Raw genomic sequence first — 72089 nt, 5'->3', positions numbered from 1 at the left:
AAATTGCGGCAATTTACTGTGAGGGGCTCAATGACATGGAACGTCATCTTCTGCCCCCTCCCCCCATTGCCACCCAGCTGCTTCTCCTCCCCGGACTTCTCCGATGGAGGAGAAAAAAATAGTCGGCAAGTATGGCTAAAGTGACATTATTTGGACCTGTTTACATGCATCCATATTCCAAGTTAGGTTTTTCAATCCGAGTTCCAAACCGCAGGAAGATCCGAACTGGGACATTCGGTTGTTGTCGGTTCTCTGAGAACCGGAGCCGCACATCTATATATCTTTAAATGCAAAGCGTCAGGCAAGGTCGCCACACTCACGTAAAAGAGACAATGATTGGGATGAATACAGACCAATTGGTGTATATACTATAGGCTGTCGACTTCATAGATATGAATTAATTAAAGGAAAATATCCTGTCCAAAATATAACATCATTATGTCTTTAAATGCATCTTGTAAAATAAAAAGTCATTGTTTTATTATTTATTTTTTTTCCTTGATTTTCCTCACCTCTAGCCATCATGTGAAAGTTACAGCTGCAGGTGGCACTGTTGCTACTCCTGTCCATGAGGAGGCTCAGCAACAACAACAACAACAACAACAACAACAAAAAGAAAGAAAGAAACAAACATTAATAATCATCAACACAATAAAATTGGAAAGTAAAACAAATTGCTTTGATCATTTTTGTAGTTTGCATCTCTCATTAAAAATGTTAATTTGGTAAATATTTTAGTATGGATTTCAGATTCCATTGAGAGCTTTGATTATTACCTCCCAGAACACAGTAGTTATCATTTACTATCCACAGTCCTTGACCCTTCACAGGATTCGATGGGAATGCGAAAGGTGGAAAGAATAAAAATATAAATGTAAAGCCCTTCCAACCCCTAGGATGAAGAAAAAATTTTGCCGCAGAGCGGTAATTTCGGTGAGCGTTTCTGGGAGGTAACAGTAGTTTGGCTTGTCAGACACGGGCGAGTCGCGGGTGTAATACAGCCAGCAACTGCTTCTTTTATCATAGTTGCCCTGGCACTGGCGGCCATGTTCTCACAGACATTCTCAGCTACCACAGGCTGCTCTAATGTCTGACGGTGCAACTGATGTGCAACTTTATAAGCACAGTCAGTGGGCACCTCTGTACAAATCCCAATGGCTTCATCATTAGCATAAAAACGCCCTTGCACTGTGTAAAATGACTCAGTCGTGGCTATATTACTCGTCTATCAGCCACATAGTGTACTGTGGGACTGATTCGGACCCGCTTGCAAGCGCAGGCCAATGTTTGACCCTAGCGCATGCGCTGCCTCCGGCATATTTATGCGCGAGCCCCAGCGAGCGACGGCAGCTCCGTCACTGTGGCGCTCACTACAAGACAGGGTGGCTGTCGATGCTGATTGACAGCTCGCCCCGTTTTGTAGGCGGGAAGGGGGGGTGGTTGCACAAATGGAGGCGTTCCCTTACTGACATCAGCCCTACTGACATCAATAGTGGACTTCCTGCTCTATTAGACCCCGCAGGGTCTCGCTGCAAGCCTGATGGTCGCGATAATCGCGACCATCGCCAGGCCGCTCGCACAATCTGAGTGTGGTCACCCATAGCTGTGTGAGTGGCCTGGAGGCCAGGGAAAAAAAAAGAGCGCCCTGAATCAGGCCCTGTGTTTCTAGGGAGCACCTCATTGAATACCATTACACTATATTGGATGTTATATTATATTGTACCTGACGATCATTATTAGACATGTTGGAAAATGCCCAAGAAATCTACAGGCTACAAACCTGCTAGTCAAAATGGCAGCTATTTTTTCTGTATGGCCAGTGGCGTATCTATAATGGGTGCAGTGTGTGCGGGGCACCCCCGGGTCCAGGGGGGCCCTGCACCGCACCCATATTTTTTCACACTTACCTGTCCGCGTCGGGTGTCAGCGCTGCTCAGAACACCGGAAAAATGGCCACCGCGGCCATTTTTCTGGCGTCCTGCGCATGCGCAGTAGACTCCGGGCACACGCTAGTGCCCGGAGTCTACTAATGCTCCGGTGGCTGGCCAGCCACGTCAGACGGCTGCCAGCCACTAGGGAGAGGAGGGGGCCCCGCACTGGGAGTGCACACGGGCCCCCTCCTCTCTTAAGACGCCCCTGTGTATGACATATGACGTTTGACATTTTGGGGGAGTGACTGCGTGTCACGCCCCATTACTCATCACACTGTGAGAGAGCCCAGCACTCTGGCAGCTGCTGGTTTGCCCCCAGCCTCTCCCCCCCACAACCTCCCGAACGTCCACGAGACACTGCGGCACGCGGGTGGGTTAGCGGGACGGCGCCCGAAAAGCGGGACTGTCCCACTGAAATCAGGATGGTTGGGAGGTGTGCCATTTGTTGGCACGCGGATCTAATGCCAAGTTCCAAAGCTTTCTTAGTAGATAGCCAAATAAGACATGTTATAAAACACGTGTAAATAATAAGGATGAAGAAATGAAAAGAAAGAGAGACGAATAGATACTGTAGATGATAGTGTTCACCCTAGCTCCGGCGGCAGGCAGAAAAGGGGGCGTGGTCATGAAAAGGGGGTGTGTCTATAAGACGCGTCCCCTTTTCGTCATACTTGGGGGGGACATGCCGGGCAGCCCCCAAGCGCTGCAGAAAGGGAGAATAGATGCCGGGCGCACCGCCCGGCGTCTATTCTCCGGCGGTGACCGGGACGTCACCGCGACACCGCATGTTTCTCCACCTGCGGGACACTGCGTCCCGCGGGTGAGAACGGCACCCGCAGGCTGTGAGGGCAGGGTGCTTTTTGCCCTCCAGAAGGAGGGTAGGGCGCCGCGCCCGGCTAAAACAGCCTAGCGGGAACGCTAGATGAACTGACTTATGTGGGAAGATACTTGTAAATATCTCTTAGACACATTGGTAAATACAGTAAGTGATAGCCGCTGGCACACGCTGGCAGCAACAGTTACAATCAGCATGTATTCTGGGCACAGCTCTGGGCAACTCCTTGCAATAAAAAGTTACATTGCCGCAGATTTATCTCTATTCCTCTATCTATAAATTAGAATGATCACCCATTTCTGTCCAGTTAGGGATATTAAGCAATAGCTGCATGTGGAATATACATATTATCGATTTTGGCAAGTTTTTTGCCTTTTTATAAGTTCCAAAATGTTGTTGGTTTGCGCTGCTGCACTATACGTCCCTATTCCTTGGACAGTCCTAGATGTTGACTTTAGATACTGTGGGGTCTAGTTACTAAGCAGTGTTAGGAGACAGAGTGAAAAGTGATAAGGTGCCAGCCAATCAGCTCCCAACTGTCATCTCACAGGCTGTGTTTGAAAAATGACAGTTGGGAGCTGATTGGCTGGCACCTTATCACTTTTCACTCTGTCTCCTAACACTGCTTAGTAAATAGACCCCTGTATATTTAAAGGATAATTGAGATGCAAGTTAATCCAACATAAAATCTTATCTTGTGACTACTCTCTCCACTCTGGGAAAATAATAATATACTTATTATAGCTAAATAAAACATGTTTAAAAAAAAAAAAAAATCGCTATTCAGTATTATAAATAATATAAATAAAAATGCCTATTCGCACTACTCACAGCAGAGGGGTACGAATTGACTGCCAAATGAGATTTGCGAGAAATGCATGAAAATGTGGGGAGACCATCCTGGACCCCCAAAATGGATAATTTCGTTAGTAGGACGTATAGATGGCTGTTTGTGGCCATTAGGAAGTTTTTGAAATGGTGTCAAATGGCTGATTTGTGTTTTTTTTTTAAATGCAAGAAAATGATGAAAAACAAACACTTTGTTTAATCTCAAACTAAGTAAACGAAAAATGCAAAAAAAAAGTTGGAAAAAGGGTGATTTTGGGGTACTTTGAGGGCACATTGAAACATTTTTTAAAAATTATAAAAACAATTATCAAGTAAAAAAAATATGGTAATTAACTTTGGGGTGCCTAAACTAACAAAAAAGTTGATTTGGGGGTAATTTGAGGACTTTTTTTTTTAACCCCCAATGTAAGTTTTGAAATAATTAAGCTAATTTAAAACTTCCAAATGCCTAACTAGTCATTAGAGGGGGTCTCCAAGGGGTTCAGCACAGGGTCCCGACATTTTAACCTCAAAATAAAGATTTTCCTTTCCATCTCTCACCCTCAGGGAGGTGCGAGTGGAAAGTCGCGAATTCAGTTTGACCGATTCAGTGCAAGTTGCTAATTGGATTGCAAAATAAATTTGCTACGTGAATTCAAAGTGAAAATCGCAATTAGCACCTAATTGGTTGACCCCTAAGAGTTGTCATTCGCTGGCCAGAGATGTTGCCCATAGCAACCAATCAGATTCTACTTAACATTTAACTAGCACTTTCTAGAAGATAATAGCTACAATTTGATTGGCTGCTATGGGCAACATCTAAAAACTCTCACCTTAGTAAATGTCCCCCCTCACTGTGTATCCTCCTACCATAGAATAGCCTTTATTAATCATTACTGCTCTATCTCCCCTCTTCTACACTCCCCTCACACCTGATCTCATTCCACTTTCCCCCTCCTTACTCACTTGCACACTATTCCGTCTCCTTTCTGCCTAAACAGTACACCCTTTCTCCTTGCAATATTACCATCACCATGAGTATCACAACCCCTCTCATACACCCTTCTTCCCCTACCTCTCACATAGTTCATGATGCCCTTCTACCCTATTCCAATACTCCATCCACACTCTTCCAGGCCTTGTGATCGAGCAAGTGGTAGTGTGGACATCCTTCCTTCATCCAGCTGCACCTTCCATGTCATACCACCCAAACTCTCCCTCTCATTATCCTCCTTTAAGGTCCAGTCTATTTGTCTCTTCTTATATGCTACCTTTGTGTTGCGATCATCTATCACCCCCAGGACCTCTTTGTGACTTCCTTCATAACTTTGTGGCCTGACTCTTCACCGCCTTTCCTCTGACTTTTCCACCTTCATTATTGGTGACTTCAACATCCCCATTGACACTCCCTCAGATACTGCTATCCCAAAATGTATCTTCCTCATGTCCTCCATTGGCTTGTCTCAATGGTCACCCTCCCCCACCCATAGCCTTAGTAACTCTCAACTTCGTCTTCTACCACTCCTATAACATTTCTTACCTCTAAATTTTTCCCACTTTACAATGACCATCAACTCTCCTTCCCTCTCACCTAACCTCTTGACCTGCCCAAACCAGGCTGTTACTCTGTATAACCAATCTCTTGTTTCCACCCTACTACTTCGGGCAGCCTTCAGTCAATCAAACCTGATAGCTGGCACATACAGAAATGCTACAGCATTTCAGAATATCTGTGGATGAAGTCTCTTTCTCTTGCTGACTTCCTTCACTTCATATGTATTCTCTCTTTCTTAAGTTCCACCCATGCACTAACCAAACAGTCCCTCTTCAAGGCTCTAATCTCTTGGCAGTCCTTCAACCACCAGTGGCTCTTCGTCACCTTCAGTTCCCTTCTCTATGCAACTCCCCCTGCTCTTCTCTTCCAAGTTGCCTTTTTATTCTCATCCTCTCTTTCCCAACTCCATCTCCTTGTGCTCCTTCCTCCACACCAGTGGAGAGTAAGTTTTCTCTGCTTTGCCATTTTTATCCCACCCACTTCTCTCCTACCACCTCCACTCTTCTCACCCAACTTCTGTCTACACTTCACCCACCTTTTCAACCTTTCATTCTCTACTGGTATCTCCTCCTTACAACATGCCCTCCATCAAGAAAAAAGCCTGTGCTCACCACTCTGTCAAACTACCCTATCATTTCTCTCCTTCCCTCCACCTCTAAAACTTGATAGGCTCATCTGCACTGACCTCTCCACCTGTCTCTGAGCTTACTTAGACCATGACCATCTTCAATCTCACTGTTACACTGTTTCTAGATTGAGTTTTCTTTAACTTCTCTCTGTCTCTGCCAACCCCCCTTTGTCAATCACTCCACCATCTCACTATCCCTCACAGGATCCAGTATAAACTCTTCACCCTCTCCCTTACACTATCTACACCCTCCTACATCTTCAACTTAATTTCCTTTCAAACTAATTTCTGCCCCTCTGTTCAGCTGGTGACCTCCTCCCAAATGATTACAACTCGAACCTTGAAGACTTCTCCCGTGCTACCCTTTATCTATGGAATGTTCTCTCTCCTGTCAGACTCGTCCACAACCTCCACTGCCCTCCCTGGTCTTATTTTATCCCTCACACTAGGCTCAATAACTCAGCCAATAGGTATATACTGCAACTATTGATATGAATGTAATAATTATGTATATATGTTACTTTGTTACATTGTTTACCCTCACTTGTATCTGTCCTCTGTATTATGCTGAAGAAAACTTTAGTGGTGCCTAAATAATGAATGTTATATAATAATAAGAAGTGGAATCATGGTCCCAACTCAAAATTGCTAAGGAATATACTGTACTGGCGCTATAGGATTAATTGTAAAAAAAAAAAACAGGTTGTAGATACCTACAGTTCTATTGCTGACAGCCATTCCTTTATCGTATTCATTATAGAAAAGTTAACTGAAAATGAGCCTTTCCTATGGCCTCTTACAGAAACCTGGCAGCTGTAAAATGAATTTGTCAGAGGACTTTGCTGAATTGTTTAAGCGACCGGCTGTAAGGATGTCTCAATGCGGAAATAATGGTCTTGTGACCCGAAACACAAACACTGATGTAAAAACACTTGATTAATGCCACTTTTATAGCAAACAAGTGACTTCGTCTGCAGGAATAACCAATTTCCAGAATATCGTCAATAATTATGTCTCTGGGTGACAAAAAGAAAAAAAAAAAACAATGAATAATGGGAGGGCAAGAGCAGAGAATGTCAGATGTGATAAAAGATGTGAGCAGCTTTTGTCTTAAAAGAACATGTGTGTTTATTAAGCCCAGATCAATAGTTCTAGACGTAACAATTGGCAGGCTTCCAATGCCAAAATCGGGATTTCAAGGGCTTGTATACTGGCTCTGCGAAATGTCAGTAGAGTAGTAGACTGAAAGCAAAGAGTTAACAAACTAACCTATAAACTTTAAGGACAATATTAAATACAATTAAATAGAAGAATTGTGGGCTTAGCATAGAAGCTAAATTATTAGCGCTCCCAACCTGTAGATTACTTTAATTAATTGTCCTGTGTACTATCGCATCTTCTACTAAATGTTCCTTAATGCCGTTACTCCAGGATATGACACAGTCCTGCTGTGCCCGGCACATTAGAAATATTTAGAGATCAGCTCTGCGTCATAACCTGGAGCAACAAAAATAAATTCTCCTGCCCCATGAACAAAAACATGACTGAAAGGCACAGAAGGAAGCTAGAATGATAAATCACTGTCTATAGGAGAAGTTGCAAGGGGAATGAACATTCAGGATCGTTTATCTGCACTTTAAAAGGAAATATTTCTATAATACGCTTTGGTAGTTATTGTTTCCGTATTTTCAGCTTGTTAGGATGGGGCTGGGTATATTTTGACGACATTTATCATGTCGACATGCATTATGTCGACACAATTAGAATGTCAACAAAACATTCCTGGTGGTCCAGTGGTGACTTATCTTATTCGGCGGGTCCGAAGTTTCGAGTGGTGTCTTCTGGGTCAAGCGGTCAATTGATGGTGAGTTCTGGCAGTTTCAGTGGTGAATAAAACTAAACTTCCCCCTAGTGCGCAACTCCCGTGTGCTGTGCAGAAAACCAATTCAACACACTAAACTTTCAGCACAGAAGCAGAACTTGTTACCGGGTCAGGTTACCGAACAAGCCAGAGGTGGATTTACTAATCATCAGTTTATAAAAGCTGCCGCTTCCTGGTTAGTTTAAGTCCAAAATTGAAAAGGTCATTGTCTTGAAAAGCAAAAAGTCTGTTCTGCTATTAAAAGCATTGTCCTTTTAAACTTCAGGCTTAAACTCGCCGGTAAGCGGCAGCTTAAATGTCTTTGGTTGAATAAGTGCAGAATCAAAAAGCACCAATTCAAAAGAGCTGATCACTGTTAGGTTTTTCATTGGTTAAATAATCACTCAGGAACCCCAAAAACAAAAGGGTTGAGACAATTCCAAGATGCAGTGAAACTAGGGCCATTTGTCTCTTAGAACACGGTATATTGGTAAATAATTACGTAAACTTAGTATATGTCACTATCTCTTAAGGCAGTGGTTCCCAAACTGTACGCCATGGGGTGCCTCAAGACACTTTCAGGGTTCCTAAGGTTGGTGGTCCAGCACAAAATCATATTATTTATGGTCAATATAATGTAAATATGTGGACAAACAGAAGCTAAAACCTGTCCACAAGCACATAACTGAACCTAAGGATGACAGGTAAGCACAATTTAGTTCACTTTACAAAATTTTTCGGACTCACGCCGTGATTCAAAAAAGTTTGGGAACCTCTGTATTAAGGACAAAGTTAAACCATCTGTAAGCTGGCTGTTACAAAAGGATGTAGTTACGTTCCCGGAAGGGGATGCAGTCAGGAAGCCGACAGTTGAAATGCCGACCGCCGGCTTCCCGACTGTCTAATCCCGGCAGGGGTCTAATGATAGGCGTCGAAATCCCTATGCCGGAAGCCTGACGCACGGCATACCGACAACCGCTGGGGGGAGGGTTAGGGGTTCCCGGGGGAGGGACTTAGGGTTAGGCACACCCCCGGGAGTGTTAAGGTTAGACTAGGGGAAGGGGGGTTATGGTTAGGCACCCCCCCCGAGAGACTTAGGTTTAGGTTGCGGGGACGGGGGGTTAGGTTTAGGCACTTAGGAGAGGGTTAGGCACTAGGTGGGAGGCTAGGGTTAGGCACCCCTAAGGGAGGGTTAGGGGGGAGACAGTGATAGTTCTACTTACCGAAATCCCCTGTCGGGATCCTCATTGCTGCTGGTCTTCCAGTGTCGGGATTTGAACCGCCAGCCATCAACATACTGATTCCCACGGCAGTTGGGTCATCAGTCAGAATCCCGGGACCAGCATCCCGACGATAAGTATTGGGGTTAGGCGCTAGGGGGAGGGTTAGGCAGCGGATAGAGTGGGGGAGATGGTTAGGGTTAGGCTGCGGTGGGGAAGGATAGGTTTAGGCTGCGGGGAGGGGGGTTTAGGTTCTAACCCAGTCAGGATGCCAGCATCGGGATTCTGAGCACCGGGATCCTGAGTGACGGCATCCGTTACCCAACCCGTTACTTACCTAAATACCTTTATTGTGCCTGATTGAGAACTGTCTGCAATCCACCATTATTATTATTATTACTAGTAATTGTTGTGGTCTTTTTTTTTTTTTATATTAAAATCTTGGTAACCTAATTAAGTGCTGCTTAGATCACAAGAAACCAACCGAATTGACTAATCAGATCTGTCCATGTGTGTGTAGTTTTAAAACTCTAATGTAGCAACACGATGCAAACCACACAATTACATTCACAGCAACCAGGCTGCAGTATTAGTGCCACATTATTCAAATAAACGGAGATACAAGCTACTAATGACGCTGTTTCTCAGATATAGAAAGACATCTTCATGGAGACAGGAACAAATCGTAGATTAAAAACTCATCATTTCTTCTGCGTTATTGCCCAACATCCTCGCTGTTCTAATCTCTGCTTATGTTGTTTCTTCATCAACCGAGTTTTATGCATGTGGAAAACGGCACGAATACAGCCATTAACACTGATATACTAGGTGTCTGGGATTGAATCTTGTCACAGTGGCATCAGTTTCATGCTGAATCTGATAATTGAAACATTATGGATGGCATCTCCTAAGGATTGAGGACATATTGGAAGTCTGCAAGACACCCAACAACAAAATTACTTTTTGTTGTAAGAGATATTACTAACACCATATAACCGCAGGCGTTTGTTTTATCCCAAATATCCCATGATATAGTGAAATATGATTTTTTTTTTAAATCTGTCTTTCTAGTGTGATACTTTCTGTAATTACTTGGGGGGTGATGTATCAATTCTTGGAAAGAGATAAAGCATAGCTCCGAACTGTCCCGCATCCAGTGGGACAGTCCCATTTTTTTGGGACTGTCCTGCTGTCCCACCCGTGGGCCGCAGTGTCCCGTGGTGGGGGTGAAGTTGGGAGGAGCACAAACCGTGTGCAGGAATAGAACAGATGCCATGCGCATGTGCACGTCATCTGGTCACCAATATACAGAGAGCCTGGGGGTTGCCCAGCATCTCGGAGAGTGCTGGGCACGCCCCCAGTGCAGTAAATGGGGGAGGCCATAAGGCTCCGCCCCATTTTCCCGAGGCTCCTCCCAGCTCGTGATATGTCCCTCTTCGGAGGACCTAAAAGTTGGGAGGTATGGATGAAGTGAAGAAAGTTGCCCAATGCAACATCACTTTATCTCTCTCCAAGGCTTGATAGATCTCACCCATGATGAGTTTTTTTTATTTCATTATTTGTAAGCATAGAGGAGGCTGCTATTGGGTCCCAACATGCAGGCACAATCAGCGCACACTAAAAAAGCTGCAATTAATTGCAAAATACCTGTTGGCCACCCACCTATAGCATATAAGTTTATTCTACTCCAGGCATGTTTCACACAGGCACAGAAACAGACAAATTTCAGGTGCACAACTCCAAATTACTGATAATATATAAATGCAATACAATTTTGCAATCAATAGAGGTTTTTAGCATAATCATGGCCAAGGTTATGGGCCTACCCACCATGTCCAGGTAACCTCTTTAGGGTAGGTTCCTAACATACTAGGGTTCAAATCCAGTGGTAAGTTATAAAAATGCGCATTTGTACTTGGAGCACATAGTTTGTAATATGAAAGGGGTTCATATAAGAGTATATAGTTGCATAAGTGGAATAATATAGGAATATTGTACATTTGTACTTGGAATGTGTAGTCTATGACGTTTGAGAGTTAGCACGTGGAGTTTGTGATTTGTAATTAGTCGGGAATAGGAGCTGTATTGAAAACTGTAAAACTGTAAAGAACTTTTATGTTCACGTCCTGAAGAAAAGGCCAGAGAGCTTTGAAACGTTGACACTAGTATTCATGATGTTGATGTTTATCATCTAATACAAATCTATTATTTCAACTATTGGAGTGCCACTTTCCTTTTCTATAGTGCCTTAGTGCATACACAGGTCAGGAAGATTTGTTTACTTATTAAGAAGGCACCCTTCATTTGTGTTTGCTTATCCTGAGTGCTGGACCCAGCATATCGTGTGTGTATATATATATGTATATATACATATATATATATATACATACACACACACACATACCACACGTATAGAGGGCAAGGCGGTGGACATAGAGAAAGGGCACATCTGCATGCGCCGAAATGGGAGCGTGCTCAAGAAAAATAGGGCGTCTGAAAGACGTGTCCCCTTTTCGTCACTCTTGGAGACGTGCCTGGCTTTTACGGACATGTCGGGCTGTACATAAATGGCTGCTGTCAGTGTGAATGGATGCTGGGTGCATGTGCCCGGCATGCATTCACCAGCGGTGACCGCTACACCACAGTTTTCCCACCCGGAGTTGGGGACTTCACCGGCAGGCTGTTTTGCCCCGCTAAAACATGAAGTCAGGGTAGGCAGAGCCTACTATTTTTATAAACACGGACCAGCTTTGTGGAGCTCCCTGGGACTGCAGGGAGATGAGGCAGCAACAGCTCTGCCTCGCTTCTGTATAGTCAGACACTGCTTGCAAAGCGGGGGGGTGGGGGACACACCACGGGCAGTAAGCTGCACAAAGCAAGCTAATAGAAGTGTGCCTCCGAGTATGGGGGGGTGTGCCGTGAGCACTGATGGACACCTTAGATGTGTCATGTAACCAGGAAGTGCACTGCAGTGTTTAGAGATCGGAGCTTAGTCAGCAGCAAGAGAAGACACCGTAATGCCAGTAGGAGAATGAAAGAACACTGAAGCTGAGACAGACTTCCAGCACTAAGACCAGGGGTGGGCGATGAGAGGCCCTCCAGCTTCTGCTGAACTACAATTCCCAGCATGCCTTGCAATAGTTTTAGCATGGCCAAATAGCTAAACTGTGACAAGGCATGCTGGGATGTGTAGTTCAACAGCTGGAGGGCCGCTTATTGCCGACCCCTAACTCGGACCCATATTCATGTGTGCTTTCCCAGCCAATGACCTTAACGCACATTACTGATATATAAATATATCACAGACACTAAAGTTATTTGTAAACATAAATATAACAAAGGTAAATAAATCAGTAATGAAAATTGTATGTATTGTGCCATCTGTTCTACACTGCTTTCTATTATGTATAAATTATGTTAAGTACTATAAATAACTTCTCATTGATACATATGCTCTGAATCTTTCCTGAAATAGCCATTATTGTTCCAATGATGTGTTGCATGTATCTTAGCGCATAGAATTATCTATTCATATTATATAAATGTATAAAAGAATCTGTATACAAGTGTCTGGAAGAAAATTGATATGTACAATAAATATGTATGACCCCTACATCTACAACGTCTACTATGGCAAGAGTCTCCATATACAGTGATGCATATAGCGAACAAAAAATAATTTGGAGCAGAGGAAGGGTTTCTTGGGCAAACCGGAAACTGCATATTCGCTTTGCTATTAACAAATACATAGCTACAGAGGTGCCCTTGCACATTCTTGCTGCAGTCACACCATACAGTGCGTTTTGGCGTGCCAGATCCCATGAGACTCCGCTAGCGCCAGGCATATTGTTTGCTTCTTTTTGGCTGAAAACGCGTCAAAGTCTAATGCGACTAGGACGCACCAGGAGACTTTGCTGATTAATTTGATTTGCAACACTTGTATATCTGTGTGCAACTGAGGCCCATATTCAATTTGAAGCGTTAAGTCCGGATCCGCGTTAAGTTTCTGCTGATGACGTCATTTTCGCCTGTTTGGGTTTTACCCCGTATTCAATTTGAAAGACGTTCCGCCTAGACGGAAAGTCAATGCAATGTAATAGGCGGTAAAGTATCGTCTATGAATGGCAGGCGGAAAAAGTGCAGAATTGGGGTTTTGGGGTGCAACGAGATGGGAACCCCCATGCAGCCTTCAGACAGTCCCCCAAAGGTAATCTGTGTCAAAAAAATAAAAAAAAAACCTTAAGGACACCCCAAAAATTTACTTTGAAAAAGGGGGGCGAAAAAAAAATGTTGGGGTACAAGCTTAAAAACTAGCGAACTTGACTCTGAGGGGGTCCCCAAGTATGCCCCAGGTGTTTTTTTTATTGCAGGTGATTGCGGTAGGTGGATTTTTCACAATTTTTTTAACTTCACTTTTTCAACTTTAAATATGCTGATCCCATATTAAGTACCCCAAATTTGCTGGGATAAGTTATTTTCTGGAAAAAATACTCCTGAACACTATTCTGCACCACGTATACAAAAACGCTAATTAGCAGCTATTGAGCCCGTTTAAAAACACCAAATACTTTCAGCAAGCCAAATCGGGGGGTACCATAGCTAACCCCCACATCAGAGCATCATTTGGGGGGTGTGAGGCTGATTTACCCAAAACTGACAGTACTTTCCGCTTGTTACAGTATCGCCGGGTGCCGTTTGCGCCTACTTTCAAATTGAATATGGGGTAAAGCGTTCCACCTCCAAAACAGGCGAAGTCGGCGTTAAGTGCAGCCCACGTTAACTTAACGCGGCTCGGCTCACATTGAATTCGGCTCTTAGTCTCTCAATCAGCATACAAAGTGCTATGATGCAACGGCCACAGCTTTTATTCTAAGTCAAGTTCCCTTTACAGACTCCATCGCACACGAATCCAAAAGTGTTGCATATCAAATTAATCAGGAGAGTCTCCTGGTGCATCCTAGTCACATCGCATCGTGACTTTGATGCATTTTCAGCAAAAAAAACGCCAAACTCTAGGAGAGTTGTACGGGACCTGGCGGCTCACCCATGCCAGGCATGATGCGCTGCGTGGCGTATTGAGGAGAGACGTAGGAGGACAAATCTGTACGTTAACATTTTGAGGAACCTCAGACAGATTTGAAGGACAAAAGAACCTGTTTATTTTAACGTCACTTAGCTACAGTGTAGCTCAGTGGTGTCAAACTCGGGCCCTCCAGCTGCAGTGGAACTACACATCCCAGCAAGCAGTGCCACAGTTTTGCTATTAGGGCATGCTAAAACTGTAGCAGGGCATGCTGGGATATGAAGTCCCACAAAATCTGACGGGCCCGAGTTTGACACCACTGGTGTAGCTTCTTGCGGTGAAGCAATAAGGTGGGAGTATCATGTCTTATAATCACAATCAATTACAGAGGTTTCTGCCAAGTTTGGTGACTGTTCTCACTGCATCTAAAGAAGTAACACATTATCCGAGGTACACTTTTATGCAGAAATGTATATTTGCCTATGCGGATAATAATCATCTCGATTTCACAAAAAGCCAGTCCACCGAGTATATAGCCAAAGTGATAATATAGCAAAATCTGAGACCTACAGGAAGCTAGGACATTTCCAATCATTTCAGTTACTGCAGGGCTTAGAAAATATGGACATTTCAGTCAAAATAATGAGTTGAAGGTGGTTCTAGCAGAAAAGGGATCCTGGCTGGACTTTCTTTTAAAACAAAAAAATTGCTATCAATCATTAGTATCTTTTGTTTATAAGGCACCATAAAATATCACAAAATAATCTGAGGTAACAAAATATATTCAGATATGACAAGTTATTCAAAAACATAAATTAATTATATTTAAAAAAAATAAAAGGTTGAAAAGTTGGGCATTAGTCGGATTAAAAGTAAAGACTAATGCTGGGCATACACTATACAATTATCTGTCAGATATCTGTCCAATCTGGCTGGTTGCAATGAAAACCTGGTAATGTATGGGAGCAAATTGTATAGAGTATGCCCAGCATTAGGGTTATATTTACTAATGTGCGGGTTTTGAGAAGTGTACATGTTGCATATAGCAACCAATTAGATTCTACTTAACATTTATCTAGCACCTTCTAGAAGATGATAGCTAAAATCTGATTGGCTGCTATGGGCAACATCTCCACTTCTAAAAACCCTGCACTGTAATAATTATACCCCTTAGCAGGGGCGTAACTAGGGTATTTGGAGCCCAGGGCAAATTTGAAAAGAGAGCCCCCCCACCCCCCTGATGTGCGCAAAAAATGGGCGTGGTCACTTAAAAATGGGCGTGTCAACATGACACACCCCTTTATTTTCACACTGAACATTCCTATCCATATGCACCTTAACCCCAGTAGTATCCCTTATACAGTATCCCCAGTATGCAGTTGTGGTCCCTCTTATGCAGGCCCATAGTAGTGCCCCTTATACAGTATCCCCAGTAGTGGTCCCCCCTTATACAGCCCCCAATTAGTTCCCCTTACTCAGTACCCCCAGTAGTGGCCCCCCCAAATGCAGTAAATGCAGTGCCCCATGTAGTGTTCCCCCTTATGCAGTGCCCCCAGTAGCAGTCCCGACAATGCAGTGCACCCAGTAGCGGTATCCCCTTATGCAGTGCCCTTTATATAGTGCCCCCAGTAGTAGTCCCCCCCACCCTATGCAGTGCCCTTTATATAGTGCCCCCAGCAGTAGTCCCCCCCATGCAGTTTTCCCAATAGTGGTCCCCTTATGCAGGCACCCAGTAATGATCACCCCTATCCAGTGCCCCTGTAGTGGCCCTTCCTATTATGGCCCCCAGTAGTGGTCCCCCCAGTGCAGTGCCTCTAGTAGTAGGCCCCTTTTATAATGCCCCCAGTGGTAGTTCCCCCCCCCAAGTAGTAGTCCCCAGTAGAGGTTACCCCACCTGATTAAGTTCCCCCAGTAGTAGCCCCCCCCCAGTAGAGGTCCTCCCAATAATGGTGCCCCCAGTAGTAGCCACCCCTCCCCCGTTGTGCCTCCACCCCCAGTAGAGGTCTCCCCAGTAGTAGCCACCCCCCTCCCCCGTTGTGCCCCCAGTATTGCAGATAGGTTTAAAATATAGATATATAAAAATATACTTACCGTATATACACGAGTATAAGCCGACCCGAATATAAACCGAGGTACCTACTTTTACCCCAAAAAACTGGGAAAACTTATTGACTCGAGTATAAGCCTAGTGTGGGAAATGGCAGCAGCTGGTAGTGCCCCCAGTAGTAATTCCCCCTGGTTGTGCCCCCAGTAGTAATCCCTCCTGGTAGTGCACCCAGTGGTAATCCCCCCTTTCAGTGCCTCCAGTAGTAATCCCCCCCTGGTAGTGCCCCCTGTAGTAATCCCCCCCTGATAGTTCCCCCTGTAGTAATCCCCCCCTGGTAGTGCCCCCAGTGGTAATCCCCCCTTTTAGTGCCCCCTGTAGTAATCCCCCCTGGTAGTTCCCCCTGTAGTAATCCCCCCCTGGTAGTGCCCCCTGTAGTAATCCTCCCCTGGTAGTTCCCCCAGTGGTAATCCCCCCTTTTCGTGCCCCCTGTAGTAATCGCCCCCTGGTAGTGCCCCCTGTAGTAATCGCCCCCTGGTAGTGCCCCCTGTAGTAATCGCCCCCTGGTAGTGCCCCATGTAGTCCCCCCCCCCTGTAGAGAGAGATGTGATAAGAATAAAAAAAAAAAATCACTTACCTGAAACTCCAGCTCCTGGTCCCGCCGCTATCCGCTACTCCGGCCACTTTGCATGGGAGAAACGTCGTCATGACGACGTGTCTCCCATCACCCACTGCGGGAGCCGGAAGATGGTTCCCGCAGTGGGAGCAGCAGCAGCCGCTGAGAGTCTGACAGACGCTCAGCGGCTGCTGATTACAGCAAACACACAGCTGCCAGCTCCGGCGGCTGTGTGTTTGTGCTGTGTAGCGCTGACCGACAAAAAATGTGCTGAAAAACTCCGCTTATACGGTACCTGAATCCACGCTGCTGCTGCTGCTCCGGTCCGCGACACCGCTCCCACCGCTGTCCGCCAGTCCTCCCGGGCTGGCGCGCTCATCATTATGGGACAGACGTCATGATGTCATGACGTCTGTCCCATTACCGGACGGAAGCCCGGGTCTTGCAGTGGGTGCTGCAGCAGTCAATGAGAGTCTATCTGACTCTCATTGATTGCTGTTTAACACACACATCGCCGCCAGCGCTGGCGGCGTTGCGTGTGTTATGCACAGCCTGAGCCCGCCTCCTAGCGCTAGTGGGCAAGCGCCCAGGGGGAGGGAACGGGCTCAGCTGTGCAGCACAGGACCGGCGCTGAAAGCCTAGCGCCGGTCCTGTGAAAATGTGTAGCGCTGACCGCACTCATTGCGGTCGGCTCTACACTGGCTAACTAGGGCGGGCCGGTACCGTGGCCGGCGGCCTCACGGCGCCCAGGGCACGCACCCCGCTCGCCCTGCCCTAGTTACGCCACTGCCCCTTAGTTAATACGGGTTAAAGGATATTTATAAATGTATCTGGAACTTGACCTAATCAGAGATTCTGTTGCATAGAAAAACTTTTAGAAGCAGTACAGATGGTATTTAATTATCTCCTCAGCGCCTATAATACAAAGCAGTGCACTTAGGGCCGTATTCAATTAGAAGTGAAAAGTCCGTTTTGGTGAGACTTTTTCGCCGATTACATCATTTTCACCGGTTTCAACTTATCCCGTATTCAATTTGTCCGACTTTTCGCCGCTGCAAAAAGTTTGCGCCTTGTAACCTGCGGAAAAGTTTCCCTAATGGATATCCGGCGGAAAAAAGTGCAGTATTGGGGTGCAAAATTGCGGCAACCCCCCTAAACCCTTTTTACACCCCCTTGACGCTAATTGAGTCAAAAAATGCTAAAAAAACAACAATAAAAACTCCAAAAAAGCACTCTGAAAAAGTGGGCAAAAAAAAATAAAAGTGGGGGTACAAAATAAAAAAACTAGCTAAATAGCCTTTGGGGGGTCTGGAAGTATGGGGGAGGTGTTTTTTGGATTGCAGGTGTTTGCTGAAGGTGCGTTTTTGGCGCTTTTTAATGCTTGACTTTAGCAACTTTAAAATATGCTTGCACCCATTTTCATGTACCCCAAATTTGATGGGAATACTTATTTTCCCCCAAAAAAGTGCCCAAATGCTATTCTTCATCACTGTCCCAAAGACGCTAAATAGCGCCCATTCAAAGACCTCAAATAACTTTAGCAGGGCTAATTGGGGGTACCCATAGTGAACATGTCAGAGCATCTTTTGGGGGGTGTCAGGCTGATTTCCAAAAAATGACAGCACTTTTCGCCTGTTTGCGTTTCGCTGGGTTCCATTTTCGCCGATTTCAAATGGAATGCGGTGATACGCGCGATACTTTTTCGCACCTGAAACCAGCGATGATGGCGGAAAGTCCGGCAACTGACTTTTCGCTTCTAGTTGAATAGGGCCCTAAATTAGGAACGTTGCCTCTAAAGTGCAATCTCGTGGACAAAGCTACTGTGGTGCAATCCCGCACAAGTGTGCTTTACTTGTCACTAGATCACACCATAGGCCTGATTTTTTTGTCGCAGGCGCCTTTGCATCCTCTGCTAATGCTATGCGAAATTTCTTTAAAACTGAGGTGCCCACTTGCAGCACTTTACACCCGTGGCACTTGCAGTTTTTCCATCTGAACATGGTCTCCTGCGTGAGCGTCTTTCAATGCTGCTGCTGTCAGCGACATGCCCATGTCTGACTAACCACCACGGTGTTACCTCCCAGGTATGCCCACTGAAATCCACACTCCCAAATTCGTTCATGTGCAGTACTTGTAAATTAAATACATAAAATTATACATTGCCTAAAGTTGGCAGCCTCCCTCTACACAAAACACCTGTTTAGTGCCAAATCTGTGAAAAAACAGTCAGGATGTGCCATGCAATGTATCAAGAGAAAGAAACAATCTGGAGCTGCAGACAATGGTGATGATTATTTAGATATGTGATTTTTTTTTGCTACTGCTCTTGCGTGTATATCCCAAAAAAACCTACAACGTAAGTGTTATCCAAAGTATATGCAGAAAGGCGCTGTTGCGCTATAGAAGCAGTGTATCAGAATTTTTTTGGAAAAGGGCTGGGCCGTGATAGTGAGGTGGCTTAGGGAAGATGGTTAGTCTTGTGAGCAGATTATGGGAGTGTCGCGGACATGTCGGTGAAAGTAGATGAGTAACAGATGCCTGACCACTTACATAGGAGACCATACTCAGACACAAACCAATATAAGCCTCACTACAGAGGCAAAATATTGTGAACGATGGCTGTTTTGGAATAAAGCTGGGCATACACTAGCCAACTAAATGATTATCTGACTAACTAAAATGATCATGTAGTGTCCCTCCATACACTTATCCAACTTTTTAAATCAGACCAGCCAAGTGAACAACACCCACAAAACTAGGTGGACAGTGTCGGTCTACAGCACATTAACAGAGGTGGAGGTTCTAACAGAAATTTAAAAAAACTAAAGGTGAGGCCAGATACAGAGACCATGGGACATCCCAAAGCAATCCCATTACAGGAGGGCACGCGCCACAGCTGTGCTGAGAATCCCTTCAGCCAAAAGCCGCAGGTGTCCCATGAACAGAACCGGAATAAAGTATGGGTGGAGGACCATAGGGCTTCTCTACAAAGCAGCTCAGCCGAGGCACCCCTGGTGAGTCACCCAAGAAGTACCCACCAATTCGGTGAAAGAACCCGATTGTAAAGACAGAACAGAAAGGACCGCCCAAGTGTGACCAAAAATCAAACGAAGCCAAGTCCTGTGTGGAAACCAACCAGTCTCATTTACGAAATTCGTAAAAGACAAAAAGGGGGATCCGTCCCATGGAAAACCATGTTTCACCTACGGGTATCAAGCCTAATATCCATCCAGCAAGACTAACACTTCTTTATTACTTATCACTACCTCAGCAGGCTGGACTGCTTTACAAGTAACCCCAACAATACAACATTGGCTGTTTGGGATGCACTGTCGGCTTTAACCAGCACAAGGTTAGCTCACTATCGGGAGACTCAGGACATCAGTGTTCTTCCCCTCCGGGCGGTGGGCATTGCTGTTATTGCAATTAACCGACTGGACATCTCCTGTGACTCGGAGCAGTGCTGGAGCAGCTCATTACAGGAGTGTGAAACACGGAGCTACCGGGCATAGTGTGATTTACACATTTGGGAGACTAAGCAAAGTAAATCCGCCCAAGCAGTGACAAAGTCTTGCATACAGCATAGTACGAATGACCAATCTGGTGAACCTTCAAGTGCTCAAGACTGAGTCAAGAGCAACGAGACGGGCTAGGTAGAAGCACAGGCCCTGAGACAGAAGATATGGCCACAAGGAAGATACAGCAGAGCGTTTATTGTAGTCCTGCGTACCAGGCTCACCAAGACTCAGGGGGCAACCAGGATTACCATGCCTCCCACTGCAGCCTGTGAAGGACCCGCAGAACCCACAAAATTGGAAGACATACGAGAGAATGAACTCCTGCTGGACTGGCAAGATGTCCACCCAAAGGGCACCCAGAACCCTAGTAGGGGAGCAATACCTCGTTAGACTGTGTTCGTACTCAGATGCCATCAAAGTGATGTATGGCCACCACAAGTGAAGAACTAGAGTCCCAAACTCGTCCCCCATTTGCCTGGGCATATGCCCAGGTGGCCGAGGAACCTCTCTTCCCCATCCTAGACTCCACGGAGGAAGACTACCGACAGACCCGGAAGTTGACACACCGCCCAGATAAAGAACGCGACTCACCTTCTTCAATGCACCGTGACTGCGAGTGCCGTCCTGATGGTTTATGCAGGTGATGGCAGTCACAATATCGGATTGCACCTGGACCGGGCCATGCTATAGGAGCAGCAGAGAGCTCTGAAGATTGTTCGGAGATCCACAAAGTTGATCGGCACTTGGCTCACAGAAGTTGTTCACTGACCCTGGAAGGTTGTACCCCATGTGGAATCTCGAAGGGGGCAGTCCATCTAAGCGGGATGCCTGGACCACAAGAGGAAGAGCCGAACCAACCAGGAAGGTGAAAGCTATCTGTGGGACCTGTTCCACAGGGACCATCATCCATCTGAAGAGGCAGGGAGTGAAACTGGGCATACTCCACCATGACGAATGTGGAGACAAACGAGCCCAGGATCTGAATATAACAGTGCATTGACACTCAGTGATGACCAAAAAGCCTGTTAAGCATTTCCAGGTGAACAAAGAAGAGACTGGCAAAAAGTCCAGAGTCCCCCAGTTGGAAAAAATAGGATCTGAGGCTATTCCTGAAAGGCTACGGCATAGCTCTAGGAGAGAAATCCTCACCCTCAGGCATCCTGTACAGTAGCTAGCGAGGTGATAGAAACAGTAAAGGTCAGCGTTCCACGCTAGGCCCCCCCTAGGTGGAGGTCTGCCTTGTCAAGCGCACGCCTGTCAGTAGGTCTGGAGGTAGGATAACTGGTCAACCTGTGGTGTTTAGCTCGGAGCCTGGAAGAGTAACCCGAAGCCTTGAGAAAGGTTGGCCTTTGGCCCTTCCCTCTGTGGAAAGGCACTAAAGTTAGAAGTTTGTGACTTAGGTCACAGAAGGAAGGCCATCCTGGACGCAGTTCATTGTTGGTACAATCCTGTCAAAAACAGGATTGTGGCAAAAAGACCTAAAAGCGGAAGAGCCACTATGGCCTCCATAAAGTGTGAGTCAGCGCACCAGAAATTAAGCCAGAGAGCTCGCCTAACAGCCACCAAGGATGCCGACACCCTGAAGTCAGGACACCAAGAGGACACCCTTTGATGTTCTCACCTGACGCAGCTCATTCCAATGGGAAACCGAGCTGAGGCATCCATCCAACCTCCAATGGCTTTAGCTACTGAAGCAGAAGCCAGGACTGGAGGCGCAATAGATTATGCAGAATATAAGTCCCTTTTGAAGGAATTTCCCGTCAGTCGGATCTCAAGCGTTTCTGACTAGGCGGGCATTGTGAGCAACCACTAAGGAGGAGACTCATTATGCCCGGTCCGCAGCATGTAGAGAATTGAAGGAGGCAATGTGCTTAGAAACCAGCAGGTGCCTATGAGCCCTCCGTAGAAGGTCCACACACTGCGCAAAAGACGGGAATTATCCAGAAACTTTCTACGAAGCTTGAAAACCAAAGCGCTAGCCTTAGTGGTCTGTAGCCTACAGCACCTGGTATTCCCATCCAAGTACTTCCCAGGCCTGGCCCTGTTTAGCTTCCTAGATCAGACGATATCGGGCGTGTTCGTGGTGGTGTGGCCATAGACCTTGGCATCTTTGAAGTGAAGAACAGCTTTTCTCCCGCTAAACCGGGAGGCTACATTTAGAGATCCAGATAAAAGTCATAGCTGACCGACACTCTGGCTGCGAATCTGCAAAACACTGTACACAGAGCCCATGGTTGTACGGAGCCTGAGGAGAAAACACAGAAGTACAAGTCCTGCAGTTAAAAACCACTAAAGCACCCCCATCCCTGGGTGCTTTGCCCTTGGAGAACCTGGTACCACAATTCAAGGAGGTCCCCACACACCAGTTAAGTAAACAACTGTGTGCAATAAAAGGGGAAGTGCAATGAATGTGACCTCACCCCACAATAAGCGGGGACTCAGACAAGGGATTTACTAAACTGGCAGAAGAAAATTAGATATAAAATGTACTCCTGAACACAAATACCTACACACAGAAACATACAATGCTGTATCAATGGGCAATTAATGCTCAACGGTGGGATGGGAGAAAGGAGAGAGAATACCTGTGGCATGACTGTCGCAGTGAGGGAGCGCGCCAAGGGAGCGGGGATGGGCTGAATGGGAGGAGCCTACCTCCCCATAGCTGAACCTGATCCCCTAGGGCAATGGCTGCTTCTAATGATGCACCGCATTGCTTGTGCCCTGGTGGTCTAGCAGGTGTCAGGTGGCCTGGGCATCCTTTGTCAGTGTCGCCAGTGGTCTCCCACACCGGTGGTAACAGCAAGCAGGGAGCCGCTCTTACCTTTGAGCACCGTTCATGCTCCCTCCCCTGGCCTCCGGCTGCGGGTCCCTGGTGTTTGCTGGGGGACCGGCCGAAGTCAGCGACCCGCTCGCTAGTGCTGCAGCCGTCGATGCAGGGGGTCAGTGGAGTGTCCTATAGGACACCTAGAGCTGCCCAGATAAAAAAAATTAATTAAAGAGAAGCATAGACTGTAGAGCAGTGTCTTACATGTGCCTTGCTCCTGCAGCGCACCAAACAAAACTGGCCTGCCTGAGGCTGGGGTATAGAGGGGGGAGGAGCCAGGACTGCTGGAAATAGCTCAACTAGTTGGTCCCCGGACTACTCCTGCTCCACCCTATACCCAAGATCTGCCTGTGTCCCCTATGGGCTGTGACGAAGAAAAAGGCAATGTAGTACCAACTGCACAAAAGTAGAAGCAAGGAAAAGGCAAGTAACTACCGACCAGTGAGCCTTACATCAGTAGTAGTGAGAATAATGGAAACACTTAAGATATGCCACAACTCTCTTCTTAAATCCAGCAACTTACATGATCCCACTCAGCATGACTTGGTGGAGTGTATTCACAGGAAGGAAAGGTTACCAGTGGAGTACAGCAGGGGTCTGTACTTGGGCCAGTGCTGTTTAATATCTTTGTTGGTGACAATTCAAATGGTGTTAAAGGGAAAGTATACATTTCTGCCGATGACACAAAGATAGGCAACAGGGCTGACACAACAGAAGGGGTAAAACAAATGAGGGACGACTAGATGGGCCAATCGGCCTTCAAATTCTGTTTCTGCATGTTGTTCTCACAACTTTTTAACTAGCATTTGCACTTTCAGCCCAGTGCTGGTAACCTCTATGCATTACATTGTACCTATACTCTTGTTCGCAGTTCCCACAGGTTGACCTGAAATAACCTGTGAGAACCCCCTATGACTAGTATAGGCCAATGTAAAATATAGGAAAATAGTTGCAGCTGGGATCACTGTAGTTAAATTGGGCACTACCAGCTATGCTGATCATTTCTCTTCTTTTCTTACAGGTACCTTTCATGAGCAGGTAAGTAACAAAATAGGTTTTCTGACTGAACGCTTTTTATTGTGTGTTCTTTGGCAAACTACAGGTCCCAGCTGGCTTCCATGCCAGGGCAAGCTGGCACTTGTGGTTCTTCAAGAGCCAGTCTGCTCCAGCAGCCATGGTTATTAACTGGTACTTGAAGTTCAACCAAGACCAAATGGCCTACATCTATTTTCTTTACTCTTTATTACCTCCGTGCCCACAGCCCTAAGGTATGGAGAAAAGTCCTAGTGCTACTGTTACGTCCCCGTCACGTTAGGGGTTTGCCCAGCGTTTCAGGATCTGCTCGCCTCTGCCAGCACAGTGTGGAGGACACGTGCAAAGCAGCTCTGCTATTACTAGAGCCAGCAGTGAGACCGTCAAGCGGGTGAGTGGGAAAGTACATGTCTGGAAACTCCATTACCAACACATGAATACTGCATCTGGCTATAATACACAACATAGACTTCATGTATATTTGCACAGGTCCTAAATACGCCCAGCATCCATTCACCGGTGGTGACAGCCGTGCCACCGTTTTGACCACCCGCGGGACACTGACCCACAGGTGGGACAGAACCCGCAGGCTGTCTCAGCAGGGCGCTTTCTGCCCTTCAGAATTAGGGTAGGGCGCGGTGCCCCGCTAAAACAGCCTAGCAGTCACGCTATACACCTGTGCACCTGCTGGGTGACCTGGAAAATGTGACCTGTTTGGGGTCCTGTAAACAGAGTTTGAGAACCACTGGTTTATAACACTGGTAGTTAACCTGTTGCACTCCAGCTGCTGTGGAACTATACATCCTAGCATGCCCTAACTGCAAATATGGGTCAGGGTTTGCTGTGAGGTGTAGTTCCTCAGCAGCTGGAGTGCAACACAATGCTTACCCCTTATTTAGAACAAAACTTTTATAACCCTTTCAGACATGGCGAGATTCCCGGGTGTTTGCTGGGGCTCGGCCAAACTACCTGGGTCTTGTTTATGTCTGAAATGCACCAACCTGAAAACATGTTCCCGGGTCGGTGACCCTGCTATTGACCAGGGTTCTTCCCAGGACTTAAGTCCTGGGCAGACAACCCAGGTTAAAACTGAATGGTGCGACCCAGGATTTTACGGGGCAGCCTACAACAACAGGAAAAGAAAAAGAAAACCCTGTCAGCGCTGGATCTGGGGAGAGAAGTTAATGTTTTGACAGCCCTTATAACAAGGGTGAAGACCAAGTACCCAACGGATTCTAAAGAGGTGTCTAGTCCGTGCTGCCGGCACACACTAGCTAGAGACAATGCGTGTTATTGTGAGGTCTGGTGGCTGGACATGTTAAGTTTTGAGGTGAAATTCTGCAAATTGCAGAATGGGTCAGATGGTGTGGGACAGCTGCTGCTTTGCTTGCAGGTGAGCGTTACAGGTTTTACATTTTTAAAAGTGGCTTAAAATTACAAAATAAACTTGCAGGCATTTGTATGCACTCCAAACTAAACTAGAGGCTTTGGGGGTCATTCAGACCCACTCGCGAGCGGCAGTACGCTCGCAAGTGGGTCGATGTTCCCCACTGCGCATGCGCACGACGGAGGGAGCTCCGTCGTGCGCATGCGCGAGACCCGGGAGCGACGGGCTTCCCATCGCTCCGGGTCTCGCACCAAATGGGGCGTGCTGCCTACCGTCTGAAGCCGGCCCCACTGACATCACTAGTGATGTCAGTGGGAGTGATTTTGGCTCTGATAGAGCCAAAATCACTCCAGGGCTTGTGGCAGGGAGACCCTACCGCAGGGTCTCCGTCGCAAGTCCGATGGTCGCGATGGTCCATCTTTTTGGACGCTCGTATATGCTGTGGGTGGTGACCCAAAGCTATACTAGCGTCCAGGAGGACGCTCCATTTTCATGGAGGAGGGCCCTGATTCAGAGCGAGCACTCTGGTCAGAGCGTCCGGCTCTGAATCAGGCCCTTTATTTGCTGAATCACACTTGCCTTTTATCAATGTTCTACAAAAGGCAAAACGCAGCATATTGACACCTTTTAAGAGCTCCAAATACTGTGCTCTTGGCCACTAAAATACTTCTATGCTGCTATATAATGTTAGTTTGCACTTTTTTGGTGTACAGGCTGATATCTCCATTTTCTACTTCAGGGTCCATAGGGGTCCACAGGGTGACCTTGGGGTATAGCTGGATCCTGGATCCTCGGGCACCACGGAGTTAAAGCTTTTAGCTGCTCCCAGGATGCACTTGGGTCCAACCTCCCCTATACCCCGCCCCCGAGCCACAGGCACCTCAGTTTTAGATGGTGCCCGGCCGGAGTCGGGTCACCCTGCGGGGGGGCTGCAGGAGCAGCCCCCTAAAGCTTTTAATTTTTTATTGAACTTAGTTAAATTTATTTATTTTTTACTATAAGTTTTTTCTCTAGGGCAGCAGCGCTGGGCTGTCTGTACAGACGCCCACGCTGCCGCTCCTTCTCCCTGCTGGCGCCGCGACGCCAGCACTGAACTGGGGATCGCGGCGGGGGAAGCCAGAGTCTGTACTAGCCGGACTCTGGCTTCCCCCGGGACTGCTGCCGGAAGACGCCGGGGAGATCAGGTAAGCCGCGCACCGCTGATTAGCGGCGGTGCGCGGATTCCTTTCAAATGCAGTCCCATGCCCCCGGTCTAGGGGACAGACCGGGGGCGCTAGCGGTGGCGGCGGGCCCCCCCTCCAGCGGAGGCATACCCCGCCAGACCACTAGACCACCAGGGTAAATTAAGCGGCAAGCGGGATGCCGGCAAGCCCTGGGGTTAATATGCTAGCCAGGGGAGGAAGCCTTCCCTGTCTAGCGGCTCCTCCCCTCAGCTCAGCGCGCCTTTCAGCACGGAGTCTGGTGTCGCTGAGCTGCAGATACTCGGCCACTCCTCCTCTGAGGGCTCCAGCGGCCATTTTCTCTGTGGCAGCGTGGATACTCTCAGGGAGCACGCGGACCGGTCCCCCTGTGTACCTCTCCCCTGCAGAAGGACAGTGTACACAGCGCTATAGCCCTCCCAGACACTGAATCTGGGAGGTTGATTGTAGTGGAAAGGTGCAGTGAGTATATCTTCCTGCATGGTATGTGACTTTTGCTAGTGCTGCCTGTCTGTGTCTTTTTTCTACTTACTGTCAGCCTGTACCTATCCCTTTCCTTCTCCTACAAGCCCTACAGGTGTGCGGGGGAAGGGTGTTTCTACTGACCTCACCTATATAGATCACGTATTTGTGAGGTCCGTCACATACAGTTGTGTGCTACACGGTGCCATATTGTGGGCTGTTGTTCAGCACACTGGTGAGTGCGCACGTTTTCTTCCTAAGTCATGTCTGAGGAGGAGATTGAGCACTCCGGGGCTCCAGCATTGTTCTCCTGCAGGCGCTGTTCTGCAGGAGTGGATAGGGAGGATTTGTCACAGGACGGCCTGTGCGGACGGTGCCAGGCGCTCCCTGGTACGTCTAAACCTCCCATTTCGCAGGAGCCACCATGGGCGATGTTTTCCCAGGTGCTGGTGTCCATCGCGGACCGTCTGTCAGTCCCGACTGCCGCCCCTACTAGGGCGTTGCCCCAGCCTGCAATCCCCCATTCCCCGGGTGTCCCACAATTATTGCAGACTCCCCCGGGGTCTCAGCCTGTTGGTCCCTATGCGGGGTTGCCAATGTATATTCAGTCCACCCCTGTGGCACAGCCGGCTGTGGTGCCGTTTCAGGCTCCTGTGACAGCTCCTCCACCCTGGGTGGATGCGCTTTCCCACACTGTCCAAGATTTGGCGGCAGCATCTTCAGGCTTTTCAGTCGATGATGCGCAGTGACGTGCCCTCCAGGGCGTCTAAACGCTCAGTCATGGCACAGGCTGCGCATCTTTCGGATTCTGAGGGGTTCTCGGATGATGGTGAGGTACAGGATGACTCAGCCTCAGATGCCTCAGTCCAGGAGGTAGACACTAAGTCTTCCATCAATGTGCGGGCTCTGGTTAAGGCGGTGCGGGCTATTCTTCTGATTGAGGATGAGGCACCCGCTCCCAAGTCAAGGTATCCTAGTTTTAAAAAAGCTAAGGTTACTTCTACAGCGTTCCCCTTGTCTGATCAGTTGACTGATCACATGGCGGTGGCCTGGCAGACGCCCAGTAAGCGTTTCCTGCCACAGAAACGCTTGGCGTCCAATTATCCATTCCCGGAAGCGCATTGTAAGAAATGGGAAACTCCGCCTGCAGTCGATTCCCATGTAACACGCCTCATCAGGAGTGCTACTTTGCCATTGCCGTCTATATCCTCGCTGAAGGATCCTACGGACAGGAAGGTGGAGACTTGTCTAAAGTCTATTTATTCTCTCTCAGGGGCTGTAGCCCGGCCGTCCATGGCCATCTCCTGGGTGGCCAAGGCCATTGAGGGGTGGGCCAACGCCTTGGAGGACACGTTTACGGATGAATCTCCGGACGTCCAGGGGGCGTTGTTAGGACAGATGAGAGATGCCGCCTCCTACATTGGAGAAGCATCTTTGGATGCTAGCCTGTTGACCTCTAGGGTTTCGGCGGCAGCAGTGTCTGCTCGTAGATCCTTGTGGTTGCGGTCTTGGAGAGCAGACGCGGATTCAAAGAAAGGCTTGGAGGCCTTACCTTTTAATGGGGAATTACTATTTGGTCCGGACCTGGACAAAATAGTAGATACCCTGGCAAAATCCAAGTCAGCCTTCCTCCCTTCAGCTACTACACCTGCTAAGGTCCGGAGCTCGGCGTTTCGTTCCTTTCGGGTTCAGGGCAAGGCAAAGGGTCAGTCCTTCCCGAGGCAGTCCGCACCCAAGACCGCCTCAAAGCCAAAGAAGCAAGCCTGGAGTGCTAGGCGCCCTTCTTCCAAGCCAGAAGATAAGCCTTCTGCGTGATGGGACGGGCCTCCCTCTGGGGGACCCCAGAGTGGGAGGCCGACTTCTTCAATTCGCCCAGTGCTGGCACAATACCACCACGGATGCCTGGGTGCGAGAAGTGGTCTCCCAGGGGTACGCCCTGTCTTTTCGGCACAGGCCGCCTTGCCAGTTTTTTTGCACAAGTCCTTCTCAGGACAAAACCAAGGCCTTGCAGGTTCAGGAAGCCATAGAGGCCTTACTGACGGCGGGGGTCATTATACCCGTACCACAGTCTCAACGTGGGATGGGGTATTACTCTACGCTGTTTCTGGTGCAGAAACCCAATGGCTCTCATAGCCCCATCCTCAATTTGAAGTCCCTGAACAGGTTTCTCAGGGTTCCCAAATTCAGGATGGAAACTTTGCGTTCCATCATACTGGCGATGGAACCGGGGGATTATATGGTCTCCCTGGATATCCAGGACGCCTACCTCCATGTGCCTATAGCAACATCGCACCAACGGTTTCTGCGGTTTGCTATTCTCCACAACCACTACCAATTCAGGGCTCTACCCTTTGGTCTCTCCACGGCACCAAGGGTATTTACCAAGGTGATGGCGGTCATGGCGGCTCACCTTCGGAGCCAGGGGATACGGTTGCTACCGTATCTAGACGACCTCCTCTTGCTGGCAAGCTCCCCGGAGGTACTGATCCAGCATCTCCACCTGACGGTCGCTTGTCTACAGGCGCACGGCTGGTTGATCAACTGGAAGAAATCCTCCCTCATCCCATCACAACGGATGGTTCATTTGGGGGCCCTGCTGGACTCTCGTCAGCAACGGATTTTTCTGACTCCAGAGAAGGTCTCCTCCTTACAGCTGCGGATTCACAGTTGTCTGAGCAGTGGCAGAGTGTCGGTGCACTCAGCGATGAGAGTTTTGGGGTCCATGGTGTTGGCATTCGACATGGTGGAGTTTGCCCAGTTCCATTCCAGGCCCCTGCAGGGGCTGATTCTTTCAGAATGGAACGGATTGCCACACAGGATCCGCTCTCAGATGCTGGTGTTGTCCTCGGAGGTGCGTCTGTCCCTAGCCTGGTGGCTGCAGACAGCGCATCTCCTGGAGGGGCGCCCCTTTTGGATCCCGGAATGGGTTCTGCTCACGACAGATGCCAGTCTCCGGGGTTGGGGGGCGGTGACAGGCTCCTTGTCACTTCAGGGTCGTTGGTCGGCGGAGGAAGCGATTCTTCCCATCAACATCCTGGAACTGCGGGCAGTATAGAGCCCTGCAGTCGTCCGGCACCGCTCTTCACGGAAGGGCCGTTCAGGTGCAGTCAGACAACGCCACCACGGTGGCGTACATCAATCACCAGGGAGGGACTCGCAGTCGAGCTGCGATGTCGGAGGTGTCCCGCGTCCTGGCTTGGGCGGAGCGCTATCTTCCAGCTCTCTCGGCAGTTTTCATCCCAGGAGTCCTCAATTGGGAGGCAGACTTCCTCAGCCGTTACGATGTGCATCCCGGGGAATGGTCGCTTCATCCAGAGGTATTCCAACTACTCGTGGACAAGTGGGGGCTGCCAGAGCTGGACCTGATGGCGTCCCGTTACAATCACAAGCTGCCTGTGTACGGGTCAAGGACAAGGGACGCAGGCGCAAGTCTGATAGACGCGCTGTCGGTGAAATGGCTGTTTCAACTGGCTTACTTGTTCCCTCCGATATCTCTGCTGCCTCGGGTCCTGCGCAAGTTCAAACAGGACGGAGGCACACTGATCCTGGTGGCCCCAGCGTGGCCCAGAAGGCCGTGGTACTCCGATCTGCGGAGCCTGTCCATCGACGCTCCGTACCTCCTACCTCAACGGCGGGACCTGTTGTCTCAGGGGCCCTGTCTTCACCCGGATCTGGGTCGACTATCTTTGACGGCGTGGCTCTTGAGACAGCCGTCCTGAGGTCTCGGGGCTTTTCTAGCTCCGTTATTACCACCATGCTGAGGGCGCGCAAGCCTGCTTCCGCGAGGATCTATCACAGAGTGTGGCACACTTACTTTCAGTGGTGCGAGGCCAGAAACTATGATCCCCAGGTGTTCCGCGTTTCGCGTATTCTGGCTTTCCTTCAGTCCGGTTTGGACTTAGGATTACGTCTTTCTTCACTGAAGGTACACGTGTCTGGTCTGTCGGTGTGGTTCCAGCGCAGGATCGCTGCTATGCCGGACGTACACACTTTTTTCCAGGGTGTTTTGAGAATCCAGCCTCCCTTTGTGCCACCTGTGGCCCCGTGGGATTTGGCGGTGGTTCTTAGGGCCTTACAGGGTCCTCCTTTTGAGCCCTTGGAGTCAGTGGAGCTCAAGTGGCTAACTTTTAAAACTGTTTTCCTCTTGGCAATTGCTTCTGCCAGGAGGGTTTCAGATTTGGGGGCGCTTTCTTGTCGTCCCCCTTTTCTGATTTTTCATCAGGACAGAGCGGTGCTTCGCACTCGTCCTGATTTCCTGCCTAAGGTGGTTTCCAGGTTCCACATTAATCAGGAAATTGTTGTACCAGCCTTTCAGTCACCTGATCTTTCGGCTGGGGAGACTTCCTTAGACGTTGTAAGGGCACTCCAGGTTTATGTGGACCGGACTAGTTCTGTGAGGAAGTCGGATTCTTTGTTTATCCTCTTTGGTTTTCACAAGAGGGGTTGGCCTGCCAACAAACAGACTCTAGCCCGTTGGCTTCGTTCTGTTATTATTGAGGCTTATATGCAGGAGGGTTTACCTGTTCCAGCCTCTGTTAAGGCTCATTCCACTCGGTCCGTGGGCCCTTCTTGGGTTGCTAGCCATGGCGCCTCCGCTGTTCAGCTCTGTAAGGCGGCCACCTGGTCTTCCATTCAGACCTTTTTGAGGTTCTATGCGTTTGACACCTTTGCCTCTCAGGATGCATCCTTTGGGCGCTGGGTTCTCCTATCAGCACAGGAGCGTCCCCGCCCTTAGTTGGACTGCTTTGGGACATCCCCAAGGTCACCCTGTGGACCCCTATGGACCCTGAAGTAGAAAACAAGAGATATGGTAAGAACTTACCTTTGTTATCTCTGTTTCTACGAAGTCCATAGGGTCCACAGGGCACCCGCCCTGACGCACCTGGCTTCATATGGGCTCTGTGACTGGTCACCGGTTTTCCGTCTCCCATTTCTGTGAGTATGGTTCTTGTGTGTTCCAGTCTTCCTTCTCTCTGTTTCGTCTCCTCCTCCGGCCTGGGCTGCTTACCAACTGAGGTGCCTGTGGCTCGGGGGCGGGGTATAGGTGAGGTTGGACCCAAGTGCATCCTGGGAGCAGCTAAAAGCTTTAACTCCGTGGTGCCCGAGGATCCAGCTATACCCCAAGGTCACCCTGTGGACCCTATGGACTTCGTAGAAACAGAGATAACAAAGGTAAGTTCTTACCATATCTCTTGTTATTTGACCCACATAACCGCGCTAAGCGAATCGCGTTACTAGAGCCGCAGTAAGCTAAGATTTTACTGTTAACATACCCCTAAGTCAGTGGTTTCCAGACGCTGTCCTAAAGGCACCCTAACAGTCCAGGTTTTAAGGATATTCACAGATGGTTAAATGAAATAGAGTGAGGTACTAATTAAGTCACCTGTGCTCAAGCATGGCTATCCTTAAAACCTGGACTGTTAGGGTGTCTTGAGGATTGAGCATGGGAACTCTGCATTAAGGTAACCGCAACCTCTCTCTCAACTGTGAGATCTCTCTACAGCACAGGTTCTCAAACTCGGTCCTCAGGACCCCAAGCAGTACATGTTTTCCAGGTCTCCTCACAGAATCACAAGTGAAATAAATAGCTCCATCTCTGGATGTTTTAAAATGTGTCAGTGAGTAATGAATACACCTGGGCACCTGCTGGGTGACCCGGAAAACATGAAATGTGTGGGGTACTGAGGACCAAGTTTGAGAACCACCACTCTACACAAACCAGGTTTAGCTCCAATAAAACTACGACAAGAATGTCACACTGTAAAGTCTGAATTTAATGTTTGCTTTGTACAAGGTATACATGTGAAAGTGGCCTCTTCAATGCAGACCATCTCGGTGGGCTCAAATACCCGGAGGCCCAAACTTTACAATCGCTTTGTACAGTAGAAGTACAAGGAAACTCTCCACATCGAGTTTGATGGTTTATTAAAATGTTAAACACAGAGTGAGCTTTAAAAGCTTTAAATGCATCTTGTGCAGATCATGATATTACGTTTAGAGGTAAGCAAGTCTAAACCATTAAGTATATGCTGTAGCAGTTCACCCGACTATCACAAGGTCTTCGGATGGGAACTCGTAGTATGGAACCTCAAGATTTAGCGGTGCAGGACCCTTCCTGATTCTACCAGAGGCATCGTAATGTGACCCGTGACATGGACAGTAATAGCCCCCAAAATCTCCAGCATTAGCGATGGGCACGCAGCCAAGATGCGTGCACACTCCGATCAAGATTGCCCACTCCGGTTTCTTAACTCTGTCAAGGTCGTGCTGCGGGTCCCTCAACTCACTCAAGACGACCTGGGCCTCCTGCTCGATCTCCTTTGGTGTTCGGTGGCGGATGAACAGGGGCTTCCCTCTCCACTTGAAACACATGTTTTTGCCTTCTGGTATATCGGAGAGCTTTACCTCAATCTTGGACATGGCCAGAACATCGGCAGTCGCGCTCATGCTCGACACGAAGTGGGTAACGACATTCTTGGCAACGTAGGCGGTGGCAACGGTTGTGACGCCAGTTACTAAGTAAGAGAAACCCTTCCTGTTGTAGTCGCTGGGCTGAGAGGACTTCTTGCTGTCTGCTACATCCGGTCGGCGGTAGTCAGAGAAATCTGGTACAGTAACATCGCTATGCAAGAAGCGGACTGAAGACGGACCTGTGATAGACAAACAGAAGGAGGTTACTCTCTGTGCTATTAACTCTGCTAACTATAGTATACTGTACTAAAGGAGCAAGTAATAGATGTCCATGTAACACAGAAAGGCCACAATCCCTCCATACCAATATCCAGCCAAGAGAGAGCGCATGTATACATACACATATACCAATTACAAGGTCCAGCACTCACCCCTATTGAGCGAAGCAGTGGGACAGGACAGAGCAACGGATAGATGTCACTTTACACACACACACACGAATAAATAAAAAAAAAATATATATATATATTATATACACACAGTCAAAAGTTTGGACACACCTAATCATTCAATGGTTTTAGTTTATTTAAATAATTTTCAACATAGTAGATTAATACTGAGGACATCAAAACTATGAACGATCACATATGGAATTACGTTGTAAACAAAAAAAAAAAGGGTTAAACAAATAAAAATATGTTTTATATTTTACATTCCTCAAAGTAGCCCCCTTTTGCTTGGATGACAGCTTTGCACACTCTTGGCATTCTCTACATATTTTGATTTGTTTACAACGTAATACCATGTGTGTTCTTTCATAGATTAATACTGAAGACATCAAAACGATGTTGAAAATAATTGAAATAAACAAAAACCATTGACTGAGAAGGTGTGTCCATATGTATATATACACACACACTGCCCAAGTATGCAACTCACACTATGGCCCCACACAACACAATGACACTTGCCCCTTAGACCCAAGAGAGTGGTCAAACATGTCAGCAGTGTACGATCAGGGCTAGGCACAGAGCGACGGATTCCGGGGCGCAGGCAGAAGCACTTAAAGCCAATAGTTGGCTATGGGAACGCTAAAGTGACGACACGCGCCGCCACTCTGCTTTTCTCGCTCATGCAAGCGCAGCCATCATCATACCTATCACCACGTGCAGATACGCCACGCCGGGTGCAAGCCATCTGTCCATAGACGCATCGCTTTAGCATGGGCACTACTCGGAACAGGACACAACCCCGGCTACACTCCCACAGCGCCAATATCCGTCGCTCCGTCCAAATGACACCCAGAAAGGCCCATTTCACGGACGGAAAGAAGCGCCCAATACCCATGTGACGCAAAGGTGCGTGCGTTGGCTGCAGCGCAGTCTGCACACGATTGTTACGAGGCGTCCGCATAGGACTGAGAGAGGTTACTGGGGAGAGGGCAACCGGACATAGATACATCACACAAAGCAGCATCATTCCCCCCCCCATTCATAGCACTGTACCCCCACACATCCCAGTACCCATCTGCATGGCGATCCAGATGCTGAACTACAAGTCCCAGCATGCCCTCCCTCTCCCCCCCCCCCTGGCTGCTCACCACTGATCCCGGCCGAGGCGGAAAGGGGGCCGCTGGGGGCCTGGCCGCTCAGGGTCTCCCGGGTGAGGAACGGCCTTCTGACGTCCAGCTGGAATTTCTCCCCGTGCGGCGGCACAGCTCCGAGGGCCAGCGGCTTCAGCTGCCCGGCCACGGCGTACGAGGTGGCGGAGAGGTACGGGGACAGGGAGCCGGAGCGGGCGGCCAGGGCCAACATGATGGCGGCGGCGGCGGGTGAGATGAGGAGAGAGCGGCGGCGGCTGCCGGTCACAGCGACCTTTACCAGGGGACAGGAAACACTGCAGCTGCTAGGGACATGCGCGGCGCGCTGACGTCACACGTACGCACGGAAGGGCGGCTGAGGCCGCGTCACGAGGGAGCGTGCCAGGGAGGGGGCGTGGCTTGACTTATGCCTGGAAGGAGTCATGTGAGGGTGTGGGGTCTAGTTACTAAGCACTGTAAGCAGTGTTAAGAGACAGAGTGAAAAGTGATAAGAAAGTGATAAGGTGCCAGCCAATCAGTTCCCAACTGCCATCTCACAGGCTGTGTTTGAAAAATGACAGTTGGGAGCTGATTTGCTGATACCTTATCACTTTCTTATCACTTTTCACTGTCTCCTAACACTGCTTAGTAAATAGAGCCCCTGTGTGAGAGTGTCTATGGCCCGTATTCAATTATGGAGCGGAAAGTCCGTGCTGGATATTTCGCTCCACATCGGAGCTTTTCTGGGGATAAAGTATCGGGCGCGCGCCTGCTTTACCCCCATATTCAATTTAAAATGAGCGAAAACAGGACCCGGCGAATTAGGATCTACGGAAAAAAAAAAATGAGAATTTTCGGAAAATAATTGTAGGACCCCACCTAAAGATGTCCATATATGTGGGGATCACTATGGGTACCCCCGTTTTTGTCTGCAGAAGAAAGTCGGGTTTCTAAATAGCCGCGGCAGGTGTTTTTTTCATGACATTGATGAAGTGATGCAGACGAGCACTTATGTTTTATTTTTTCGTTTTCTTAAGTATTCCCATCAAATTTGGGGTACATGAAAATGGGTACTAGCATATTTTCAAGTCCCTAAAGTAATTTTTTAAAAATTCTGCAAAAAATGCACCTGCCGCTAATAGCCTATTCTAGAAAACACCTGCCGCATACTTGCAGAACACCCCTGATCCATACTTGCCTACCCTCCCGATTTGGTCGGGAGCCTCCCGAAAATCGGGTGCCGCTTCCGACCTCCCGGGAAGGCAGACAATCCTCCCGGCTGCCGTCCACCCCTCCTGTCCCCCCGCAATAACCCACAGCAACGAGAGGGGGGTGGGCAGTGACGCGATTTGCGTAATTTTTGCCTCGCCGCCTGCCTCACAAGGCCCCCCCCCCCCCCGTGCTGCCGGTCTGGCGGCTCCGTCCCGGAAGAAGCAGTCAGAAAGTCGGCAGGTATGTCCTGATCCTATTTCCCTATTTTTAAACACGGTTTTCCTTTTTTTTCTTTCACCCCAAATTTTAAATTTTTTTGGGATGTCCCTATTTTTTTTTAAAACTTTTTTTGACAGTTAATTTTTAAATGACACTCCCAGGGGTGCAGGCTATTTTCTTTAAGCCTGCACCCCTAAACCCCAATTCTGCCCTTTTTTCGCCATGTAAAACATGGTGAAAAGTTATCCCCGTTTTTTTTCAAAGACTTTTCGAACCTGCGAAAAGTCTTTGAAATTGAATACGGGGATAATTGAAATAGGCGAAAATGACGTCATCGGCGATAAATTATCGCCGATTCCGACTTTTCGCAGCCTAATTGAATACCCCCTGTGTCTCCGGTTCTCCCACTTGATCTCTGCTCATAATGACCTCATGTAATGCTTGATTGTTGCGAATATTCATGCTACGTTGGCTCGCAGATACGTAGCAGTCGCCTATTTGCGTGCATACGACGGTTTTCTGAGTAGTGCGTAAGCCGTGCAGAGCTTCCTTTGTGGGAGAAAGGGTGTTAATGGGCGGCTGCGGGCAACGTATGTATCGCAGTGCACGAACCGGCCACTGCGATCAGGACTGTGATCGCAGTGACTACGCAGACCCATCGCAGAGTTGTTGACAGAACCGTTTGTGGATGGTGACGGTTGAAACGCTTCAGTGCGTTTCAACGCCGTTGCAGGGACGTGTATAAATTAGCCACTGCGATGCCGTACGCAGCTTGAGAACTCACCGCGTGCGATGAAGTTATCAATTCCTGAGTAAGGTCTGACCTTGTGCAAGTGTGCGTGAGGCTGCAACGGTGCTCGATTATACCAATGGTATCGCAGTCTTGCTAAGGATTATGGATGGGTGTAAGGTAAAGTGGGCGTACTTATGCTGCGGCGGCATAGCGATCGCAATGGATTAGCATACTATCGCAGTTAAACTGCATGCGTAATCGCTGTTGCGATCCTTACTGAATCAGGCCCTGAGTCTACTGCGCATTCGCAAATCTCTTTGAAGATGGTGGCAGCGCAGTTCTCCTGATGATTTCTCTACTGTGTGTGCGCAGACTTTCAGCAGAATGGCGCTGGTTCAGTTTTTGCAGTGATTTCAGCAGCAAGCAGTAGAGAGATAAGTAGGCTTGCCATAACATCCCTTTAATTTGGGACACATATGAATTACACAGATTCTGTGGCCGGCTGACTTCTAGGGGTATATTTATCAAAATTTTATTTTAATTTGGATTTGAAGAGTGGTTTAGCTCACCTCGAATGTACAAATCCCTCTTCAAATCCCTCATTTACTAAAATTGATTTTAGAAACAATTTCGAAATTTAATTCAATTTGTTTCAGTTTTGGAACAGTGATTTGCTGTTCGATTTGACATGTTCATGTACAAATCGAACAGCAAATCCCCGACTGAATAGAACTGCTTCATGTTTTAATTTTCAGCATGAGCACTTCGTTTTCACACATATACATGCATACATCAGTGAGATGCACGCATGTATCTTACTGTAACACGCTTAGAAAGAGTTAAAGTTAAAAAAACAAATGCCACGGGGTCCCCCCCTAAAACAGGGCCAGCCCCGGACTTTTCATAGCCAGTCCTGGTTGTGCAAGTACAGCAAAAAAATTGCGTAGGGTCCCCCTATACTTAGCACAACCAGCACTGGGCTTTGATCCTGTCCTGGTTCTGGAATTGCAGGGGAAAAAATGCGTAGGGTTCCCCTGTAACCTCCAGAACCAGCACCGGATCCTTTCTAGTGGGGGGCTGATAGCACAGCCAGGGGAGCCCTATCACCGTGCCCCCCAGCTACAGAATAAGCCCTGCCCACTAGTCAGCTCAGCCCAGGGATCCCTGGGGAGTTGGGGTCCCCCTCTCCAGGGCACCCCTGGCCTAGGCTTATAGCCCTGGGTGGCGGGTTGATAGTGTAGGTGTTGTGTAAGGTATTAAGGGCCCGCTGGTACCTGTACTTTACATGTAAAGAAATGTTTAAATAAACAATACACACACACATACCTACATTACCTGGACTGGTACGCTTCTCGCCGTAGGCATCCATGGTCTTGGTACAGTAAAACAACAAAATGAATAAACACGAACCATGAACTAGGTAACAACCACAATGGTTTTTACCTCCCGAATGAAGAGCTCAGACGCGGCTCTAGCCTTTGTAGAGCCGTATCTGAGCATTCATTGGCTGAGAGAGGTCAGTCTCCGTCTCTCTCAGCCAATGAACGGCTCCCTCCATTGAAGTCAATGGAGAGGCACAGGGTAACTAAAGTTTATTCTGCGGTTCCCACCATTGACTTCAATGGGTTGATGGTAGTGTGTTCTCAACCCCTGGAGGATCTGTACACTGAGTGGATGTAGCAGCATTTGCACCGTCCGACGCACGCCATCTCAGGCAGGTAGTCTATTAGCCATCACTAACGTATGCGAACGCAGCAGACATGCAGCGGCACAAATAAATTATTTACAGGAAGCACTGTTTGGGGGTGGAGAAGGGTCGAAGGAAAGCAGGCGTGCCTGTGCGTTTGAACACCATTACAGGGACGTGCATACTTAATCCCCTGCGATGGCATACGCAGCCAGAGGTCTAGATGGCGACAGGAAGTTTTGCAGTCTGCAAGTCAGGGTCAGCTTAACCACAACTGCGCGTATGGGTCCGTTGTTACCGATGTTTTTGCTGACTTGCGGATATTTGTCATGGGAAGTGGGCGACTTTATACAGTGGTGGGCGCCTTGGTATAGTGCTGCGGTTGCACTGCGATCGCACTCATTTGCATATTTTCACAGCAAGTGGATGCGTGCGATTGCAGACTTGCCGAATGAGGCCCTCTGAGCATTGTACATAGAGTAAGAGAACATTGTCATCCCTAATGGCCTCTGCACTGTTTATTTCTCTATCCGTAAAAAGGAAATACTTAAAGGATTTAATATCCACATGTTGCTGCTAAGCCTCTAGCAGGGAAATGTGTTCTTTAAAACACTCACAGGGGAGAGGACTGTTCTCCAGGTGACAAACCTGAGGCAGCCAGCAAAAGACGCTTGTAGGTAAAGGATAATCTAGGACTAAGAAAGGATAATATTAAATAAACAACCCCACATCTGAAGACTTAAACACCGGCAGTTAAAGAAGATTTATCATGCCAGTTCCATTAATATTTGGGGGATTTTCTTTATTTTTTGTCTGCAATATAAAGTATTTCCTAGTTATAGTAAAAGCCTGGACGCAGGCCCTGATTCAGGGATAGATGCTAATGCATTCGTTAGTACAACCATTGTCTCAATAGCAGTTGTGGAAATATACGAATTGAATTCTCAGCCTTCCCCTTGTGCACCGGCGTGCGACGGAGAACACAAGCGACGCCCACTTTGTGCACCAGTGTGCGATGAAGAACTCAAGCGACGCCCACTCTGTGCACCAGTGTGCGATGGAGAACATAAGTGACGCCCACTCTGTGCACCAGTGTGCGACAGAGAACATAAGTGATGCCCACTTTGTGCACCAGTGTGAGACGGAGAAAACAAGCCATGCTCACTTCATGCACCAGTGTGCGACAAAGAATACAAGCTGCTGGTGCGGTTAAAGTGTCTAAGGTGCTGCAAAAGCTGATGGTAGAGAGTAGAGAGTTGGTGCTGCGGCTTAGAGAGCCGATGGCAGCACAGAGGTATAGGTGCGGCTAGGAAGCCGTAGGGATGCTGGAGAGCCGGGGACAGCACGGAAGCTGCTGGTGCAGCTAAGGTGCCACTGGTGCGGCGAAAGCCGATGATAAAGAGTAGGTAGCAGGTGCTGAGGCTTTGAGAGCCGATGGCAACACGGTGGTATTGGTGCAGCTAGGAAGCTGTAGAGAAGCTGGCGATACGGAGACAGCATGGAAGCCACCATGAGAAAACCAGAATCTTAACCACGAGGAGGAATTGAACACTGATCATGCTGTCGAGCCGAGGGAACCCACACTATAATCGGCGAGGCGGCAAAAGTCCAGTGTGTACAAATAGGGGGAACCACCAATCATGCTACAGTGTGGATGACACATCACTTCCTAAGGCGTGCCGATCGCCTAGCAACAGTAGAAACTGGAGTAACCCTGTCCTGACTGGGTAAACTGCGCGAGGGAGACAAGTCATGACCGCAATTTGTAACAGGGGGACAATTACCAGGGGGACAGTATCCCTCCAACAAACTTGGGCACGGGTAATTAGAATACATCCCTCCATCTCGTCGCCCCTGGTGAGTGGTCCCTGAAGACTAGAGTTGGGGGTAAGATGCAAAAGCATTTCCAACAACTTTGCATCATCCAATTTCTTTTCTTTTGTGCCATGTGACATAAAGTTCATAACAAATCAGGGCTACAGAAGACATAACTGTAATGATCACTGAAATATCAGGCTACAAGCCCCATATTCAGGGATCAGGTACCATGTCATTAGATATTGCCCATAGATCATGACTGGACTGGCTTAATATTTGGCCTCCTCTCTGAGTCTGGGGATATTATTTACTACAAATAGATTGTGATTGGCTGGGCTTACTCTGCCATCCCATCATCCACCGCGTTTTATGGGGATTCACCAGATTGTTAGCAACACATCATCACTTACTGGATAGAGTCACCGACTGTGAGCGTCAGTGTGCACCAACAAGGTGCCAGTTGTAGGAGGGTTCCGCGGACACTGCGAGCTTCCTTTATTGGCAACCCAGAACTGCTAACGCTTCTTGGGGTAGTGCATAGCTGCTGCAGGGCCTCTTAGATAGATGCTCTGCCTAAATCCTCTTGGCTGCTTACCGTGGATGAGGACTGCTGGGTTGCTGGCACAGCACTCAGACAGGACTCTGGGTCCAACGTAGGACAGCTGGGAGCGGAATAAAGTGTGATCTTTAATATGTCATCCACATGAACGAGCAAGGTAAGGAACTTAGGGCCTGATTCAGAGCTGAATGCTCTGACCAGAGCGCTCGCTCTGAATCAGGGCCCTCCTCCATGAAAATGGAGCGGCCTCCTGGCCGCTCGCATAGCTGTGGGTGACCACCCACAGCATATGCGAGCGGCCAAAAAGATGGTCGCGATGGTCTTGACCATCGGACTTGCGACGGAGACCCTGTGGTAGGGTCTCCCTGCCACAAGCCCTGGAGTCATTTTGGTTCTATCAGAGCCAAAATCACTCCCACTGACATCACTAGTGATGTCAGTGGGGCCGAGTTCAGACGGTGGGAACGCCTCCGTCTGGCAGGCACGCACCCGGCACGCCCACCAAAGGGGGCATGCTGTCAATCAACATCGACAGCACGCCCCTTTGGTGCGAGACCCGGAGCGATGGAAAGCCTGTCGCTCCCCAGGTCTCATGCATGCGCACGACAGAGCTCCCTCCGTCGTGCGCATGCGCAGTGGGGAACATCGACCCGTTTGCGAGCGTACTGCCGCTCGCGAGCGGGTCTGAATGACCCCCTTAGTATCGATGACATTTTCTTGCCAATATATCAAAGATAAGACCAGTCACATTACATACAGTACGATATGCTTTACATGGACTAGAAGCAGGAATGGACTGGAGCTGTTTATCAGTCTTGGCAGTCAGTCCCTTGTGAAGGGGGCGTGGTTTAGTTTCAAGGGGGGTGTGGTGCGAGTCATGGGGGACTGGCCTTTCGGCATGACCCCTCTCTTCCCAGCCCACTGCCGCTGCCCCTTTCCTCCCACAGAGCTAATACCCTGTATCTGGTGGCATTGGGCGGAGATACATCCACCCTCCTCGAACTGGCCCAGAGATCTTCGGCCCTTCTGGCAAATGCCAGAAGTGCCAGGTGGACAATCTGGCCCCGACTAGAAGCCATTCTTTTATAGAGTTTATTCACATAAACCCAACCACCTTAACCAATTCAGACCAATACCATTATCTGTACATAAGGATCAGTCTGGATGGTTTCACTTTGTATTTACCATTGTGGTGGGAGAAGTGCCCAGGTGAAACCAGAGCCCCTTCTGTCCTGGTGCCACTGCCTGGGCTGGGGTGCTTACGTCCAGATGTCCTGTCAAGACTGATTTCTAGGTGTCCCTTGTGTCTAGCGTCACATCAGAGTCTAATTCCGCTTGAAGGGACTGGAAGTCAGGGCACAGGCATACTCCCATCGTGCTGCCTTTGGCCAAAAGTCCCGCTTTTCAGACCCTGTTCCACCCGCAAGCCGCAGTGTCTTGTGTGGGGGAGCAGCATTGGAATAGATGTTGTACGCATGCATTTGACATCTAAACAGTGCAAGGGAGAAACTGGGGGCACTGGGCAGCCAAGCAGTTCTGGGAAATGGCAGGCATGCTCCCATGCCATGCCCAGTTCATTCAGGCCATTGCCTGTGCCTTGAGGCCACGACACTTTTTTTGGCAAATGCAGTGCGTCCCTCTTCCTACCTCCAGAATGTTTTCGATGTATGCATAGGGAACATCTCTATGGCTACACTTTGTCTAGTAGTCCCAGGAGGTAGTGCACCCTCCAGGTCTGGCGCTATAGGAATGACCTGAGGCTGTGATACTCCAATCCTCATACTTGGAGATGAGCGGGGCAGCAGCAGATAAAATCCACCATTCCCCATTTGCCATCCTGCAGGTTTCCTCAGATCAATGCTGAAGCCACTGTGAGGGCTCCTGAGTGCTTCACTTCTCCAATACCCACTATTTAAGCCTGGCCTGGGCATAGGCCACCCTAGCACGCCATTGCTTCAGTTTGGAGTCCAAAGGGCACAGCGGTCCGCCACCTCGTTGTTTAAGGGGTACTGGCTATAATCTTGCCTAGGACATCAAATTGGGTCAGGGGGGGGGGCTCTGCCCACAATTGTTGAGTGGTAGTCTTAAATGGCTGGGGACCCCCAAATTCATACTACAGTAGGTCCAACCAATGGAGTTCTTTGTATTTTAAACAGCATTGTTATAAATAAACATAACTGTAGATCTACATTCATAGTGGGTGCAATAAAATATTTCCCGTAGCAGATCGCAGGGGAGAAGAGGAGAACTTTGAGCCTGATTCAGAGACAGACGCTCTGAAAGACAGCGCAGGGGAGAAGAGGAGAACTTTGGGCCTGATTCAGAGACGGACGCATAGCTGTGGGTGACCACCCACAGCTATAGCGAGCGGCCATGTTGATGGTCGCGATGGTCAAGACCATCGCGACCACCGGGCTTGCGACGAGACCCTTGTGGTAGGGTCTCGTGGCTGCAAGCCCTAGAGAGCTTCTGGCTCTAATAAAGCCGGAACCTCTCTCACTGACATCACTGGTGATGTCAGTGGGGCCGCCCACAAATGGCAGGCGTTCGCTTGGGAATGCCTCCGTTTATGAAGCCACCACCGGCCACGCCTACCAAACGGGGTGACCTGTCAATCACCATCGACAGCTTGCCCCCTTTGGGAGAGACCCGGAGCAACGGAGCACCCGTCGCTAGCCGTGTCTCGTGCATGCGCACGACGGAGCCGGCTCCGTCGCGCGTATGCTCAGTGGCCAAACATCGACCCGGTTGTGAGGGCTCAGCACTTGCGACGGGTCTGAATCAGGCCCTTTATCACATGGACATGTAACATGCTGCAGCCAGAGCCGGAATACTAGAAAATACAGAATTCCGTTGCCTGGGTCCTGAAGTACTGTACGGTGGGGTTCTTTAATGCCAGTAAAAGGAGTGAAGGGGAGACATGTACATAACATAACATAATGAGATGCTGAGGGTTTCAGCAAACTGACAGCTCTTGCTCTGAATCACAAATCCATGACTTGAAGGCATAAAATAATATATTGCTTATTGAACACACATCCTCTGTATTCTGCCGTATTAAACACACTATTCTTCCTACCACAGTGACTCACAGATATGGCAAAATATGAAACAGTATTTTACCTCTATCAGTTAATTGTTACAGAATAATTCAAACTGATATCATTGAAATAGAATGTAGAAATAGCATGAGCTCTGAATTTTATGTTTATCAGAGCATAATAGTATAGTAACAATATTCTCATGACGGAATATTATTAATATCTACATAATTAAGCTGTGTGCAGTGCTAGGTGATTGTCCCTTTTTTTTAACTACTGTAGCATGAAAGACGGAACTCCTATCACTGTATCACATGACACCATGGGCCGAAGTCCAAGGTTTAGGCTAATGCAGTCGCAACTGCGATCTCTTACGGGGCGCAATTGTGATAATATGCTACTGTCTTCCAAAGCATAGCCGAGCGTAGGGACTCCCCACTGCTGCCTTCTCATATCCGTCAGACGACGAGCGCCAGTGGAAACATCGGGAGCATTGACGCAGATCAGGCAGCCACGCAGCTTCTGAGTGACGTCTGACCTCTTTCAAACACTGCGTCTCTCCTGCCATGCTGAGAGCTCTCATGCTGCGAAGGAGATCACACTGGCTAATTTATGCACGCCCATGGAACGGCGTTTAAATGGTCCCGACACATCTGCGTTTAGCACTTATCCTTGTGTATCAAATGTCTGTTGTTACCCAGTCTCATCTTATTACTGTTTATTTCCCAATTGTAAAGTGCGGAATATGCTAGTGCCGTATAAGGAAATGTTAATAAATATTTATTTATTTAATAACACGAATGGTGTAACAGTTAACATTACTGCCTCACAGCACTGAGGCCTTGGGTTTGACTCCCACCACGGCCCTAACGGTGTGGAATTTGTATGTTCTCCCCATGCTTAGGGCTAACTTCGGGTGCTCCGGTTTGATCCCACAATCCGAAAATATACTGGTAGGTTATTTGGCTCCGGACAAAAATGTACCTTAATGTGCGTCCATTTGATAGGGAATACTATTTGTAAGATCCACTGGGGCAGGCACTGATGTTAATGTCTGCTATATTCTCTGTAAAGTGCTGTGGAATACAAGTGCGTATATAAATAATTGCTTATAAATAATAATAAACATACATTTTAGGAGATGGACAAGCAAATATACTGATGCACTAAAGTGGATTTCAACCTACTGAAATCTTTTGTTTCATGTTTTGCAAAAACCCTTGTGCAGTTTTACTAATTACATTGGTTACATTTTCTGGTGTCCTTATGTGAGTTTAACAAGGATTTTTATGTACCAAGCAAAGTGATTAATTCATTGCATATAGATATGGCTCCGCTCATCCGCTGTATCCATTGTATACAGTTGTATTCAGAGAGCATTTAAAAGTTCTCTCCAAGGTAAAAAAAAAAGAACAAAGGTCTCTTGGGGGCAATCACGACGGAAAAGACAGAAAGATACAACAATACATTTAGTAAACTTGGCAGGAGGGTTTGCTACCGGTAAAAGTTGCAGGACGGCTCGTACAATGAGATGAAAGCTGTGGAGAGGTTGAAAACCCCTTAATGCATTAAATCAACCATAGTTGAATGCAAAGGATAAATATTCAGTTACTGTAGCTTTTGAGGCCATGATCTGTATTTTCATTTTGCTAATTCTACAGTAAAAGCAGAGAGAGATAAAGCAGAAGACTCGGCAGGCTGGGGACAAGTCTTGGCACGGTAACGCCGGTGATTTCTCGGTTTGGCTACAGATATTCCATACACTTAGATTGTTTTATAATACAGTAATAAATTTCAATGTCAAGATCATCTTGTGAGAAGACAGCAATGTCATCCTGAAAATATTGCTCTCCCAGTGCATAGAGAAGAGCTGAAACCTTAATTTTAAATGAAAAATTGAAAGTCAGTGAAGGAGGCGTAATTAAAGCGACAGAACTAGCAGTCACTGCGTGCAGCGTCCAGAACAAGACGTTTTCTTTTGTAACATCATAATTACAAATATTGAGTCTGTGTATTAGAATAAATTCTGCACTATTTACATCATAATTACCAGGGCCGGCTCTTGGGGCGTTCGACCAGTGCGGTCGAACAGGGGCGCCACGCCATAGAGGACGCACCCCTCCCAACATCCCGATTTCAGCGGGACAGCACTGTCTGTCTGGTCGGGAGGTTGGGTAACCCCACCACTGCAGCTGTGCCGGACCCCGGAGTCTGAATGGAAGCTGCGTGCATCCATTCAGAGCCGGGAGAGGGCAGGGGGAAGCCCAGCTAGTGAGGAAGTGCTGGGCTCCGCCCAGCCGGATGTTAAAGGGGAGGCGTGACATGCGGGCACGCCCCCAAATAATGTCATTTAGGGGGCATGGTATATGGTAATTAGGCAACACACCCATTTTTGGTCGCACACGGCGAAATAGATTTTATTTCTTGTGTCTTTGTGCCGGTCTCTCCCGGCCTCTATTTTCTCTACTCATTTTAATTGTTGCGTATCTGCAGTTCACAATGATCAAAGGGATCTGTAAAAGGTGACGGAAATATTTGTCAGCGTTTAAAGGGGCCTGAGGGGTAATTCTCCCTCATATTGGCGGACGAGTGGTGATTTATTGCTGGGATGCCTGCAAGTTTACAATTCAGGTTATAGAGAGGAGAATTGGATCATTCCTTAAGCAACGTAGACTCCTACCTAAGGGCCAATGGGCCTGTGTTACTTGCCCCCAATTTTAATATATGTGTGTCTCTTTTAGAGATGTGTGCAGACCCTCATGTTTTGGTTTTGGATCTGGATTCATGTTCATGTTCAGGTTTTGCAAAACCACCCTCAAGGGTATTGGTTTTGGTTTTTTTCTTTTTTTAAATTGAAAAAAAAAAGTTTTCAAAAACTGCTAAAATCATGTAATTTAGGCAATCCAAAACATGAAAATTAGATTTAAAATCCGAATTCTGAACTGCTAAAAGATCAGAATCACAAATCAAATGTACCTGGATCTCCTCAGGAGATTCGTACTGTGGTCATGTGGTCCTAATCAGGCTATATACCCTTATACCTGCTCTCCCGGAAGGTGCGGAAGACTCCTGATTTTTCGACTAGTTCCTCAACTCCCGGAAGAGTGAGTGGATCTTCCACATCCAGCCCGCTACTTAGTGAAGTGGGCAGGATAGGGAGATGATACCGGGAATAACTTTAGGGAGGGGCTGGGCTTAAATGATGTAAAGAGCCTGGCCCCGCCCTCAAAGTGGTCATTTGCATCTCCTCTACGGGCAAGTATGAATCAGCCTCTGGTTCTATGGTTGAGTACCTGTGATCCATAGAGGAAGCCATTTTGTGAGCTGACCCACTCATTCATTCTATCTGTTCAGTAGGGGGTGTATTTACTAAGTCACAGCCTCAAATGTATTTATTTATTACCATTTATTTATATAGCGCTTTGTGGAGCATATTTGTCAATTCACATCAATCCCTGCCCAAAGTGAAGCTTACACTCTATATTCCCTACCACATGAATACACACATACTTACAACACTAGGGTTATTTGTTTTTGGGAGCCAATTAACCTACCAGTATATTTTCGGAGTGTGGGAGGAAACCCACGCAGGCACAGGAGAATATACAAACTCCACACAGTTAGGGCCATAGTGGGAAGCAAACCCTTGATGTCAGTGCAGTGAGGCAGTACTGCTAACCATTACACCGTCTATGATTGAAAACAAAATTGACTATAATGGCAAAACTCTTAGGGGTATATTTACTAAAGTGCAGGTTTTTAGAAGCGGAGATGTAGCCCACTGCAACCAATCAGATTCTAACTATTATCTTCTAGAATTTGCTAGTTAATTGTTAAGTACAATCTGATTGGTTGCTATGGGCAACATCTCCATTTCTAAAAACTCTCACTTTAGTAAATATACCCCCTAGTGTTAAATGTTTTATTATTTGTATTATTATTATTATTATTATTATTATTATTATTATATTTTATTGATGCTCCCAGTAGAAGGAGTTGGGAGCAGGAAGCAGGGCGACAGGTGTGCCCCAGGCAGCAGAGTACCATTCCGTAAGCAAAAGTTACATAATTTATTTATTTAATACCAGTTATCTATATAGCGCACACATATTCCGCTGCGCCTTACAGAGAATATTTGGCCATTTACATTAGTCCCTGACCCAGTGGAGCTTACACTCTATGTTTCCTACCACATGCTCACATACATGTACACTAGGGTTAATTTTTGTTGTGAGCCAATTAACCTACTAGTATATTTTTGGAGTATGGGAGGAAACCGGAGTACCAGGAGGAAACCCACGCAAGTACAGGGAGAATATACAAACTCCACACAGTTAGGGCCATATTGTAAAGGATCGCGATAAGGGGGGTGCTGGATGTAGTGGGGAATGGGACCCAAATTTGCCATGGGGCCTGGATTGACCAGAGGGGCGTACACCCGCCGATGATCCCGGACCTTGCAACACCCCAAGTACTGGGCCGTGACAGAGCACCCAGCTGCCCTGGATATGTACGAGGGATAAGTTACTTTATAAGCTTCACTGGTCCATGACGACAATAATTAATAACCTTCACAGAGAATGTCATTATTCACATCAATCTCTGCTCAGGTGCACCAGGAGAAAAACCGTGTGGGGAGAACATACAAACTCCACACAGATAGTTCCCTGGTCAGCAAGGTAACCATAACACCAGTGCCATGAGGCAGTAATTCTTATCACTATCTAGCTGTCCCCTTGTGCAGTAACGTGCGACGGACTGAGCAAACCCTGCGACACCCACTTTGCAAATCTGAGCAATGCTCAAGTCCGCCGCTGGGTCCGACCACTCCACCATCGACCCGCCATCGATCGGAACATTGTCTCCTCAAGTGTAGAGTCTTCCTTTTAACTTTCTGAAAATATGGCCATTGTGGCTATGGCGTTGCGAAGAGAGGAAGCATATACATGCCCATGACACGCCCGTGAAACCGCCTCTTTCTGTGTCCACTGCAGTCCATCTCCACCCTTGATCACATGTGCTGTCTCTAATCTTAGCGATGTCATATGAAACTGTGCACGCCATCACACACCTAGGTTCACGCGTGCGCATTTAGGGGTTCCTGAATTTTGTGCACATGCGCAGTAGCAAAAGAAATGCTCAACAGCGTAAGCACCTGCGCTGCGTTCACCTCTACATCAGGCCCAGAGAGAGAGAAAGAGATGGCGCACTGCTGCCCAACATACTGTATTTTGCAGCTTATTAAATGACTTTTAGAGATGTGTGCTGACCCCCGTGTTTTGGTTTTGGATCTGGATTCATCTTCGTGTTTTGGTTGTCGAAAACCACCCTCAAGTGTTTTGGATCTAGATTATTTTTTCTTTTTGAAATGATAAAAAGTTTTTCAATAACAGCTAAAATCATGTAAGTTTTTGAAATCCAAAACCCCAAATCCAGATTTAAAATTTGAATTCCGAAGTGCTGGAAGATAAGAGCCATCAATCAGATTTATCTGGATTTTCTCAGGAGATTATAAATAAACATGATTTGGATCTGCTCGGATTCCCGAAATTCGGGTGGATTTGGATTTCTGGAGAACCGGACCGCACATCTCTACTTTTACATAGTATCTATTAGGGGTGAGCGGGTTCGGACTTCTGAAATCCGAACCCCCCCGAGCCCCCCCGATCCGAGTCCGATCCGAATCAGGCTCGACTTTTCCCGCCTGACTCGGATCTGAAATCGAGGCAAAACGTCATCATCCCGCCTTCCGAGTCTCGCGGGTTTTGGATCCTATATAAGGTACCCACGTCGGCGCCATTTTCTCACTCGGCTGTGGACAGTGAAGAGGGAGGGTGGGAGTTAGGGCTGTGTAGTGTACTGTAGTGTAGTGCTGCTGTTGTCCACTACTTCAAAGTCCATAGGGGCTGGCTGTGTTGTGCTGTGCTGCTGTTGTTAATAGGGGCTGTGTCCACTACTTCAAAGTCCATAGGGGCTGGCTGGACTGTGTTGTGCAGTCAGTTCTCCATAGGGGCTGTGTCCACTCCAAAGTCCTGTGCAGTGTCCCAGTCCTAAAGAGGTGCTGTAGTGTTGTCCAGGGGGTGCTCTGTCCATCAGGGGTGCTCCCCCCAAGTGCTAAAAAAATAATATATTTTCTGTGTTTGTGAATTGTGTGTGCAGTAGCCGCACGTGCATCAACAAAGTAGTGCCAAGCGTGCGCCTGTGTCATAAGTAAAGGGCCGGCTGGCTTGACCGTTAAGGGTGCTGTAACCCCCGAAAGTACACTCCAGTCCAAACCAAAAAAAAAATTATTTTCTGTGTTTGTGAATTGTGTGCGCAGTAGCCGCACGTGCATCAACAAAGTAGTGCCAAGCGTGCGCCTGTGTCATAAGTAAAGGGCCGGCTGGCTTGACCGTTAAGGGTGCTGTAACCCCCGAAAGTACACTCCAGTCCAAACCAAAAAAAAAATTATTTTCTGTGTTTGTGAATTGTGTGCGCAGTAGCCGCACGTGCATCAACAAAGTAGTGCCAAGCGTGCGCCTGTGTCATAAGTAAAGGGCCGGCTGGCTTGACCGTTAAGGGTGCTGTAACCCCCGAAAGTACACTCCAGTCCAAACCAAAAAAAAAATAATTTTCTGTGTTTGTGAATTGTGTGCGCAGTAGCCGCACGTGCATCAACAAAGTAGTGCCAAGCGTGCGCCTGTGTCATAAGTAAAGGGCCGGCTGGCTTGACCGTTAAAGGGTGCTGTATCCCCCAAAGTACACTCCAGTCCAAACCAAAAAAAAATTTATTTTCTGTGTTTGTGAATTGTGTGCGCAGTAGCCGCACGTGCATCAACAAAGTAGTGCCAAGCGTGCGCCTGTGTCATAAGTAAAGGGCCGGCTGGCTTGACCGTTAAAGGGTGCTGTAACCCCCGAAAGTACACTCCAGTCCAAACCAAAAAAAAATTATTTTCTGTGTTTGTGAATTGTGTGCGCAGTAGCCGCACGTGCATCAACAAAGTAGTGCCAAGCGTGCGCCTGTGTCATAAGTAAAGGGCCGGCTGGCTTGACCGTTAAGGGTGCTGTAACCCCCGAAAGTACACTCCAGTCCAAACCAAAAAAAAATTATTTTCTGTGTTTGTGAATTGTGTGCGCAGTAGCCGCACGTGCATCAACAAAGTAGTGCCAAGCGTGCGCCTGTGTCATAAGTAAAGGGCCGGCTGGCTTGACCGTTAAGGGTGCTGTAACCCCCGAAAGTACACTCCAGTCCAAACCAAAAAAAAAATAATTTTCTGTGTTTGTGAATTGTGTGCGCAGTAGCCGCACGTGCATCAACAAAGTAGTGCCAAGCGTGCGCCTGTGTCATAAGTAAAGGGCCGGCTGGCTTGACCGTTAAAGGGTGCTGTAACCCCCAAAGTACACTCCAGTCCAAACCAAAAAAAAAATAATTTTCTGTGTTTGTGAATTGTGTGCGCAGTAGCCGCACGTGCATCAACAAAGTAGTGCCAAGCGTGCGCCTGTGTCATAAGTAAAGGGCCGGCTGGCTTGACCGTTAAAGGGTGCTGTAACCCCCAAAGTACACTCCAGTCCAAACCAAAAAAAAATTATTTTCTGTGTTTGTGAATTGTGTGCGCAGTAGCCGCACGTGCATCAACAAAGTAGTGCCAAGCGTGCGCCTGTGTCATAAGTAAAGGGCCGGCTGGCTTGACCGTTAAGGGTGCTGTAACCCCCGAAAGTACACTCCAGTCCAAACCTAAAAAAAAATTATTTTCTGTGTTTGTGAATTGTGTGCGCAGTAGCCGCACGTGCATCAACAAAGTAGTGCCAAGCGTGCGCCTGTGTCATAAGTAAAGGGCCGGCTGGCTTGACCGTTAAGGGTGCTGTAACCCCCGAAAGTACACTCCAGTCCAAACCTAAAAAAAAATTATTTTCTGTGTTTGTGAATTGTGTGCGCAGTAGCCGCACGTGCATCAACAAAGTAGTGCCAAGCGTGCGCCTGTGTCATAAGTAAAGGGCCGGCTGGCTTGACCGTTAAGGGTGCTGTAACCCCCGAAAGTACACTCCAGTCCAAACCAAAAAAAAAATTATTTTCTGTGTTTGTGAATTGTGTGCACTGTGGCTGCACGTGCATCAACAAAGGAGCAGCGCCAAGCGTGCGCCTGTGTCCCATAAGTAAAGAGCCGGCTGGCTCATTTCTTAAAGGGTGGTGTAACCCACAAAGTGCACTACTCTCCAGCAAAAATAAAATAATATTTTCTGTGTTTGTGTGCGCTTTAGCCGCACGTATATATATCAATATAACATAAATGGAGGACCAAACTTTCTCCGATAAAAATAAAATAGGGAAAGATCAAGAACCTCTTCCTCCTAGTGCTGTTGCTGCTGCTGGGAGTTGTTCATCATCCCAGAGAGGAAGTAGGAACATCACTACTTTTACTAAACAATTGACCCTCCAACAGTCCCTAGCGATGAGGATGAAGTACGACAGCAGTCATCCTGAAGCAAAACGTATAACTGAGGCCTTGACTGCTATGTTGGTGTTAGACGTGCATCCGGTATCCGACATTAGTGCAGTGGGATTTAGACAATTGATGGAGGTAGTGTGTCCTCGGTTCCAAATCCCGTCTAGATTCCACCTGCATCCTCAAAGCAGCAGCGACAAGCGTGCGTCTGTCTGTTAAAGGGTGGTGACACCCTCAAAGTGTGCTACACAAACAATTAAAATATTGTTCTTTTTTCTGTCTTTGTGAATTGTGTGGGCTGTAGCCGCACCTGCATCCTTAAAGCAGCAGCGACAAGCGTGCGTCTGTCTGTTAAAGGGTGGTGACACCCTCAAAGTGTGCTACACAAACAATTAAAATATTGTTCTTTTTTCTGTCTTTGTGAATTGTGTGGGCTGTAGCCGCACCTGCATCCTTAAAGCAGCAGCGACAAGCGTGCGTCTGTCTGTTAAAGGGTGGTGACACCCTCAAAGTGTGCTACACAAACAATTAAAATATTGTTCTTTTTTTTTGGTCTTTGTGAAATGTGTGGGCTGTAGCCGCACCTGCATCCTTAAAGCAGCAGCGACAAGCGTGCGTCTGTCTGTTAAAGGGTGGTGACACCCTCAAAGTGTTCTACACAAACAATTAAAATATTGTTCTTTTTTTTTCGGTCTTTGTGAAATGTGTGGGCTGTAGCCGCACCTGCATCCTTAAAGCAGCAGCGACAAGCGTGCGTCTGTCTGTTAAAGGGTGGTGTAACTCTCAAAGTGTTCCAAAAAATAAAAAACTATTTTTTTAATGTGTTTGTGACTTGTGTGCGATGTAGCCACACTTGCATCCTCAAAGCAGCAGCGACAAGCGTGCGTCTGTCTGTTAAAGGGTGGTGACACCCTCAAAGTGTGCTACACAAACAATTAAAATATTGTTCTTTTTTTTTTGGTCTTTGTGAAATGTGTGGGCTGTAGCCGCACCTGCATCCTTAAAGCAGCAGCGACAAGCGTGCGTCTGTCTGTTAAAGGGTGGTGTAACTCTCAAAGTGTTCCAAAAAATAAAAAACTATTTTTTTAATGTGTTTGTGACTTGTGTGCGATGTAGCCACACTTGCATCCTCAAAGCAGCAGCGACAAGCGTGCGTCTGTCTGTTAAAGGGTGGTGACACCCTCAAAGTGTGCTACAGAAACAATTAAAATATTGTTCTTTTTTTTCTGTCTATGTGAATTGTGTGGGCTGTAGCCGCACCTGCATCCTTAAAGCAGCAGCGAAACAAGCGTGCGTCTGTCTGTTAAAGGGTGGTGACACCTCAAAGTGTTCTACACAAACAATTAAAATATTCTTCTTCTTTTTTCTGTCTTTGTGAATTGTGTGGGCTGTAGCCGCACTTGCATCCTCAAAGCAGCAGCGACAAGCGTGCGTCTGTCTGTTAAAGGGTGGTGTAACCCTCAAAGTGTGCTCCACAAACAATAAAAATATTCTTTTTTTTTTTCTGTCTTTGTGAATTGTGTGGGCTGTAGCCGCACTTGAATCCTCAAAGCAGCAGCGACAAGCGTGCGTCTGTCTGTTAAAGGATTACATCGGTGACAGCATCCAAGTAGGCATGTCAGACAGTCCGTACCTGTACTGGCAGGAAAAAGAAGCAATTTGGAGGTCCCTGTACAAACTGGCTCTATTTTACCTGAGTTGCCCCCCCTCCAGTGTGTACTCCGAAAGAGTGTTTAGTGCAGCCGGGAACCTTGTCAGCGAAAGGCGTAGGAGGTTGCTTCCACAAAATGTGGAGAAGATGATGTTCATAAAATTAATTATCAACTCTTCCAGGGAGACCAGCCTCCAGAACGTACAGAGGGACCTGTGGTTCCAGCAGGGACGAATTAATACTCTGTGAGGATGAGGATGTACACACTGAAGAGGGTGAGGAATCGGTGGATGAGGAGGATGAGGATGACATCTTGCCTCCGTAGAGCCAGTTTGTGCAGGGACACATTAATTGCCAGCTTGTTTTGTGGGGGCCCAAACGAACCAATCATTTCAGCCACAGTTGTGTGGCAGACCCTGGCGCTGAAATGATTGATTTGTTAAAGTGTGCATGTCCTGTTTATACAACATAAGGGTGGGTGGGAGGGCCCAAGGACAATTCCATCTTGCACTTCTTTTTTTTCTTTGCATTATGTACAGTTTGGGGCCTAGTTTTTCTAACTGCCATCCTGTCTGCCACTGCAGTGTCACTCCTAGATGGGTCACGTGTTTGTGCCGCCCACTCGTGTCGCTTAGCATAGTCATCCAGCTACCTCGGTGCAACCTTTTGGACATGAAAACACTATTGTGAGGTGTGAGGTGTTCAGAATAGACTGGAAATGAGTGGAAATTAAGGTTATTGAGGTTAATAATAGCATAGGAGCAGAGAAACCAACAAATTCTGTGATTTTAGCTGTTTTTATGCTTTTTTAAAAAAAAATACAGATCCAAAACACAAAACCCAGAACCCAAAACACGGAAGGGTGGTTTTGGCAAAACCAATCCAGATCCAAAACACGAAGAAAGATCCAGATCCAAAACCAAAACACAAAACACGAAAAGTGGCCGGTGCACACCCCTAGTATCTATACTGTATGTCAGCAATCAATCATTGATGCCCTTGTAGAGACAGGGAGACAGAGAGGGGTGGGGGGTACTAATTACCCGGCCCAGGTTTACTGAAGGGGCCCGGCTAGGGCCCGGGTACAATGCCGCCCACCCTACCTCCTTTCTGTCAGCAGCCAGTAGGAAACTGCAGTGGCAGCCGCAGTCTCCTCTGTCTGTAGAGGGGGGCGATCACACTGACCCCTCCCCCCTTGGATTTGCACCGGGCTGAGAGGCTTACAGCACTGCGCTGTGCTGCAACTAGGTTTTTTTTTTTAAAGGGGGGTGGACATGCCTCGCACGATTAGGTCACACCTCCTTCCCCCCCCCAGGCCCGGGCCAGAACTTAACGGCCCTGTGTAATGACACTTTCAGCGATCCGGCCCCACTCTGAATTATCAATAAAAATTAGTTAAATAGGAATATAATGGCGGAGGCTCACAGAAATCATACAAAGAGATAGCAGGTAGAGAGATTCACAGGAGGGTGTCAGGCCAGTGCAGCATTAAAATACAGAAGAATGTGCTTCTAAATCTCTCCAAATACTTTAATGCTTTTTCTTAGGAAAGGTGCCACACGAGCTGCTGAAGTTTTTACAAAAATGACACCTGCAGAGCACACAATCCTCCGGTAAAATACATCCTCACAAGGAACAATTTTTCGGTTGATCCCCGTCTCATGCGGTGTTTAAAATGCTGAACGGCAGTAATTTTCCTTCAGAGCAGATTTATCCCTGGGACTCCGCAAGAAACGATGCTAAAAGCCACAAAAAAATACAAAATTAGAGCATAACTACCGATGGGGCGTCATCGTACCCCAGTCCTGCTTTATAATGCCGATGTTACCGGCGTTATAAATCAGGTGGCGGGGCTACGATGATGCAATTAAGCACAAATCGCGTCATCGCACCCCCTCTTGCGTTGGGGGGGGGGAGCGGCACTCAATTTTCAGGAGGCTACCAACAGTCTCGGGAAAGCAGGCATGTATGTATGTATGTATGTATGTATGTATGCATTAGAGGTCAATGAGATTCCCATCACACAAGTCTGTATGGGTCACTGACCCCGGGTCTGAACGAGATCACATAATTGAACCAGGAAAAGAACAAGGCCCAGCGGGTCTGTCTCACGTTTAACCTCTTTGCCGTCTCTATGTAGGCCAGATTTTTATGGTCCGTGAGAACCGTCACTACATGGTTAGCCCCCTCTAACCAGTGCCTCCAGTCCTCAAAGGCCCATTTGATGGCCAAAAGCTCCCGGTTGCCAACGTCATAGTACCTCTCTGCTGAATCAAACTTCTAGGAAAAGAAGTCGCATGGTTGAAGTTTGCCATCTTTGATATCCTTTTGTGAAAGGATAGCGCCCACTACAACTTCAGATGCATCGACCTCGACGATGAACGGGATCTCTGGATTGGGGTGCCGAAGGACAGGAGCAGACACAAAAGCCACTTTTAGAGTATTAAAGGCCCGAATAGCTTCAGATGACCCTTTAGTGACCTCAGGGCCTGATTCAGACCCACTCTCAAGCACTATGAGCTCGCGAGCGGGTCAATGTTAGGCCACTGCGCATGCCGGAGCCAGCTACGACGTGCGCATCCGCTAGACCCGGCTAGCGACGGGCGCACGTCACTCCGGTTCTCGCACCAAAAGGGGGCAGCTGACGATTTTGATCGAGAGCTCGCACCGTTTTGGAGGCGTGGCGCGGGGGTGGCTTCACAATCTGAGGCGTTCCCATGCGAACACCTGCCGTTTGTGGGTGGCCCCACTGACATCACCAGTGATGTCAGTGGGAGAGCTTCTGGCTCTATTAGAGCCAGAAGCTCTCTGGGGCTTGCGGTCACGAGACCCTACCACAAGGGTCTCGTCGCAAGCCCGACGGTCGCGATGGTCTTGACCATTGCGACCATCATCCTGGGCGCTCACAATAGCTGTGGGTGGTGCCCCACAGCTATGCGAGCGGCCAGGTGGCCGCTCCAAAAAAAAAAAAAGCCCTGTTTCAGAGCGAGCGCTCTTTCAGAGCGTCCGGCTCTGAATCAGGGCCTCAGTTCCTTTTTTCATTAACGCAACGATGGGCGACACAATAGAGAAGGACTTAACGAATCTTCGATAATAGTTTGCAAATGCTAGAAAGGCCTTCAGCGTAGTGGGTTGTTCCCAATCCAGGATAGCCTTCACCTTGCCAGGATCCATAGAGAAGCCTTGTGAAGAGATTATATTACCCAGGAACGATACCTCTTTCACGTCAAATTCGCACTTCTATAATTGGTATCTCTGCAAGATCTGCCACACATGCCCACGGTGTTCCTCTACGGACTTGGAATAGATGAGGATGTCATCTAAATAAACCACTGCAAAGACTCCCAAGAAATCCCTTAACACCTCATTGATGAAATCTTGAAAGAAGGCTGTGGGCGTTGGAGAGGCTGAACGGCATGACAAGATATTCCCTGATGCGAATGAGGTTGTAAGCACTTCTTAGAAAAGATGGAGGCCTCTCGCAGTTGATCAAAGAGAACGGAGATGAGTGGTAAGGGACATGCATTTTTTTATCTAATTCAGTCCATGGAAGTCTATGCAGGGTCTGAGGGATCCATCCTTCTTCTCAGCAAAGAAAAACTCCACTCCCACTGGGGATTTTGAAGGACACATCCAGAGCCTTATCCAGAGCCTATTGAATATATTCCTGCATGGCTTTATCCTCCGGAATAGATAAAGCATATAATCTGCCCTTTGGAAGTCTGGCACCTGGTAACAGATCGATTGTACAGTCAAAAGATCGGTGCGGCGGCAGGACGTCCACCTTTCTCTTGGAGAAAACCTCGGCTAGGTCACAGTAAGGAGCAGGAATAGGTGAAGGTTTGGATGAGACGGCGGCAGCCAGACAAATCGGATGGGACAAGTATCGAGAGAAGCAAGCCGATCCCCACTCAAGAATCTAACCAGTTTGCCACTGGATCACGGGATTATGTTGTTTTAGCCACAGTAATCTCAACACTACTGGAGTCAGTGGACACTGCAGAAGGAGGAACGACAACTCTTCCTGATGAAGAGCTCTAACGGACAACTGCAAAGGTGGAGTACGGCAGGTTACCGGGAGTTTTAGACAGACTTGTCCCATCTAATCCAATCACCGACACAGGTGAGGACAAGGACTCCGAATTCAGGCCCAAGGTTTTGAAAAAAGCAATGTCCATAAAGTTCTCCGCTGTCGATAAATGCAGGAACAGAGACCTGACTGTTGGTCAGAGTGATAACTGCGGTAATGATAACTGAATTTTCGAGGGAGATGGATACAAGGCCTAGATGTACCTCCCCTAACTCATCTAGACCTTGCCTCTTCCCAACTTTAAAGGACAGAATTGAGCTAAATGTCCTTTACTGCTGCAGTAAAGGCACAGTCCTAACATAAGTCTCCTATGTTTCTCTTCGGTAGGAAGACTGAATGCTCCCAGTTGCATCGGTTTTCAGAGTCGAGTAGAGGCAAGGAAGGCAGACTCTTCTCTACACGGCGCTCCCGGAGTCTTCGATCGACATGAATAGCCAAATTCATGAGCTCGTCCAGAGAACCCGGGGCAGGATACTGGACCATGATATCCTTTATTCGATCTGACAACCCCCAACGGAGCCTATAGCAGAGCTTACAGCTCTCTGAAATTTAGAAAATCCTTATGGTTTCCGGAAAACCAATCAGGCAGATTCAGTTTCGGTTCAGTCACAGCAGGAACAGTCATGCCCCAGGTCTCTTCTACTCAGAGAGAGTTCCTGCACTTTCTGCATTAGCAGCTGAGCCTATGTGGTCAGAAACTGGTCAAGACTCTGAGTTGGCTCCATAACAGGAGATCACACAAAAATACCCTCAAGAGTAAATATATGTGGCCGGTGATAATGTTATGACATGGGTGTAACTTTTGAGGGTAATATCTAACAACCGCCTTGAGCGCTGGGGATTCTTGGCTGGATGTGGCCGTGCAGCAGCCTTGAGGGCTGGTATGACTTGGCTAGCTGTGGCCAGTGGACCGTAGAATAGCTGTAACAAAGTCACTGATGTTGGAGAGCATGATTGCGCACTAATGTCACTGGAGTGCGGCCTGTGCCACCGGTTTGACACAAGCAGCTGACGCTGTAGTGTGTACTCGGGACACAGAGTACTGTCCGTGCCGCCTAGATGACACAAATGGCAGAACAACAATATAGGAGGCAGGAACACTGGAGCTCAACTGGAAGACAGGAGACAAAGCCAGAACCGGAAAAAAAAAAAAACTATCACTGGCATCAGAGCAGCATTAGTGTCAGCAGGATATAGATGGAAAAAAAAAAAAACTATCACTGGCATCAGAGCAGCATTAGTGCCAGCAGGATATAGATACAGGAGCCAATCCGGACTGATTCCAGGAAGATAGCCAGGAGGTAGGTGGAGACTCAGTGAACGCTTGCCCGGTGTTCCGCTTTGCAAAGTATTAGAAGTGCGGCGGCTTGTGACAATGTAAGAATATGTTTTGAATGGTAATATTTGCTATAGATATTACAAAGCAAAGTCATGCATTCATATCAGTGAAGTGACAGGTTAAACTAATTTATATAATCCCCCCTCTGGGGGGGATTATATAAATCCTACTGCACTAATGACATGTTAGGAACTTTAGAACACAAACAATGATAATTACGTGTAAATGTAACAGTTGGAATTTGGCGTTGGCCAATAAATCACAGCATCAATAAATAATATGTTGCATGGTGAAATGTCACTGGTGTAATGACACGGCAAGCAATATCTTAGTTGCGCTCCACTGACATTACGGACTGAGCCACGATTAGCTACCAATACACCAAGCGCCATCCCTTCCTTGATCTCACTGCTGGAAAGTAACATGTAGCATCTGCCATAGTCCTCACTGCTGCTAATGCATACCTCCCAACTGTCCCAATTTCAGCGTGATAGTCCTGCTTTTCGGGCACTGTCCTGCTGTTCCACCCACGGGCTACAGTGTCCCCACAGGTAGTCGTGAGGCTGTAGGACCCTGTCACTGCTGCCCAGCGCATGGCATCCATTTAGTGCCAGAATGAAGATAAGGACAGCCCAGCAGCTGTTGCAGTGCAAGGCTCACCCCCAGTGTAACGGGAAATGGGGCCGTGACACACGGTCATGCACCTAAAACGTCAACCCATTTCCCGCGCACAACACATATTCAACAAGTTGGTTAGTATGTGCTAAGGGACTGATTGGATTGCGGCATGTATTGGTACGGTTCCGCAAAGTCCGAAAAGCATAAGGTAGTTGAAAGCTGCATGAGCCTAATGCTGGGTACACACTTGTCGATGTTGGGTCCGACGGGGGGGCATGGCATCATTGGCGACATCCGCTGTCGGCCCTGCAGTAGGGCCGACAGGCGATGTCGCTAGCGACCTGCGGGAGCGCACCTATCATAGGTACACACTAGTTGATGTCCCCGATATGACGCTCTGATCCACGGGATTGGATGACACTTCGTCTAGTGTGTACCCAGCTTTAGGTTACATAAGTTTTGGAATTGATACAGTAGGTAGGTGAGTTAGTTTGGTTATTGGTTTTGATTGACATGATTAGTTGAGTGGTCAGTTAGCCTATGGCAGTGTAGTAGGGGAGGGTCTTAGAAGCTTAGATAAGGGAGGGTCAGGTTACTCACTTCCACTTTCCTCAGGACTCCCCCCCTGCTTTCCCCATTGCATGTTGGTTGTTTGGTATTGTGTTTGGTATTTTTGTTCATCTTTATTCAATTTCAATATTACAGTAGCTAAGTCTAGCTTACCGGGAAATCATTGCTTCTCAGCGACCTATAAGGGGGGCAAGTGCTGTGGGGCATGTTCCTTTCCCACAGTGAGCTGTCTCTGCCTGAAAGTGAGATCTGGGCTTCTCCATTAAGGTTGTGCCCCAGTAGTGCTAAGCTAATAGAGGGGGGACAGTAGGCTTTCACTGCTCAGATTGTGTACATCTGTACCTACTGTACCATAGAGCTGGTGCAAGTTTCCAAGGTGTGACCAATGGTGGCATTATAGCTTGCACAGATGATGAAAGTGGGCATCACAGTCCTTGCACATTCATATGCACAGATGTATGCCAGGGATAGACTTATAGCAGCATTTGCATAAAGCTGCAGACGTGCCACCGCCAAAAGGTGCAGCAGCGGTGACGTCTTCATCCACCTCTGACACATGCGTTTCAGTTACAGCGGGGCAAGTTGGATACTAAATTAGCACTCCCGCCATACTTCTAATGATGAATAGACCCCTAGAATTCAAGGTTTTCCATTTTCATTCGAGGTTCGTCCTAAATAAAAAATAAGAATTTAAATATTATTGACATAACTAACACTTTAAACTGTTAAAAGTACAATCTACAGTACCCATGAACATCAAAGATAGTCCGCACATTTTGAACCTGGTGAAACTTGATTGTTAGTTCTCCAAATTTACCTCAAATCTCAAGTATGAAAGTGAAATTGGTCATTTTAGAACCAATCAAACTGCTGAGAGAACACTTAAAAAAAAAACCCCTTTGAGCATCTCTTGGTAACAGGTTTAGATATCGTATGATGTCAGCACTTCCCCCATCTCTACCAGGTTTATAGGGTGAATCACTGTAGGGTTCTAAGCAAGTTTCAAATACTGTAGATGAAATCCATTAAAATGTTATGATCACTTAAGGGGTGTACTTACTAAAGTGCGGGTTTTTTAGAAATGGAGATGTTGCCCATAGCAACCAATCAGGTTCTAGCTATTATCTTCTAGAAGGTGTTACACAACTGATAACTCGGCTAATGTTGTCATCTGACTAAATATTTATTAAACTTAAATAATATAAAATGAAGTTGCTTAAGCTTTCAACAGGCAGCAATATATGGAATCGGTATGACATACCGCCAGATGTGAGCCTGGCGGATGTAATACCGACGCCGGAAGACAGAAAAGTGAAGATCCCGACAAGGTAAGTAACTATACTATCCCTAACCTCCCCCCCTAGTGCCTAACCCTAACCTCCCCCTGGGGGTACCTAACCCTATGCCCCTTTCCCCTAGCCTAACCCTAACCCACCCTCCCTGCAGCTTTCCGCTCCCGACTTTCCTTTGTTTGGTATGCCGGGCATCGGGATTTCGGCAGGTGGATAATGATAGGCGTTGGGATATTAACGCCTATCCTTAGTCCCGTGATGGAATTTGACAGTAGGGAAGCTGGCGATCGGCATTTCGACCGCCGGCTTCCTGTCCACATACCCTTTATACAGTTGTTAGAATACTGTTGAACAACTGAAATGTAAATTGGAAACGGTGGCCTTTAAACTGCGAACCTCAAACTTTGAACCGGCATAAATTCACAATTGTACCATGAACCAGATCGAGGACCTCGAACAAGCAAAACTCAAACTTGTTAAATTTTTCTTTAAGCACTTCCACTGTTCAGTATGATTTCTCTAATTCTTATTCTACTGGACATATAAAATGGGTTAATTTTCCCTTGACGTAGTCACCGAAAAAATATGATATTTAAACATTGCGCTTTTTTTCTAAGTGAAATGAAACATTGTGAAATTAATTAAAGAGAGTGCAGAGAAAACGGTGATGCTAATAATTAATTGTTGGAATTTCAGGTCTGCTAATCAGAACCATTACCAATACGGAGCTTCCATGGCGCGATGATGAAGATGTCATAAAACTTACAAGATATATTGTCTGATGTGATGGTTCTTTTAATTACACAATGTGATTAATTAGTCACTTAAATAATATTGATATAGAGCTTTTCTTCTTTATTTTTTAATTCTTCGACATTTGTGACGTCCAATTTGGGCTGAGATAATGGATGATGGTGCTATTTATAATAAAGATGAACTTTGCTATAATTCTTTTCGTTCATGAGAATGACAAATTGCTGGAGATTGGAATATGTATGTTTGATAAATCCAAACGGGAATATGGTTTCGTGGCAGGCGATGTAAAATATTATTACTTTAAGGAGTGGGGTTTTTAGGGAGAGGTGGATGGGTTGGGATGTCCAAATACAGGATCTCTTGGTTATATTATTTTCAGTATACAGATGTGCCCTTATACTGTACAACTAGCGTATATACGCCATACTGCACTCGACGCCCGGCGCATACCTAACGCTCTGAGAGGTGTAGTGTGCCATCTTATTCTTTCAATTTTGCATTTTATTCACAGCGAAACACCGCTCAATAGGAATTAGTTTTAAACATGCACAAAGTCCCAGATGAAGCAGAACGGAACTTGGCGTAAGAAAAAGCCGCAGACCCTGCATCGTAGCACTTTGTATACAGACTCAGTCAGTTGCACACATCAAATTGATCAGTGTAATCTAGCTAAGTAGTTTTGTTGCTTCCAGTTGTTTTTATTTATGGGAATAAGATGCTTATCTTCAGCGAAAAAGACGCTTGGCGTGGCTGAGTCGCCTGCGACCTGGGGCTGTTTGGGGCAACTTTAGCCACAGTGTATGAGACACATCTGTATGCAGAAGGCGGACATTCCGTGGGAGTTTCTATCACTATACAGGCTTGTAAGCCCACGGGCGTATACAAGGCCATTTCTAGACAATCTGACTCCCAGTACAAACAGTGAAAATGCCCCCCCCCCTCCCTCCCAGGGTATATTCAAAATCAATCATATCTTTTGAAAAAAGGGGTGTGGCCTTACAGCAAGGAGCATGGCCTTGTGGGACATCCAGTGCTGCCTCCAGCAAGCCAACCCTCACAGTGTTCCCCCTGCCAGTCTCCAGTGTCCCTCCAGGATCCAGCCAGCCAGATATCCCTCCAGCCAGCCCTCCCAGTGTCCCACCAGCCCCCAGTGTTCCTCCAGCCAGCCCACCGTGTTCCTCCAGGCTCCAGCCAGCCCCCACAGTGTCTCTACAGCCAGCCCCCAATATCCCTCCATAGAGCCCTCGCAGTGTCTCTCCAGCCAGCCTCCAGTGTCCCTTCAGGCTCCAGCCAGCCCTTCCATTTCCCTCCAGCCACCAGTGTACCTCCAGCCAGGCCACTGTGTTCCTCCAAGCTCCAGCCAGCCCCCACAGTGTCCCTCCAGGCAGCCTATACATAAACCCTGTCACTGCCCTGCTCCTCTGCAGATATCCAGCGTGGCGGTGCTGTGTGATGTCATAACGTCACAAGCACCACAATAAACTAAAAAACTTTTATTGCACCGGCCACTGCCGGCACCTGTGCAATGAAGATAAGTGTTAGCAGGGGTCAGAGTGCCCTGTGAATGGCCCGTACACTTCTAGAAACAGCCCTGGGCATATATGTGACCTATCTATAACCATTGTAAAGCACTACATAACATGCTAGTGCAGGATAAATGATAGATAATACTGATGTAATAATATTTAAGCAATGCTCAATGTGAAGTCAGTTAATTAACATTTTCTCTGCCACTTGCACATTGATAAGTACTCATATTACTTGTAATTATAGTTACTTAACCTTACAGCTGTCCCATCCTTTATGTACAGTACTAAGCCTTGGAGAAAGATAAAGTGGATGGAGATAAAGTACCAGCCAATCAGCTCCTAACTGTCACTTTACAGGCTGTTTTAAAAATGACAGTTAGGAGCTGATTGGTTGCTACTTTATATCCATCCACTTTATCTCTCTTCAAGGCTTAGTACATCTACCTCTATATGTGCTGTTTTAACACATAATAAACTAGCGATTTGCTTATAGGGTGACTTAAAGCACGGTTACACACAGATGACAGATTTCATATACTGGAAGTGAAGTTTTAAAATATAAATGGTTAGATTTTTTTTTTCTCCCATATATAGCCGAGCTTGTCATTTCCAATGTACTTGTCACTTCTAATTATGGGGAGAATTATGTTGCTGTCACTGTGTAGAGCTTATAAAAAAAGTGCTGTTGCTCAGCGGGGAGTTTGAATATTTTTTGCAAAGTCAGTAATTTCTATTCATAATGTATCACCTGTAATGTATGTATTCACCAGTATTTAATATGCACCAAAATTGGGTCCTGCAATAAATAAATTTGTGGTGACATCATTAAAGGACACCTTCATCCTTCATTCTTGTCGTCTTCATATATCAATGATTGTCAGTGATGATAATAGCTTTCCATAATGTACGTTGGACAGGGTCGGGTAGAGGATGCTGGCACTCGGGATCCCGACACTGACGTCCCGACAGGGTTAAGATACCGACACCTGTCAGTCAGTATCCTAAGCTCCCCCTCTCCCTACCCCTAACCCTCCCAGTGATTTGAAGATGGGAGCGCGGCACTCGGGATGCCGGCTGTGAAAAGACCGAGAGCGTCATCCCGTCAGGGGAATTTAAATACCCTTACCTTCCCTCCTTTACCCCCTAACCCTCCTGTTCTGCACCCTAACCCTCCCTACCCCACACCCTAACCGAACACATTAGTGCCTAAACCTAATCCACTCCCCTTAGCAAAATTGACAGGCCCAAACAGCGCCCCAACACCACCCTAATTACGGCCCTGCCCCTTAGTGCCTAAACCTAACCCTCCCCCCTTAGTGCCTAACCCTAACCTCCCCCCTTAGTGCCTAACCCTAACCTCCCCTTCCCACAGCCTAACCCTAAACCACCTGGGGTGCCTAAACCTAACCCTCTACCCCCGTGGCTAACAGCAGGGCCGCAACTAGGGGGGGGGCTAGAGGTGCACGTGCACCGGGTGCCGGAATGCAGGGGGTGAAAAAGGGCTGACTCAGCCCCTGCACAGTCTTGTAGTGCGCGGTGTCTTGGGGGCTGCAGATTCCATGCAGACGGCTCTGTCCGCATGGGCTCTGCTGAAATAAAATGGCCGCCGCCAAGGAGAAGACAGATGCTAGAGGTCCTACTGGACCTCTAGTGTCTGTTAGGCTAGCGCAATGCACATAGCATTCCCAGAAGTGCCGGGGAGGATAGCGCTGTCAGGAGAAGATGCAGAAAGCTGCATCTTCTCCTGTGAAACCCCCTGGCAACGAGAATAAACCACCTGGCAATGAGCATGAAACCCCCCTGGCAACGAGCATGTAATTTTAAAGTAATTAGAAGCCTTACTGTTGGGCATAAAATGGTGTCGGACAAATATGTAAGTGGCACTTTGGTATTACAGTGTGTGGCATAATGTGTAATGGGCATTATGGTGTGTGAAATAATGTAAGTCACTATACCAGGGACGTCTGACTAGTGCACTGCCTTATGGAGAAGCAAGGCAAAATCCAGGTACGGAAAGGGAGGGGGCACAAAATTACTGCCTTGCACCAGGTGACAGATATCCTAGTTTCGGCCCTGCACACAGGATGCCGCCTGTTGGGATCCCGGATTTGGCATCTCCCCTCATGTTGGGATTACAGCGCTGGCGTTTTCTCTGCGGTTCTGGATTTCAGCGCTGGGATTTCATCAGCCGGCATTGAGATGGTCGGCAATTTAACTACATCCCCTCCCCACTGCCTAAATCTCTGTGGTCGAGTCCTCCCCCTTCATGGTCATATCCTTCCGGTCGGCTCTGCCTCCGGCTCTCCTCATTGACTGATACTGGGAGAGGGTGTGACCTAAACCTCCATGGTCCTGTCCTTTCCCTTCATGGTCATATCCTCCCAGTCGGCTCTGCCTCTGGCTCTCCTGACTGATACTGGGAGACAGCATGGCCACCTCCTCCCAGCATCAGTCAATGAGGAGAAATGGAGCTGACCATTAGAGGAGGTGTGCCTGCCCTGCGCAGTGCGACCACAGAGCAGGTAAGTCGAGGAGAGGGGAGTGCGGAGGGGGGGCCGCGGACCCTGGGGAGGGCTACAGACAGACGTGGACCCGTGAAAATTTTGCTATGGGGCCTCCATATGTAGGTATAGGGCCCCCCCTATACCGACAAAGTTAGGCTACCAACACCTGTCGGTAAGTAACTTAACCCTACCCCTAAACCAAACCCTCTACCCACAGCCTCACCCTCCCTTCCCGCAGCCTAACCCTAACCCTTCCCTATTGCCTAACAGTGTCCCCTAATCCTCCCCCTAACCCCAATACTTACCAACAGGATGCTAGCGGTCGGGATGTTGGCGCCGCATTTCTGATGTGTCAGGATTCCGGCGCCGGCAATTTAAGCGCAGGCATTCTGACAGTCGACATTATAAAGGTATGAAGTCGGGAAGCTGGCGGACCTAATCCTGACAGCTGACTTCCCGACTGCTTTATCCCGGCGAGGGTTAAATGACAGGCGTCTAAATCTAGACGCCTGTCATTTTACCAACCCTGGGAGACCGGCGCCCGGCATCCTGATCGGACAGCTGCGGGGGTAGGAAGGTTAGGTTTAGGGCTCCCGGGGGGGGGGACTTAAGGTTAGGCACCCCCCAGTAGGTTAGGTTTAGGCTAGGGGAAAGGGGGGTAGCGTTAGGTATCCCCAGGGGGATTTAGGGTTAGTCACCCCCCGGGGAGTGTTAGGGTTAGGCTAGGGGAAGGGGGGGTTAGGGACCCCCAGGGGGGGACTTAGGGTTAGGCACTTGGGGGGGGAAGGTTAGGGTTAGGCACCCCTAAGGAGGGTTGGGGGAGGGAATTAGGTTAGTGAATACTTACCTTAGGGACGATCAGGATTTTCACCTGATCGTCGAGCAGCCGATGTCCGGATCATACCGATTCCATTATAACTACATCCCCTACAAAACCCTTGCTAAAATTATATAAATGCAAAAATATAAAGCCAAATATTAACACCTTGTTCCATATTACAAACATGTTCGCAATGAGCCATAAATATATCCATAAATTGTTTGACTCCTTGAGAAGTTTTATTGAACAGAAAGTCATATTGGTGCATCCAGGTTAATGCAGAATATGTTATGAATTTTGTGTTACTGGAATAATATCCTTACGGTAAGAGGCTCCTGAGACATTTGCAGCCACAGAAATCTGACAGCAGGCAGTTAAGTTATCAACGATTAAGATTACAAATGATGACCTTGTTGCTTGGCGTTACTGTACGCGATTTCTCGCACAATGTGATGTGCGTAGGGCTGGCCGGCCCTTGGAATGTAACCTCAGATAATCTCTTTTCTTTTGCATCATGATGTGAGGTCTTGTGAAGAAAATTCATTACCGTCCAGTCGTCTCTGGGAGACAGACACTAATCATCTCTAGCATGTGTCATAAATGCCCCCCAGACAAACCTCACTAATCATACATTGCTGGGCGTGAGGATTGTCTTTCGCATTGATGGGTAATGAGTACAGAGATGGCTGAAGTACACAAGGAGCAGACAGCACGTTATTGATTATCTACTAATTTAAAGTAATAAACGGCCAAATCTCTTTCAGAGGTAAAATGATGAAAGCTGTTGATTAGGGGTCTAGTTACTAAGCAGTGTTAGGAGACAGAGTGAAAAGTGATAAGGTGTCAGCCAATCAGCTCCTAACTGTCATTTTTCAAACACAGCCTGTGAGATGACAGTTGGGAGCTGATTGGCTGGCACCCTATCACTTTCTTATCACTTTTCACTCTGTCTCCTAATACTGCTTAGTAAATAGACCCCTTAATCTTGAACTCCTGAGACAACTTATCCTATGTCCTAAGACAAATATGGAGGAAATAGGGGTGCATTGCCATACTTTACTTCATATTTGCCATAATTGCATGGCTGTTCACAATTGGAGCACCTGGAAGAGGAGTCAGGGCAGAGCATTACAGAGATGCACAGGGCTCTATTTACTACAATCTGCATTGGTAATGCAGAGTGTAATGTGATATTATCGACTGAATTCGCATTGCGAATTCAGGCAATATCACAGGGATTTACTACAAATCCCTTGCAGGGACAGAGCTTGCGAGAAAGCTCTGTCCCTGCGAATCCCATCCGCACTGTAGTCACGGTATTTTCGCAAAAAAATACAGTGACCAGTGCCTGTGCATGCGCCGACCGACCGTCGCTGCTACCCCCCGTTGCTAAGCCCCGCCCTAGTAATTAAGCCCCCCCCCCGCAATAGCAGATTTCCCCCCCCCGCGACCCCCCTCTTTTTTAATTCCACTTACCTGCATGATCCGGGCTCCGGTGATGTCTTCCATGTCCTCCGGTCAGGTGATATCCCATACTGCAATGGGACCCGATCACTTGATGAACGGGCCGCAGTGCTGCATGGGAGACCAGCTGCCCAGAGGGAGGACATTACCCAGAGCCCCGACCACCGGTCCCTGGAGTCAGGTAAGTGAATTTTTTTTTTACTATTTTTTTACAGTAATCAGCTTGCAGTATGTTTAGACCACACAGTTGATTACTGGGACCGACTCCCAGCTCTGCTCTCCCCGTTAGAGCAGAGTAGGAGTCCAGTAACCGGGGGAGACCCTGGATAACGCCACCTCCAGGTGGCGTTATTATCACAGGGCTTTCACCGGTATTTTTTTACAATTTATTTTTCGTAACTCTGGTCGGATCACATTTCGCATTACAATTATGGGAAATGCGATCTGCTTACTAAAAATAAGTGATAATTAGGGGTTGGAGTAGAATTTTACGAATTCTACTCCAATTGCCCTATAGTAACTGTAGGTGAAACTAAAATAATGTGAAAAGGGTGTGAAAACACAAAACACCCTTTTTCACTTTATTTTAGTAAAAATAATGTTAAAAAATACAGCCCACAGTGAGGAATGGTTGTTTCATACAGGTGCAGGGCCGATGATGTCACAGCAACTCAAATGACTGCATTCACAGCTTCACCTTTCCTAGCTGTCAGTGGGATTACTCCATACAGAATGAGTGGATAATTTTTCCTAAACTGTGAATTCAATGAAATATGAATGGACAGAACCCAGCGCAGAATGGAATACTACAGAATGCCAAAGCAAAATTAAAACTCGAGGACTGTAAAAGTCAAAATAAATACTGTATATACAGTACCCTGGTGTTTAGATCCAATAACTCCTTCTTACTGTATATCTGGCAAGCAAAAGCGTCAATTACCTATGGCAAAAATAATGTGGTCTAATCCATTGCTGGGCAGATTCTTACATAATGTCGGACTTCTGAGTAGCGCTATGATCCAGCAAAATGGGCGCGTATACTGAGACACCAGGGCCACTTTGCGGTCTTTGCCGCCATTCCTCGCTACCTCCCCTCCCTGACTGTCAATCACACTGAGAGTAAAATGTAGCTGCGAGCGACCACGGTAATATACCTTGGCGCACGTGCAATGCTACTTGGACACATGCTTAGATTGCCAATTATCACTCAACTGCGTAGACCTTCATTATAAATACAGAGAGATGTTTTAAAGAGCCTTTTTTCTTACATACTGTATGCTTTGATGATTAAATCTAGTATATTTGGCATTTGTTAAGACCTACTTTTATATTCCACCCTTATGAAGCGCAGTCTTGCAATATTTAGCGATATGTCGTTATTTCAGCCCCAGCCCAAAAATTAAACCAACTCAGAATGACAGACGCTGCCATACTGTTGTGAATTAGATAATATAACTCGCTCTCCCCCAGCTGTACTGCAGAGGGTTAAAACGTAGAGGATGTTGGCCAGTTTGATTGCTGGTGCACAGAGAGGGGCTGTTTTGTCTGCCTGTCAGTAGATACCCACAAGGTTAATTGTCTGCACCTGAACAGCACATGTGATTAAGGATCACACGGCCACACAGAGACAGATGGGTGTTTTGCGGCACATACTGTCCGAGCCAACACTTGGTGGACAGTGCGGTTTTGCCAAACAGATGGACAGAACTATGGCCCTCATTCAGAGCCGTACGCTCTGAGCAGAGCGCACGCTCTGCATGAGGGCCGGGCTCCTTTTTCATGGAGCGTCCTCCTGGACGCTCGTATAGCTGTGGGTCACCACCCACAGGCTATACGAGCGTGCATTTTGATGGCCGCGATGGTCGTGACCATCGCGACCATCGAAATTGCGAGCCGGAGCCTGCGGTTGAGGTTTTCAACCGCAAGCTCCGGAGTGATTTTGGCTCTATCAGAGCCAAAATCACTCCCACTGACATCACTAGTGATGTCAGTGGGCCGGCTTCTGACGGGAGGCGTTCCCGTGGGAACGCCCCCGTCAGGGAGGCACGCCCCCGGCACGCCCACCAAAGGGGGCGTGCTGTCAATCAACATTGACAGCACGCCCCCTTTGATCGGACACAACGAGCGAAGGAAAGTCCTTCGCTCGTCGTGTCTGGCGCATGCGCACGACGGAGCTCCCTCCGTCGTGCGCATGCTCAGTGCAGACCATCGACCCACTTGCGAGCGTACAGCCGCTCGCGAGTGGGTCTGAATCAGGCCCTATGTCCTGTGATGGTATCTGGTGGAATAAATGTCCTCTGTCCTGAGGATAGGTGCTTTCCTGTAGCGTGTTATGCTGCTGTCAGACACGTGACTTATATGTTCCAAACCATAAGCCTCTTTTAGATGAGCATACAATACTGTAATTCATAATAAAATCCTATCCATCATGTGATTATTGGTTATACTATACCTGAAAAAAGCTCAATAAAATGGTAATAAATTTGAATATAACAATTGTCATATATGTTAAAATTATTTATTATTTATGTAGCGCAGACATATATTATGCAGCACTTTACAGAGAATATTTGGCCATACACATCAGTTGATGCCCCAGAGGAGCATACAGTATATCCCCTATCACATGTACACACATACATAGGCACTAGGGTTATCTTTTGTTGGGAGCCAATTAACCCATGCAAAAGGGGAAGACATACAAACTCCGAACACAGGTCCATGGTGGGAATTGAGCCCAAGACTAGAGATGTGCCACAACTGAATATAGGGGTCCAAGGGCCTGATTCAGAGCTGCTCGTAAGCGGC

General features: G+C 47.6%; 1 protein-coding gene across 1 annotated transcript; it reads right to left on the bottom strand.

The window, feature by feature from the left end:
• Positions 1–32719: 32719 nt before the first annotated feature.
• On the bottom strand, positions 32720–35323 carry UQCRFS1 (ubiquinol-cytochrome c reductase, Rieske iron-sulfur polypeptide 1). Its single transcript, XM_088451119.1, has 2 exons — positions 34978–35323; positions 32720–33616 (listed from the first exon to the last, which is right to left on the bottom strand). Exons 1-2 carry the CDS (start codon positions 35189–35191, stop codon positions 33006–33008), a joined length of 825 nt encoding a protein of 274 aa, XP_088307245.1. The 5' UTR covers positions 35192–35323; the 3' UTR covers positions 32720–33005.
• Positions 35324–72089: the final 36766 nt, after the last annotated feature.

The sequence above is a fragment of the Taudactylus pleione genome, unplaced genomic scaffold, assembly GCF_031769625.1.
Source record: "Taudactylus pleione unplaced genomic scaffold, aTauple2 ptg000537l, whole genome shotgun sequence".
Taxonomy (NCBI): Eukaryota; Metazoa; Chordata; class Amphibia; order Anura; family Myobatrachidae; genus Taudactylus; species Taudactylus pleione.
The sequence above is the reverse complement of the archived record's forward strand: the minus strand, read 5'-3'. Positions and strand labels throughout refer to the sequence as shown.

Coding starts and splice junctions, on each gene's coding strand:
- UQCRFS1 (XM_088451119.1), bottom strand. CDS start 35,191: ATGTTGGCCCTGGCCGCCCGCTCCGGCTCCCTGTCCCCGTACCTCTCC. Junction 33,617..34,977: donor CGCCTCGGCCGGGATCAGTG/GTGAGCAGCCAG, acceptor TGTCTATCACAG/GTCCGTCTTCAGTCCGCTTC.